Source organism: Panthera tigris, chromosome F3 (genome assembly GCF_018350195.1).
Source record: "Panthera tigris isolate Pti1 chromosome F3, P.tigris_Pti1_mat1.1, whole genome shotgun sequence".
In the NCBI taxonomy this organism is placed as follows: Eukaryota; Metazoa; Chordata; class Mammalia; order Carnivora; family Felidae; genus Panthera; species Panthera tigris.
This window is the reverse complement of record NC_056678.1, coordinates 53,334,503-53,406,591: the sequence shown is the minus strand read 5'-3', so window position 1 is coordinate 53,406,591 and position 72,089 is coordinate 53,334,503.

Below are 72,089 nucleotides of genomic sequence, written 5' to 3'. Positions count from 1 at the left end.
GTTATCCTAATGTATAATGGGAAAAATTGAAAACATTGTAAACTAATATATTTAAAGACAATTCAGCTATTTTAGCTGACCCTAGCAAGGCAATTGCAAGGATAGTTTTAGAGACACCATACTTCTTGCTACACGTTACTTAGGAAGGGTGGTGAGTTATAAGGGAAGATTCATCTTTGGCTGCAAAGAGATTCACTCTTGGCAATGAACCAGCATCTTCGATCAAAGAAAACTAGATCATGCCAAGGAAAAAGAATTGTGTTCCCTAAAGGGCACTGCAACTTTTTCTTCATTGTTTTATTTATTTTACCAACAAAGAAAGATAAAGGAAATATGCTAACATTAGTCAATCTGGGGTGATGGAAACATGGTCATTTATTATATTATTTTCCTCTACTTTTCTATATTTTCGAATTTTTAAACATAAAAATATGTGGTTGATTAAAACAGAATTGTGTTATAAAGAATCTTTTATCTTACATCTTTCCTTAAGGTGCATGGGTGAATGTAAAAAAAAAATGACAATGAGCAAGTAACAAAAAAAGTCATAGATAAGGACTTAATGTAACATTTTTAATCATGTTTTCTGCCACTTGAAATGATAGCTACACATTTGCAGTTTCTATTTTTCCTATCTGACCCTTTATACGTATCTTAGCACTTCATAATGAAATTCAGGTGAAGCCAGTGAGCACTCACAGACCATGTCCTGCGTGCTGGGCCATGTGTGACCACTGGGGGTGGGACAGGTGGGAGGCAGCTAGCCTTGTGGGTACAGGTGGGGTGCTGGAACCAGGCTGCCTGCCTTTGAAACCTGGCTGGGCTCCCAACCAGCTGTGGGTGTTGTGAAAGTTACTTTGTGTTTTGTTTCTCAATTTCTCATCTGTGCAATGTGGAAGGAAAAACGGTAGCTCCCTCTTGAATTGTGAAGCTGAAACTGTTGAGAAGAGTTAATCGTTAAGAGTTAATTTAATTGTAAATGTGTTATGACTCATTTAGTACTAAGGAAAAGGCCTGGCTCATAAGAAGCATTCAGTAAATGTCTATCTTATTATCATTAGGAAACAGACACTCCTGTTCTCAGAGACATGCATCTAACATTTCTTATGTTTCACAATCCTGTTTATATAGAAATTCTTTTACATAGAAAACAAATGTACATTCTTTAAATAAACTATAAAATCCCAGGGGAATCCCTCCTAAATCAGCTCCTTGGAGAGACTGAGAGAGCATAGAGGTCAAAAGTGAAAATGGCGGGGGTGTGGAGAGCTCTAGACCATAAAGGAAAGACATTAAAGAACATTAGGAAACACGCTAATTTGATACATGTCATAATGCATTAGCATCATGGACTAGGAAGAGGACGAAGCTCAGGTAATGAATACTAATTAAACATTTACAAGAGTTTTATACTCCTTAGAACAAGCATCCACAAGAAAGAACAGGCCACACTTCTCTTTCATGTTGTTTGGAAGAAAGAGGAAAAAATAATGGAGAAGAGAGGAAAGAAATCAAACATCTGAGTTGGTTTTGATTTAAGGGGGCAAAATGAGAAAAAAACAAACAGCATTTAAACAGAATCAGCAGCCACCTCCCTTCCCAGGTCATAGAACGTGCACATGGCAGCATTGCCTTTCCTCTTGGATGCGATCTACCTTGGTATAAATTACTGAATGAATAAATCACATTTTTTTTTAACTTAAAGAGACAATCTAGTCTTGAAATATATCCTGGTCCTTCCATTCATCAGGCTTCTAATGTCCTTCTGTGGACGGCAGAGTCCTCTGCGGGAAAGGTTGGCAACAGAGCAGGAGCGAGAGGTGGGTGTGGGGTGTGTGCGCTGTATACGTGACGACCCTGTAAAGCACAACTCAGCATCTCAGCTCTCAAGAGGGATGCAGCCACAACTGACCAACGTTCAGACTAGATATTCCTGGAATTAGGATTTTCATTTAAAATCTTAGGATTTTAAAGCTTTACTAAAAAAAAAAAAAATTAAACGCCACTTTTCCTGATTCTTTTTTTCTTTTATAACTGTCTCTGTGTAACATGACTCAATGCATGTGGTTTTCCAGTTCTGACTCAGGACATCACAAAGAACGTCCATTTGTATCAGTTGTAGACAAACTAGATGCCTTACTGTTTCCTAAATATGCCCAATCCTGTCTTCTATCTGATGCTTTCCCCCTATTAGCAAAGTTATCCCACATTCCTTCCCTGACAGTCTAGATTCCAGCTTGCACAAACGCCATGATCACCTGAAACTTGATGCAATTACTTTCAGATGGAAGCAGCTTTTCTAACTCTAAACCTGCATAGCATTTTTTCTATGTCTCTTATGATGTCTATAAATTTCTATTTTGTGCTGTATTTGCATACAGGTTTTAAGATCATATTATAACCATTCTCATATGAGCGAAATAATGCTTACATGCTGCATGCAGCACAGATCAGTAATCACTGTTTTCATCTGGCATATTTTTTTCCATTCTTCTCCGAGAAAATATGGAAAAAAACTAAGATCTAAAGTGGTTGTACCAACCTAGCTATGCACCAGCAGAGAAAGAAGATGCAGCTTCCACCGTTCCTTTAATGCACCGAGAATATTGTCATTGCTGTTGAATTCCTGCCGATGTGATAGGAAAAGCACAGTTCCTTGAGATTCTGAATTTCCTAAAAAAAAATAAATGTCCTCATTTATTCAGGTTTTGGCTATATCCAGGCAAGAAGCTGAGGGGAGTATTTTTAAAGGTCATATGGTAAGCATAGTAATGTCAAATATGTATGTACCCAAGTGTTATCCTAAGCACTTTATAGATTTTAACTCATGCAATCTTTATGAAAATGCTTTAATGTATATGATAATGTGATCCTGATGTTACAGAATAAGAATCTGAGATATCAAAATTTTAGATAACTTGTTCACAATCTTAGAGCTACTAAGAGGTCTAGACAGGATTAAAATCCTCTTTTTTTTGTTTATTTATTTTGAGAGAGACAGAGAGAACATGAGCAGCAGAGGGGCAGAGAGAGAGAGGGAGACAGAGAATCCCAAGCAGCTGTCAGCACAGAGCCTGCCGTGGGGCTCAGTCTCACGAGCAGTGAGATCATGACCTGAGCTGAAATCAAGAGTCGGTCACTTTAACTGACTGAGCCACCCAGGTGCTCCTGAAACCTTCTTTATATATCAGTGCAGAACAGCACCTCTCAACACACTCCCACAATCTATGCTGTTTTGTGGATACTTTTCAAGCAATGACTTCCTGTCACATTTAGTGCACAGGTACGACTTTAAAAAGCCCAAAACGTCAGTGGCAGTTCCTCTCCAGCTTTCTAGAAGAGTTATTTATTTAAAATTTCCTTTGAAGCATTTATCATACAGACATCTATTATTTAGTCTATTAATAAAATAATGTTTGAAAATAATTTGGGTTTGGAATTTCGAAGGTCTTAGCCTTCTTTGGAACCATAATTAGTGTGGTATTTCACACTAGTTTTGTTCACCCTTCACAGAATTAAGCCCAAACATCTTCTAAGGATAGTTATAAGGATGAATTTACTTGTAGTGAATATTATATGCATACTATGGATGAAGTAGTAGACAGCTCAACAACGTTTCAAAGCCAAGATGGCAGGGGTTTTATAGGATCATATTGGAAAATTCCTTTGTTTGTATATGCCTAAACTTGGAGATTTTCTGGTTTTGCTTACTGCTTCTTGGGATAAAAATTATACTGCTATTCTTAACAGATTTGGAAACACATTTTGTTGAATTATTAAATGCATTCAGTAAAAACAAAGGGAATACTGGTAAGATTGGAAGATCTCCGGAGGCTTTCTTCTAATTCTTTCACCCCACCCCTCCCAACATGAAAGGAACAAAAGAAGCATGGTAAGCTGACTCAGAAGAGCTATTCACAAGCCACCATCTGTCTCTGTAATAGTACAACATTCCATATTTTACCTACTAACTTCTCTGATAAATCATCTTTTGCCTTATAGCATCTCAAGTGTGTCATCTTTTATGACATGTGGGTCAGTCATACTCCTCCTTTGTATTCAAGTACCTCATCTTTTATAACCATAAGCTCTAGGAGTATACTCTTCTCTCTACCCCGTCAGGACATCTTTTCCTGTCTATGTGTCTAGTAGGTGACAGTCTTTTCCTTTAATGTGTTTAGGGAGGGACATCTCTTTTCAGCATGCATTCCATTTGTGACATTTCTACATCCTTGGGGCATCTATACTTAATTTTTTATTTTCAGGACTCAGTACTTTTATTGTGAATGTTGTTTTTAACTTCTGGTTGTCAAAACAAGTTTGCTTGTAATTTTACTGTTATAAGTATCATCAATGAACTTTCATTTCACTTTTACATGCTGAATTTTGTGTTGAGACAGTAGATGCAAATTTAGCTTTGTAGTTTGGGTGGGGGGCTGATGGAAATTGGTGGGGGAAATGGGATATTTCCTTTTCACATTGGGTAGAGATTTTATGTTCCTACCCATGCCAAAGAACTTCCCTACATTACCTTTCAACTCTGCCTCAAAATCATTTTCTGGAAAACTACTGTTTAAGTAATCTCATGAGAGAAGAAAAAAGAAGTGTGTGTGTGTGTGTGTGTGTGTGTGTGTGTGTGTGTGTGTGTGTGAGTTTATTCAGTGAAGATTAGAAGAGAAGGGTGAAAAATTTATTTATGCCTAATATGTGATAAACATGTTAGTAGGTGCTGTCATTTATTAATTCTCATTTAATTGGTCTTTAGTATGTTGCAATAGATAAAATCACAGATTCTGAAGCTGAAGTGCTTGGATTAGTGTCCCAGTTTTACCATTGACCAGCTATATAACCTTGAGGACTTCTCTTAACTTTTCTGTGATCTGATTTCCTTATCTGTAAAATGTGACTATTATCATTTGCAGAAAGTGTGGACTGTAGAGTTTAAACAAGTTAAAATTGAATAGTTACTTTTCAATTTTGGTCCACTCATGCCTGGCATTTATTTTAGAATCTTGAGTTATTATTACTCCTTTAAATGGGTGTGAAATAATAATTCCATCTATTTTTGAAAATGAAATAAATAGTACAGTGGGAGAGGTGGGAGAGTCTTAAGGAATTTGTCTACTATTAAGTACTCAAAGGTGACAGTGATGGAATCACCACCAAAGTCTGTGTTTTAGTTAAGGTATAGGTTTGGCTGCTGTCTATATTATAGAGACCTATAATAATAACGTGCTAAAAGATGACAGACATTTTAGATCTTATATAAAAGTCTAATCTTGTATGAGGAACCAGCAAGATTTCAAGGACCCACAATTCTTCTATTTTCTTGTTCTACCATTCTTAAGGTGTCCTTGCAAGCCCTGTCCAAGATGGAAATGGTAAAAAGGGAGGGCATGCCTCTTCCTTTAAGACAGTAGTTTCCAAGATCAGGGTTGACATTAGAATCACTGAGGGGAGGGTTTAACACCTGAGATTTTCACTCAGTTGATCTAAGGTCAAGACATTGTTTTTTTTGTTTGATCGTTTGTTTTTAAACAAATGCTTTACTTGCTTCTTCAGCCCGTTGGCAGGGATTCCTGCTCTAGGGTTATGGAGATAACCAAACACACACACCTGGCACTGGACAGATGAGATTGGCAGCAGTTTAGAAGTTATGTATACTCATAGCCTGAGTGAGATGGATACTACATGGCACATGGGGCCACTTAGGAACAAGAGTGAACAACCAGGGAAGGTAAGGAGCAGGCTCTGTAGTATCAAGAGGACAGTGTATCTCCTGTCCCAGTGAGAGGATGTCATTGTCTGGTTTGAATAATTTTGTGGCTCAGGAGGGTACTGAAACCCACTATTTAGGGATGAGCGGGAACTGTGCCTGCTCAAGAAAGAGTATTATTTAGCTAGGGCACTTTCTCCATGGGGGCAGAATGGGAAGGGGGAGCATGGTTAGACCATTTTAGGCCCTCCCAGTTTCCAGATGTCAAAATAACACATAACGTTGAGCCTTGGTTTTAGACCTTACACCATGACAGTCCATGATGGGTTTTCCAGGTTGGCTGGCAGTCCACGGAAGTACTTATTTATTAAGTTACTTGATTTTTTCTCTTTACTCAGTATGTAACCTTTTACCCACTTGTGCTTTATTTTCAGTGCTACTGTACCCAGAAGCCATACTTCTTTCTTCTTTTTCCTTTTCTGCATGATTAAATGCTACTTTCCTTCCAGGTTCAGCTAACAGGACTTTCTTCCCCTGTGAAATCTTTCCAGGCTACTCCAGGAATTGTGCTTTAAATCCTTCTATCTATGCTTCTTTTGAATGATTTGATAATCACCATCACAGGAAATTGTGTTATTTCTTACACTGTTTTATTTATACAAGTTATTTAATTCCTTTGTAGTATTCCATTTTTCATGTTTATTTTGACTACTTAATTTGATCAGAAATATCTAAAAGATATACACAGTATCTTGTGCTTAGTTTTGTCTCTATGGCACTTTGCATTGGCGTTTCATAGAGTAGGTGAGTATATGCATTTGATATACATATGCAAATACATATCCACAAATACTCACACCCATAACAAATACAGTTAACTGGTATATTTAATGTACACAACTTTTGGGATGTAATTAAAATGCAGTATTATTTTGGTCTCTTGCTCTCCAGTGAAATTGTATTCAGCCATCCATTTTTTCCCTTGCCACTAAATAAAACCGTGGTAGACTTCAGAGCTTTAATGACCAATACTAAATAACAGAAAATCTTAAAATTATTTTTATTCACAGAACATTCTCAAATTTGAAACAAAACAAAACAAAACAAAACTAGAGGGGCACCTGGGTGGCTTAATTGGTTAAGCTTCTAACTCCAGCTCAAGTCATGATCATGCACTGAGTACACAAAGCCTGCTTTGGATTCTGTCTCTCTCTGTCTCTTTCTGCCCCTCTCCCGCTCACATTCTCTCTCTATCTCTCAAAATAAGTAAATAATAAAAAACAATTTTAAAAAGAAAAAAAACACTAGAGTTTCCTATCCAGTGTATTAACCATCTTCAATTTCCATTTAAGTATGACAGATCTTCCTTGTGGCCCAGTCAGTATTTGCAATAAGCTGGTTACCAACCTGGGGAAAGATGAAGAGCTGATTGGCTTCCTCTTTCTTTTTCTCTGGCTACCAAACCTTTGTCCACCATCATTGTCTCTCATTTCCTATCTCTACTAAAGAAACCAATTTTGAGAACTCTTGCATTTGGGTTAAGACTCTATAGGTCTCTTTCTATACATGTTAGTTGTTTCCTATTTTACTTTACTAAATTTCATGGTAAATTTCCCTTTATAATTTTTTTTATTACTTAATTTACTTATGTCTTCATTTCCCCCAAGATATTCTTAGAACTCTGTTTTGAAAGTTTTATTCATTTTCTCAGAAAAGCATGGTCTTTTTTCAGCTTAAAAAGTTTATCTTTCTTCCTTCCCAGTGGATGGTCTAGAAGAGTGATATTTTCTTTCTTCTTTTTATATGTCTAGTCTATCAAATTTTCTCATGATTTTATCATTGGATTTCTCCCATAGCATCTGAAGATCAAAGTGCTTTCTCTTACATATCTAGTGTTTTCTTTTTTATATATACTATATACCTTGCCTTCTTTCTCACATTTTTGCCAATACCATGTGTTCTTGTTTTTTGAATGAGCGCCAGAACTTCTCTGCTCTTTGTTCCTCTGTCTAGGGCCCCTTCTTCACTGTAGGGGGCCAGTTCTTTCTTCCTGGCCATCTTTCCTTTGGCTCCCCACAAGCAGCACCCTTCCCTCCAAGAGGCCATTCTATAGGATCACTAGTATTAGTGTTATGGTTCCACGAGCCAATTCTTCCCTTTGTTTTTCAGCATGGAATTCTCTATTAAGTCTATTCAATTTCAGAAAGTTCTTTTCTATTCTCAGCGTGTAAAACCATCACTTTTTCTTCTACTTGTCCCAAGTTATATGGTCATTTCCCCTTGCTCAGCAGATAAATTGCCATTTCTCTTCTCATGCTAAATAAAATTTATCATCAGTTCTATTATTCATCAATTTTCTATTTCATATTATGTCTATGGTTTGGGACTCTTTGAACTTGAGGCTATCGTACTTACTCTTCTGTGGTTAAGAGTTTCTAAGTATTTCATTTCTTCTGCTGCCTTATAAAACTTCTCTTTTATTTGGCACATCAGGCAGAATGCATTATATTTTTCCATCCAAACAGTCAGTAATCACTTTGTTATTCTCTATTATCTTGGCAGTATATCGCTGTTTCTCTTTCCATAACACAGATATTATATTTTAGTGAAGGTAAATCTATATGGATATCATTTTCTCACACACGGTCTTCATGACTTTTGTGTATAATTTTTAGATATCTTAGACCTATTAAAACATAGATGGATTACCATTTTATACAACACTCAAGTTTAACAGGTAATTATTGCATTTTGTTCTTTTAATCTCAGGACACATTAACTTCTGTAATTTAATTTTCTTTTAAAGTCTTCTCTCCATATTATTTTTTCTTTGAATTTTTAGTTCTTCATATCTCCTAGATTATTTTCATTCAATTAGTCTATACTCTACAGATGCAAAAAGAAATATTTTAACATGACTATACATAGCATTTTACAAAATGTTGAGATTAGAAAGATGCAAAGAAATAGTCTTTGCTCTCAAGAAAATCACAATACAGAAGGGAAAGCATATATTTAAGCCAATAGTTAAATTCCAGTGTGATACGCACAGTGACAAAATTATATAAGTGGACAGAAGAGAGAATTATTGACACTGAAGATATCAGAGAATGCTTCACAGAGGGAGGCAGGTGACCCTCAATGGCACTGTTAAAGAAATAGATCATCACACAGACAAGGAGAGAAGAGATTTCTGACAGATGGAATGGCATATGCAAAGTCTTGAGGTAAGGGGCAGCGAGGTCTGTGCTGGCTGCAAAGTAGCATTGACTGGGTAGGTAGGTGTGGGTTGGGGCATTGACAGGGTAGGTAGGTATGGGTGAGCTGTGAGAGATGGGAATAGAAAGGCAGATGTGTGGAGGTCATGAAACTGTCTTCACTATTCACACTCTAGGAGTAGGGTAAACTTTATTTCTGTATGTGGGAAGAAATTATTAAAGGCAAAGAAGCAGGGAAATGATTTAGTCAGATAAGGCTGATTTGGTCACAGCAGAGGATGTACTTGATGGTAGCAACACAGAAGTCAGCAAGGCAAGTTATGAAGCTACTGTGTAGGAGACAAACATGAAGGGGTGGGACAATAGCGATGGTGATGGTGATGGAAAGGAATAGGCTTGTTTCTGACTGGACATGGACCCCAGAAGGAGAAGAGAGTCCAGGACAGTGGCAGATTTCTGGCTCTGAATGAGGTACTAATCAGGCAGGTAACCCTGGCGAAAGAGTAGTACACCTTATTCATTCTTTGCACCGTAAACAGCGTTCTGTTCTATCAGAAAGCCTGACCTCTTCAACTTCCTGTCATCACTTTCTGTTTTGTAGCTTAATACAGTATTTTCTTTGTAAGAAACACATCCCACTGAGGTAGCCAGGAATCTCAGGACAGCTGCAAGTGGTGGATGCCAGAAGTGCAGTAGCTACAATTTACATCATGCTACAGCTCATAAAGTGACTTCTAGATGTAGATTCCTTATGCAAGGACTGACCCACAGAATCAAAGTTTTGTTGACCTAGGGAGACCCTAATCTGTGATATTTTTGCTTCCAAAGTTGAACAGTGCTATTTTATACTGAGGAATTTTATTGACATTCTAGGTAAATAATTTATGTTTCAGATATGCCTAAGCATGTTGTGAGGGTTAAGTTGCCTATCCCAGCAATATTCCAACAAACCAGTTTGCTGGTGGAACTCATACACAAATGCACCCAAATACTTTTCCACATTAAAAATACTCAAATATAATCTGAAAAAAGGTAGAATATGAGTCACTGTCTCCTGGAAGAGCCCAATAATATTCAGATTTAGTTGGGATGCTCCATGTGTCCACACTCATAGCTCATAATTTTCTCCTTCCTTTTCCCCTCAGTAAATCCCACGGGTATTGTCTCTTCTAGATACTGGAAGTACTTTACTGATCTGCCAAAGTTCTTGGATGTTTCAAATGTTCTTCTAGTGCATTCCAGGGTTTTATTTTCAGACTTTCTTCTTTTCTCCTTGGTAGACTTACCCCCATCCCCAAGTTCCCCAAGAACATCCCCAAGAAAGATGGCTATCTTTCTCCTCTTTCCTTTGGTGTGCTCAAAACACTCAGCTGGAATGGAATCCCTACTACACACTTGTCACCAATGCACAAAGTAGATCTGCTTCCTTTTGCTGTATAATTATTTCCATTCTTGATATACTTCTTAAGGCTTCACTTGTAACAACACTTCCCTAACAGTGTTTACATCTGTCAGTCAGCATAAAGTACCTCCCTTTCCTCTAGTGGGACTAAAGAATATTTAATTTTCCTTCAGTGTTCCTAAGAGTACCGTTCTTGCTCACAGTACTTATTAGTTGCCTCCATTCCTCCACCTAATCCCACCCCCGCCTCAACCACATACACCTCTGTGGACTCCAGATGCACCTTTTCCCCCTGTATGCTTCATCTGTTCCCAATGTGATCCAGATGCCTTGTATTTCCTTCCAGGGAAAAGCAGGATCTTTATAAGCCATCCCCCGTGAGTCATCTTTCTGTCTTTGTGCCCAAGTTTGTTGTATTTTTCCCCCCTGTGCCACGGTGCATATGGCTCTTCTCCTTCCCAGCACAGACGTATAATACCGTCACCTTCTGTTCTCTTATTCCTGCTCTTCTACGTGCTCCTGGTATACCTTTTCACCTCATGTGCTGCTCGGCTGTGTCATCTTTTCTCATTGCCAGTATCTATTAATATTTCTTGCTTTAGCAGGGCAGGTTGCTTCTCCTGCTTTAGGAGAGCAAGAGATGTTTCTGTTTCTCCTAGTTTAGGTATACATGACTTTATACTATTGCATACGTGTAGATTTTACTCTCCGGCACTGCAGTGTTTCCCCTGATCTTCCTCGTCCCAGTAGAAATATGTAGTGTTGTGCCTTTCTTTTGAAACAGACTCTAGGGAGGTGCCTGGGTGGCTCAGTCGGTTGAGCATCATGTTCATGATCTCGTGGTCTGTGAGTTTGAGCCCCGTGTTGGGCTCTGTGCTGACAGCTCAGAGCCTGGAGCCCGCTTTGGATTCTGTGTCTCCCTTCTCTCTGCCCCTCCCCTGCTCAAGCTCTGTCTCTCTCTCTCTGTCAAAAATAAATAAACATTAAAAAAAATTTTTTTTTAAATAAAAACAGACAGACTCTGGGTTCATCATTTGCCTTTTGATTTATATTCATTATTACATCAGGTAAACACTTGTTCAGTTTGTTAAGAGCAAGGCCTAGTGTGAGTTCTATGGTCATCAAAATGAAGAAGACATAGTTAATGTGCTGTTTTGTACAATATAATCTCATTCCTAAGATTTTGGAGAAAGCAAATTTCTTATACAAAATTGTTTTTGTGTCTGTCAGAACACACAAACAGGGTTCTGTATGTCTACAATTTACATAAATTATATAGCTATTCCTCATTATACACAAGTTATTTTCTTTTCTTTTTTATAGAGTTTATTTATTTTGAGAGAGAGAGAGAGAGAGAGAGAGAACAAACAGGGGAGGGGCAGAGGGAAAGAGAGACAGAGAATCCCACGCAGACTCTGTGCAGGTGGCACAGAGCCCAAGGTGGGGCTCAATCTAGTGAACCATGAGATCACGATCTGAGCCAAAACCAAGAGCTGGACTCTTAACCAACTGAGCCACCCAGGCACCCCTCTAACTTTTTCTTGAAGGACCTCTATTTCGTAGAGCCAAGTCGTCTTCTCTCCCTGTGTTCCACAATGACCCAGGTTGTCAATTTCATAAATTCAGTTTGCTTACTCATCAGTGTGACACAGCAATGCTGTAGCAATACACACTCTCCTTTGTGTTCCACATATTTACTCGGTCTTCTTGGTGTCTTGCTTAGAATTTTCCCTTAGGTAGTAGCCACAATGTATACATTTCATCCTCTATGGTATGTGTTACTCATCATTGACTCCACAGAAATTATAAAATACAAACTATGTTCATTAACTTTTATCTCCCAGTCAGGTCTTCTGTCTACATGTTCAGTTCATAGTAATTCTCCTTGGGAACATTGTAACTTTTCTCCCCTGGCACCGAAAATATCTCTACAAACAGTGGTCATCATGCTCTTTTGTGCTGGAAGAGGTATTGTTTTTCTTCTTAAATATTAAGTCTTTAAGGAACCTTGCTCCTGCATCAGTTTCATCCGTTTATGTAGCTTTCAGCTAAGTAAAAACACGGAACACCTAAATTATCCTCTTTCTGTCCAGTGCTTACTTGTCCTTTGTTCCTCAGGGCTTGGGAATTTCAGTGTTCTTCTATTTGAATGCTAAGCTAGTACACTGTTCATTTTTGAAGTATTCATTCATTCTCCAAATATTTATAGTGCACATGTGTGTGCCAGGCAATCTTCTAGGTCCGATAATATGGAAGCGAACATAAACTCCTGCCTTCATAAACCTTACATCTTAAATAGGAAGACAGAAGACAACTGAATGAATAAGCAAAATGCAGTTTACTGTATTAAGAGGCATTAAATGATTGTTGGAAAAACAATACACCAGGGAATTGTGATAAGAAATGTGTATGTGGGTACTGTTGTGTGTATTGCAGGGGGATAGGATTTTGCACTTTTACTAGGCACCTAGAGAAGGTCTCAGTTGAAGGGTGAGGGAGTGAGCCATTGATATCTGAGTGAGGAATATTCCAGGTGACAGGAACAGGAATTTAAAGGCTCTAACCTGGGAGTATGCACTGGTGTCAATGGGATACTGGGAGGAAGTCGCAGTACAGTTAGTGAGGAAGACGGAGGAGGTAAGTAAGGTTAGAGAGAAGATGGGTTCAGGCTGGGCAGGGCCTTGTAGGCATTTTACATTTCATAAAGTCCATATTGGAGGTCTCTTCATAAATGCAAACTTTATTCCTCGTGGACCTCACGACCATTACTGTTCCTGCCTCCCCTCCCCCCCTTTCTAGGGGCTGCTGACTTTTCTCCAATGGGCTAAAGGACTTTCCCCTAAGGGCTCCCTCCCTTCACTTTCTCCTCTCTTCTCCTTTTCCTGTTTCGTCTTTCACAATTGATCTCAACAAATATGGTATCTTATACTTATTTACAAACCTTTTCCTTCTATCTATGATAACCCCAGGGTATCAAGTTCTCTAAGGACATCGCATTTTTTATTCATTCTCAGGTCAAACAAGAACATGCACACTCAATAAATGTTTGCTGCAGGCATGGCAAGAGTGGAACTCAGGACCATTTTCTGATTTCCAGCTGTTTCCTTTCTTACTTGGCTTTAGGTGCATGACATAAATCAGACTCTCTCCTTGTGAACTGTCGGTCCATTTCTTCCATTCTTTTTTGAAAGTTTGCTTCCCGGAGAAACACAACTTTTGTTCACTCTTCTCATGAGTTACCCCTGAGACCACCCCAGGCAGCGTATCTTTGCTTGCTTACTGCCTTCACTTTGTCTTTGCTTCTCTTCGGCACCCTCCTCACCTCAGGGACACTACACATGGTTTACGTCTAACTTTGTGTACACATCCTCAATTGTTGTTTGTTGGTTTTTCTGTTAGCCCTCTAGTGGAGTACAAGGGGGTTGCAGAACCCTCGATTTACAGCTAGAAACGATTCCGTGTAGTACAACATTGCTTGACACATGAAGAGGCAGGGCTTTCCTCTTTGCCGCACATACATAAAGGTGGAGTGCACAGCCGCATAGTTGGGGCTGCCATTTGCTTGAGGTGTTATTTCTTCCTCTCTGGAAAAGGAACAGTGATGTGAACTTTTGGGTCACCCTAGGTGCGTTGTTACATTGTCTTTCCCATTTTCTACTTCCTAAATGGTATTCAGAATCCCATTTTCTCTGTGAAAACTTTCTGAATAACCCCAGGCAACCCTTCATTCTTTCTCCCTGCTCTGAGTTATTTTATCCTTCATGGTTGATACTGCTTATTTTGACATTCACCAACAATGTCTAATACATGCATATTTATTTACACATATATTTATATTTACTTATATTTCTTGTTCCTTCCATTAGGTTGTTAGGTCCTAAGGGCAGAGTAACCCTCTCTCTCTCTCACTCTCTGTCTCTCAAAATCTATTCTGGGGCACCTGGGTGGCTCAGTCGGTTAAGCGTCTGACTTCGGCTCAGGTCATGACCTCACAGTCTGTGAGTTCGAGCCCCACGTCGGGCTCTGTGCTGACAGCTCAGAGCCTGGAGCCTGCTTCAGATTCTGTGTCTCCCTCTCTCTCTCTGCCCCTCCCCCACTCGCACTCTGTCTCAGTCTCTCTCTCGAGAATAAGTAAACATTAAAAAAAATCTATTTCTTTCTCCTTTGTATGCACAACACAAAGTGATGATTTTTCTTTTTTTCTAAGTTTATTTATTTTTGAGATAGAGATAGAGAAGATAGATAGAACCAACGGGAGAGAGGCAGAGAGAGGGGGACAGAAGATCCAAAGTGGGTTCCTTACTAACAGCGGAGAGTCTAATGGGGGGTTTGAACTCTTGAACCACAAGATCATATGACCTGAGCTGAAGACTTAACCAATTGAGCCACCCAGGTGCCCCAAGCAATGATTTTCTTAAAGTGCTCAATAATAAATTTTAAAAATGTCCACAGAACATGATCTTTTTATTCAAGTTCTCTATTTATTGCCCTACCATTGGAACTACTGATGTGTCATCTTAACGCCCCATTCCTCATGGACTCCTGTCTCCTAGTTTTTTGGGGAAGGGTATTCATCACTATAGACCCAGGAAAATCAACTTTGATCACTTATTTCATTTTCTGTGTATTTTACTTTTCTTGAAATCTTCCCCATGCAGTTGTTTTTCTTCATAATCAGAGTAAAACAACTTGTTTCTTCATCGTTCTTCCTTTCTCTGAGTTATCTTCTTCTATACCATGATACACATACAAGGATAGCTTTTGTAGTTCATGTACCTTGATTTTCTGCAAACTTCAACTTAATAATTGCTCCCCCTTAACAAAAAAAGTGGTTCTTATTCAAGAACATTTTACAAATCTAATGCAAAAGTGATATACATTTCTTGTGAACAATTTGAAAAAATTACCCATTAAAATAGTCTGGAATACAATTTCCTGAAGTTAATTATGCGTGTCTGTCTTGTGTGTGTGTGTGTAGTCTACTTCTCTTCATAAATGTATAATATACATCCTGTCTTATTCTTTTTAATTTTTTTTAATGTTTATTAATTTTTGAGAGAGAGAGAGAGGGAGAGAGAAAATGAATGAGTGGGGGAGGGGCAGAGAGAGAGAGACAGACAGAATCTGAAGCAGGCTCCAGGCTCTGAGCTGTCAGCACAGAGCCCGATGCAGGGCTAGAACTCACAAACCAGGAGACCATGACCTGAGCTGAAGTCGGATGCTTAACCCACTGAATTACCCAGGTGCCCCTACATCCTGTCTCATAAGTCATTTTCCCCATGGCATTAAACTGCCTTCTACTCTAACATATTTACATTGTTTTTCATATTACTAAAACAATGATTATTTATTGGATAAGATATAAATAAGAAAAAGAAAATAAAAATTGCTTATAACCAACTACTTAGGATAAACACTGTTCATGTTTTCATCTATGTAGCATATAGTGAACGGTATTACGTGTCATAATATATTTTCCAATACTAATTTTTAACATATTAGGACAACATGTTAGAACAATATTTTTCCCTATGTATATTGAGTGATTTGTTTGATCAAATTAGATTATTAAATATATTAGTTCCCAATGCTTTTTTCTTACAACTCTGCAATTAGCTTCACTTTAGAAATATTTTGATTTATAGTCCTGTTTTTATTTTTTTAATCTTGATAAATTCCTATCCTAAATTGAACTGCTAGGCTATGATATACGTTGCCAAATTGTCTTCCATATAACATGCATCCATTTACATGTGAATTGGGGTTAGAGTATATGTGAGTGCTCATTTACATGATATCTTGATATTACAGTTTTACCATGATTTTGTTTTAGTTTTTCTTTTCCTTTTTTTCTTTTCTAAATTAAAAGGCATAATGAGCTATCATATTATTTTGTAACTTTATATTTCCTGAAATAATAATGAAATATAAAAATTTTAAAAGGGTAGTGGGCTTTTATATTTCTTCTTTTTGGGGACTGCTTATTCTCATTGATTAGGATATTTTTTTCTTATTTATTTTGGAGTAATCTCTTTATAGCAAAGTTGGTAACTGTCATATAGGTTGTAAATGGTCTTCCTGGTTTATTTTAAATTTACCTTTTACATTTCTCATAGTGATTTCTGATATGTACATACTTTAGCTAATTTACAGATTTATTTTGATATGTGTATTCAGGAAGGCTATTCTATACTTCAGACTTGGTAAACACTTTTTTTTTTAATTGCAGTGAATTGGGTATATGATGTGAGGTAAGCAAGGTTTTCCTTTTCTTGAAATGATACAAACTGCATTTTCTACTATTATTCCTATTATTCTATATATTATTCTTCACAGATTTGAAATTTATTTTGTAAAATACATGCACGAAATAATTCTTTCAGGTTTACAGCCAGGTCTTACAGCCTCACTCTTTTTTCTCTTTGTCTATTTATTTATTTTGCTTATATAATGTAATTCACCTTTCTTCATTTGATTCCTGGGTAAGTTCATTTTTCCAGAATGAAGATGTTGGTGTGTTACGCTTTTAGCATCTAGGAAAATCCTCCCTTCCCTGCCCTCCCGCCCCACCCTCGCCCTCCCATCCTTAAATTGCAGAAGGCCATTGTCCCATCTCACTTTTGCCCATCTCCTGACTTTCTACCATGGTAATCTAGTAAAGACCTCCGAGTTCTGTGTGACTTTATTATTTCACCTCCCATCCCTTCCTTTCCCCCCACAATGCCAAACAATTGTTCATGAATTCATTTTGCACCAACTGCATCACTTGTCCACACTCTTTGTAAACCCCCGAAACCATTATTTTGGCTTCCGGCAAATCACAACGTACTTTTGCGCTGTGCGGTCGAGTACCTGGCCGCTTAGTCCCTTGCCCGGCGTCTTCGAGTCCTGCGCGCTCGGCTCGTCCAGCCACTCCTGCGTGTTCCGGTTCCTGCCGTGTTCCGATTCCGTGTCGTGCAGTCTCTTCCAGCCCCGCGTGCGCTGTGTGCTGTCGCGTGTATCTTCGTGGTAACGGGGCGTTCTCATTTGGGGCAGTACAAGGGTCGTACTTTTCCCTGCAGCTGAGTTATTCCCTTTGTGCCTCACCTATTTTTAAGTCTTTTAATGTACTCCAAGGTTATCTTTAAAGCCCTTTCTGTATCTCAGCTCCTTCACGTTCCTTCCACCTCCACCCGGTGTACGTCAATCGTGTTCTTGTTCTTCGGGCCCAGGTCGTTCACCGGATTTACGGCAGCTACTTTTTGTCTCTCTTCAGGTGAGTCTGCTTTTGTTCTTCACACTCTTCTAAGGATGTTTTTGCTTTTTTATCCAGGTGTCCTTATTTTCTGTCTCACCTTTTGATAAATGATTTGTTTTCACCTTTACTTTTTTTTTTTCTCGCTTAGTTTTTCTCCGTATTGTGAAGTCTCTTGCATTTCACATTGCGATTTTCTTTTTATCCAGTCTCTTGTCACCTTTGTGTCTGAAGAGCATTATGTCTTGTTTAATCTTTCATGTTATTGCAGCTGAGCTAAATCACCTTTGCTTTTCATAAATGATCCATTCTCCCTTTTAAACCATAGTAAGTACTTTTATATATATTTACTTTTTAAAGTGATGGTCCATCTGATTTTTTTTTTTGTACCTAATATTCTTTTATTTTGCTTCAACTTGTTTTATAAGTCTGTCACTCTCCGCATTCCTCAATTACTTGTGGATTCTGTATTTTTCTCTTTTAAATTCTGAAAACATACTGGCTTTCTAATAGATTCAGAGTGTATTATTGTTTTACTCCTTAAATCCTAAATTGCTTTATTAATTAAAAATAATTTATTCAAATGGAGACTTACAGAATACCTATTTATTTATCCACATGCCGAGAACAAAGAGGGATACACAAGAAGTGTTGGGGGAATATTAATCTGGTCTATATGAGCCAGGGAAGACTTTAGAGAGGGTAAGAATTTGAGCAAGATTTAAAGGATTGATAGGTTTTGGGTGGTTTAACAAGAGGAAAGGTTGCCAAACACCACAATTTTTCTTTTATGGTTTAGACAACAATTCACAGTTTTGGAGACAGACCAAACTAAAGTGATTCAAAGACAGTCAGGCACTAACAATCACCAGCATATCAGTTCCATTTATTTTCAGTGAGAAGATAGAGAAAAAGGATACAGGAAAAAATGAACTGAAAAATGGCCTTTAAAACCATTAACATGAGGGTAATCCCTTTAAAGGATTACAGCCATATGTCTCAGGTGGTTAGAGAGCTACAACCTTTCTCTTGTCACCACTTTTCTTACTTTCTGAATCCTTGTTGCCTTGTTTCCCCTTTTTATCTATTATGCTACATTCATCATCGACCAATCTGTAAATCAGTGAATACTGTTCAGAAAAATGCCATGTGCTGTGGGAGATAGAAAAAGGACTGCTTTCAAGGAGCTTTTAGTCTCATACAGAAGCAAATAATTAAACTTATGATTTTGAATAAGTTTAGAACATAAAATGAAATGATAAAATATTGATGAAGCTGTAAGGCTGTATGAATTCAGAAAATACAAAAAAAAAACCCCAGCAAAATTCAGAACATAACTGGTGGTGGAATTAATCAACAAAGTTGTTATGTAGATACAAAAATGTAGCTGGACCTTGAGAGGTATAGGTAAGTAGAACAGAGCAGGAGAAAATTCTAAGGATATTAATATCTAAAGATAATTACATATCTTAGCTCATGAAGTCAGTGATGAGCATGACATATACATCCTTTAACTTGTTAATTTATCTAACCATCAAATAATGAGCATGTTTTACATGCCCAGTTTTCTTTTCAGCTCTGAAATGTGACATAGCGATGAATAAGGTAGACAATGTCTTTGCACAAATGAGGTTTAGATGCTCTGGAGAGGCTCTACTCAATAAAGAAAAGAACAAGTGAGCAGAGAAGCTGATATTCATTCAATAGCAGAAGTGCTATGAAGAACTTAAATAGAATAATGTGATAGGGAGAGAGTGAGGAAGGAATGTAATTAGTTGGGTAATCGGGAGCTGCCTCCAAATGATGAGAACACAGCCACATGAAAATGTAGACAACATATTCCAGAGAGTGGGAGAAACACTTAGATAGAGCTTAAGGCATGAATGTGATTGGATTTGTTGTAAGAATGGAAAGAGTCATGGTTGAGGTAGAAGGTGGTAGGAAATAAGATATGAGAGGTAGATATGCACAGACCATACAGGGCTATTCTGGCCATGAAAAGTGTCTTTGGTCATTGAATGCACCCCTTTGTGAATTGTTTGTTCAAACTTAGGCCCATTGTTTTTGATAAGTGTGGTTTTCTTTTTTTTAAATTATTTAAAAGTTTATTTTATTTTTTATTGAGAGAGAGAGAGAGAGAGAGAGCAAGAGAGGGGCAGAGAGGGAGAGAGAGAATCCTAAACAGGCTCTGTGTCATCAGAATGGAGCCCCACATGGGGCTTGAACCCACAAACCTTGAGAGCATGACCTGAACTGAAATCAAGAGTCAGATGCTTAACTGACTGAGCCATACAGGCACCCATTGTTTTCTTATTATTATCCTGCTTGAAGTTTATATAACTTCTTAAATTTTAGGCTGGATAGATGCCTTTTATCAGTTTTATAAAAATCTTCAAGCAAAACATCTTTTTTTAAAAAAACATTTACTTATTTTGAGAGACAGAGAGAAATAGAATGTAAGCTGGGGAGGGGCAGAGAAAGAGGGAAACAGAGAATTCCAAGCAGGCTCCACGCTGTCAGCACAGAGCCCAATGTGGAGCTTGAACTCATGAACCCTGATATCATAACCTGAGCCAAAATCAAGAGTTGGACGCTTAATTGAGTGAGCCAAACAGGCACCCCCAAATTATCTTTTAATATTGCTTTTGTCTAAATCTTTCCTCTTCTTCTGGACCTCCCATTACATATGTGTTAGGCCTCAGCACCCTGTTCATATGCTTCTTAAATCATTTCCTATGTTTTGTACCCTCTTATTTCTTTGTGCTTTGATCTGTTTCTATCAAATTTTTTATCTAGTTGACTAGCTCTAATTCTTTCTGCTGTTTTATTTGTTGAGGATTTTTTTAAGTGTGTAATTTCTATTTGATATTAAATAGTTGTTTTAAAGTCTCTTTGCTTGAATGTATTATATGGTTATTTTAAAGTCCTTGTCTGTCTACTTCAATATCTGGACTACTTGTGGGTCTACATATATATGGTCTGTTTATTTTTTTAATTCATGATCATAATCCTACTTCTTGGTATGCTTGGTTTTTGTAAATTAAATGATGGATATGGTATATTGACAATTTTAGAATCTTCAGGAAACTCTGTTTTGGCCTGGAGAGGATTTGATTGTTTTCTGTCAGGGAAATAGAAGACAGACAGATCATGTTTAGTGAAGTCAAATCCCTTTTGAGTTTGCCTTATTCTTAGAGTTCAGTTTACTATAGGTCTTAACTGACCTGAGATGTCTATCATGGGATGTCTATCGTGGCCCTTGTTCATTAATGACTCTTGAACTCTATATCCAGTACGAGGAAATTGCTGATGTTTCTGTTTGGCTTTTTGACTTCTTAAAGTTGCTTTCTATTTTGTTGGTTGGGAGAAAGATCTGGACTATGGGTATAGATTTTGAATCATTGACATAGATATGTTAACTGAGGGTTGCCTGGGTGGCTCAGTCAGTTAAGCATCTGACTTCAGCCTAGGTCATGATCTCGCTGTTCTTGAGTTTGAGCCCCACATCGGGCTCTGTGCTGATAGCTCAGATCCTGGAGCCTCTTTTGAATTCCGTGTCTCCCTTTTTCTCTGCCCCTTCCCCACTCCTGCTCTGTCTCTCTATCAAAAAAAAAAAAACCCAAAAAACAAAAAAGGTTAAGTGAAAGCATGCAGAAAGAGAAGAGTGTTTTTGGACAAATGTGGAAGGATTAAGATGGAAAAGTAAAGAGAGACAGAACTTTGAGGAACACCAACAATGCACACATGACTACTGTAGGACTAAGAAGCAAAATACAGTAAGAAGAGGTAAGAGGAGAAGCCAAGAGTGGAGTTTAGTGGAAGCCAAAGACAGAATTTCATGAAAATGTTCTCAAGTTTCCAAAGACTGAGATATCCAAGAGCCTGGGAACTGTGAAGGGTAAACAAACAAAAGAACTGTGGAGGGTTTATTCACTCTGTTTTGCCAGCTAACAAGTAAGTCTACCACAATTTCAAGGTACTGATAGAAGCCATGAGACTCTTGAGTCAGAATACAAAGGACTATATTGTCTGTGACTGAAAAGACGCCATGAACTTTGCATTTGCATCTGCTCTCATGTCTTCCAAGTTCCGTGAGGCAGTGAAGAGTGGACCCAGGTGATGCTGCACACACCGTGAGTGTACATGACAGATATGGATCTTGACCCCAATCTTTTAACATGTACCGTGAGCAAAATTACCCAAATTTTCCTGGGAGGGAGATATTATCTCCACTATACTGGGTAGCAAATAACATGCTTACTTCTAAGAAGACACGGTATATAGAAATCTTTGAAAAGATATTCCACAACAAAAAGCTATCAGTGTCTCTGTTCTCAAGATGTGCAAAAATATGAGAAATTCCTAGAACACTGTCTCCTATAAAAGGGAGAGACAAAAATAGTTACCAACAAAACTAATATTTATTTATGTATCTTGTGCAATTATTTATCTCATTTACTTATGAAAACAACTCTTAGGTACTTTCCCTTTTTGTCTTCGTTTTACATATAAAAGTAGATACTGATGAACTTGTCCTAAGTCCCATAGCTAGCAAGTGGCAAAGCCGTATCAACTTGAATACTCTTTGAAGTCCTACTGTGTCCTGACACACGGTCTATGCAAAAAGGGTGTAAACCACATTCATTGGCTATAGTAACATCATGGTCACTGGTGACTTCACTGAATGTCATTTCAGTGGAGTTCCAGGGACAGAATACAGATTAGAGCAAATTGCAGAGTGATTGGGGGCAGGTATAAATGGAGGTAATGTACACAAAAACTTATTTGAGATGTTTGATTGCAAAGAGAGAGTAGAAACAAAGGACTCAAGAAAGGATTTTTTTTTTTTTAATTCTGAGAGTTGTTTGCTTGGCTATGCAGGGGAAGGAATTTAAATAGGAAAAATATAACATGGGAGATGGAAGGGGCAATTGACAATATTTCAAGAAAGAAGGTCAAAGAAGGTGAGGTCCAGTGTGACACATGGAGAGATAGGAGAGCCAGCTCCTTCCATTAGAACAAGAGGATTTTGCAGCTGTGCTGAGGTTGAAGTACCTATTTGATGGCTTCTCTTTGATCTGTGAGGTGGAAGGTAAGGTCATCTGCTGAGTTTAAAATACAGGTGACTGAAGAAAGCGGTTTGATTTTGAGAATGGAGTAGCCCTCTGTGAAGAACAGGCGAGAGAGTCTACAAGGAGTAGCATGTGAGTTTCTTTAGTGGTACTCAGGTGCTGTGCTGCGGAGATGGACAGACTGGGCAGCTGGGTGGATCATGGTTGAGATTTGCCAGGACAAGGGAAATAGGGGAAATGAGGATACTGGGGGAAAAAAAAAGTGTGATTGATGTGGTGGGCCATGAAACCTAAGCTGGACAGGAAAAGAAGTGAGGTCAGTGGGAAATTGAGAAAGCAGGAGAAATAAGGAGAAGGCAGAGGGGTGGCCAGTGAACTTAAAATCCTCATAAGTAAGCATTATATGGTAAAGTAATTGAGTGAATAAGCTGGAATAAATAGAGTGTTGGAGTTCTGTTTTTTAAAATGAAGTTTTGCTTGGGGCGCCTGGATGGCTCAGTTCACGATCTCATGGTTTGTGAGTTCGAGACCCGCATGGGCTGGCTGCCGTCAGTGTGGAGCCTGCTTTGGATCCTCTGTCCTCCTTTCTCTCTGCCCCTCCCCGCCCCCAAAATTAAATAAACATTAAAAAATGAAGTTATGTTTCATTTGCCATCAAAAACCATAACCTCTGCTTTTTTCCACCCTGTCAAGAATTTTATGATCATAGACAGGAAAACTTGAGAATTAAGACCATGAACCTTTTCACTGATCAAATGTTGAAGTGGGCAGTTTCTATGGCAGACACAGATAAAATACTTTGTGATGTTGCCAGGAAGAAAGACTCAGCCAGGACAGAGCACCTAAATTATAGGAAGCTCTCTGTCAGAGGAAATAAGGTGTCCAGGGCAAAGAAAATGTACGTTCTCACATTGTTAAAGCACTAGTGTTACACAGCTATGAAACACACCTGGCACGAGACGTGGGTATGGTGAAGAGCAACCCAGTGAACGTGGGGGTGCAGATATCTTTTCACGGTTCGATTTTGTTTCCTCATGTATATACTCAGAAGTAAAATTGTCGGGTCGTGCTGTAGTTGTATTTTAATTTTTGAATAATTTTGATTTCCATAATGTTTACCAATTTATATTCTGACCAACAGTGCACTGGGTTCCTTTTTCTCCATATCCTCACCAGAATTTGTTATTGCTTTTTTAAAATTTATTTTTACGTTTTTGTTTGTTTGTTTTATAATAGCCATTCTTAACAGGCATGAGGTGATATCTCACTGGGGGAAGTGGTCAAAGGGTACAAACTTTCAGTTACAAGATGAGTAAGTTCTGGGGATCTAGTGGTGACTATAGTTAATACCATTATACCATGTATGTAAATGTTACTCAGATCAGATCTTAAAAATTTCACCACACAAAAAAAATTGCAATTATGTGAGGTGGTGGATATGTTAACCAGCCTTGCTGTGGTAAGCATTTTGTAATGTATACATATATCAAATCATTACATTGTATACATGAAACTTACACAATGTTACACAATGTTGTGTGTTAATTATATCACCTCTCCTGTGTTTTACCCCCAGTTCTTGATAACCTTTCTCTTCTTAGGTATCCAGGGCACCTGAACTCCAACCCATGGCTGCATTAGCTGCAACACAACTGGCGGCGGGGGGCGGGGGGGGGTGGTAATTTTCAGACTTTGCAGCATGTGATTATATGGTGAAAACTTCCTCTTGAAATTTACTCTTTTCTTGTAATTTTTTTCACTTGTTACGGTTTTTCTCCATTTTAAACAGTCCTTTCTACCTCCTGAATGACCTTCTCTTTCTCCTTCTCTTTCTCTTATGTATTGATGTGCTCAAAGTCTTGATTATTACCTTTACAGAAGACATTGCTAATTGCTTATCAATGTCTATTATATTCTTGTATGCTAGTTGCATGTCAGTTTTTCTTTTCCTCTTTGTAGAAAACCCTGTTTTTAATCGAATTCATTGTTCAACAGCTTAAAAAGCATTCGTTCTAGTCTCTCAGGCTGCAGGATGGGATCACGTGACTAGAGTGTCCAATCATCCCGGTCTGCCTGGGACTGCCGGGTTTTCTGTTTTGGGAGACATTCAATAATTAGACTGGGAAAATCACAGGCAAACCTGGGTTAACTGGTCATCTCACATCTGACTTGTTTCTAGTCAATAGTATGTGAAGGAAATGTCATGTGGGATATAGCTTTCTCTTTAAAAGACAATGGGCCAGCTCTCTTTCTCTTTCTGCCTGATGAGATTATTAGTGCTCCAAAAACCATCTTGGAATTTGATTAGGCCTTCAGGAAGTAGAGCAGAAAACTTAGGTGCTTGAATTCCTGATGATGCTGTGGAGTCACCCACTTATTATACTGCTTCAAATACTCTAGATTTTTTTTTTTTTTTTTTTTTGGTGAACATAATTGCAGGTATATGGCCCCCTTCCCTTCCCTTCCGTTCCCTTCCGTTCCCTTCCCTTCCCTTCTTTCCTTTTCTTTCCCTTTCTTTCCCTTCCGCTCCCCTCCTCTTCCCTTCTTCTGTATTTCTAAGGCAGAAAGATAACATCTTTCACTTTATTGGCATAATATCATTGTTTGGTCTTACCTGGAGTTCTAGATCCATGTGGGTAGCTTTATTGGCCAGCTCTATTTAGATGATCTACGTGCCAAATCAAAACTTATCATCATCTTGTGAAAGTACGCTTCTCCACTGCATTCCTTATCACGGTACATAGACAGATCTTTGTGTTGTACTAGACAAAAGTCAGGTAGTCATTCTTGAATTTCTCTCACATCCAGTTGATGGCCAGGCTCTTTTAATTACATATCTAGAATCTGACCTTTCTACTCCAACCAAATGTGTGTTGGTTTAGGTCCTCATTATGTTTTTCCTGGGTCATTAAACTGTCTCAAATATTTATAAAATACTACACTCTATTGATAGTTATGCTAGAGTTATCTTTTTAGAATGCAACTCTGACTCTGTGCCTCCCCAGTATTAAAACCCTCGCTATTGCCTTCAAGAAGTAATATTAAGTTAATAGTTAAGTCTATAACGTGTGTCGGAGCCAGCCTGCCCTACCTCTGCCACATCCTATTGTGCCTTTTATTACATGCGTGTGCCAGTGTTTACTTGTACGAGATAGACACACTGATCTAAATATGCCAGATGTGCCCTTACTGCAGGGCCATTGCACATGCAACTTCTTTTACCTGGAACATCCTTCTCTCAACTGTGATCAAATGCTGAAAGAGAGGTTCCCAAATTTTCTTGGTTCATGACGTCTTTAGTGCCTCGGTAATATTTACTTAGCACCCACTGATGTCAATACATATTTATTTCCCAACAACTCAGCAACCATTTTAAGAAGTATTACACTTAAAGCAAAAGAAGAAAATGTTATATTTCTTTCTTAACCATGGTTACTTATTAGTGGGATGTGTGCATCTGTTGGGTACTGCACAGTATCTCAAGTCTTACAATTGGATTGGATCTTGCCACCTTCATTTCTTATTCTACATTGATTTTTGCATGTCAGTAGTTTTTTTCATCCAGAAACTGCAGCTCTACAAAGACTCATCATTAAAAGGAATAGAGTTTGATCTAATGTTAAAATTGTGAACTATTTTGAGGTGCTATTTCATGTGCTATCTGACATTCTTGTGTTTCCTTAGAAATTTAGAAACATTCTGTGGGTCTCCAGTGGATTTTCTATAGTACCCCAGGTATAGTACAGTATAGGGGTATAGTGCCCCAGTACTTTGGCCCATAGTTTGGGAACATGATGCTGAAAGACTGGCATTGAAAATAGTACCACAGGAGTTGATTTTTTTTTTTTACTTTTAAATTTATTCATTTGTTTTTATTTAGAGAGAGAGAATCTTAGGCAGGTTTCACATCCAGCCCAGAGCCTGATGTGGGGCTTGATCCCAAGAACTTTGGATCATGACCTAAGCTAAAATCAAGACGAGGACACTGAACTTATTGAGCCACCCAGGCACCCCATCACTGAGTTTATTCTTTCACTTAAAAATGTAGCAGTTGTTCTGCTCAAGAAGTCGTAATTGTTAAGTCACTACGAACTCAGAGTCGGTAAGTCTAACATTTTTATTTTAGATTTCACTTTCAGAATTTCTGCATTAAATGGTATTTGAATTTAAACTATGGGCTGGATATATCAGATGAGTGAGGAAGGCTAAAAACTAAAAAAATAAGCAATGGGGAGTTTTCCTTATCTAGCTCTAGCGAGGCAGTGGACATTGAAGTGTAAGGCCCAGATTGCCCCTTCAGGTTAGAAGCCTTCATTCACCAGCTGTCGGTAGTACTGATGGCTGCTAGATCCTGGGAATTACATTTGGTCAAAATGAGCTGCCTTGCGCAAGGTCATGGGGTCTCCGTGTGGTCAGCCCACATCTGATGACTGCGCAGTGAAATGGTGCAAAGGTCCAGGTCCCTTGCCTAATTTTGGGACACCTCTGAGGATCCATCTTTGCTCTGGAACTGTCGAAGGGATAGACTTATACTTCTGTTGAATTGCATCATAGTTCAATCTTTCCCCTCTACCTAATCTTCCTTCTCTGGTTTGCCCAGGAGTTTTGGTAACACGAGTGCTATCTGACAAACTTGCTTCATACAAATCTCCATTTTAGAAAGAAACCAGAGGACTTGACCTAACAAGATGTTACAATGATCACATAAAATGTCTCTTAAGCAAGGTATTATCTTTACTTACGAATATACACTTTTGAAGTACTGTGGATTTGTTAACTTCTTTGAATTTATACTGTTTTCTCACTGTCATTATATTGTATTAAATACAAAGCCCTAGGAACAATAGATTGAGCTATATCTTTTTTCACCAATAAATTTTCAAAAATTTTTCTTCTTCATATTATGATAAAGCAAAAACAGGGGAGGGAGGGAGAGAGGGAAGGAAGGAGGGAGAGAGGGAGAAAGAGAGGAAAAGAGGGAAAGACAGAGAGTTATATTTAGAATCTGGGATGCCTCCTTTTCCCATTAAAAATTAATACATAAATTCTAAGAGTTGGGGAAATTTTGTACCATTGGAAATGCAAATTAGTATATATAATCTTTTTTAGCATTTAAAAATAATAAAATTCTTAATTATTTCCAGTGAACAAATTGTCTCCAATCGATTTTGTTAGATACAACCACATGCATAAAAGTACAACAGGATTTTATCTCATTTTATTGCTTCTCCAAAGACATGAAACAACGACCTTATTAAATCTGCGCAACTCAGAGTCTTCTCAGAAGTTGAATAAATATATATTCAGAATTTTTTTTAATATATTGATTAAAAAATATTACATTGTCAAGGGAACAGTAAGAGCAAAGGCCTCACAATGTCACAGTGGAAAAATAGTGTCACATTAGTAAAATGGCCGATAGAAATCTCGAGAGTGGCCCACACCTGGGAAAGGCAGAGGGCTCGAGTCCATCCAGCCTTAGAACTGAGTAAGTTTGGCCTAGCAGCCCCGGTAGGTAGTGGAGCATCACCTGGGAACACTGCAGAGATGCTGGGTGATTGTCGCAATGAGGTCCGGCACACACAACGCAGCAGTCATGGAGTCAGTACTCTTCTCTGAATTGGCCTTTTTGGATACGTGCCTGTTAGGAGCGGAATGGTTAAGAAGATTCTGGATCCACAAAATCTATTTCTAAACTATATCTTTGCTGTTTATTTCATTTTTTTGAGTTATTGTGGGAGAAATGAAAGAAGTTTCTTGATTCATTCCTTCAAGGTTAAAATCACTTTACAAATGGACAATTTAACTGTTTTAATTTTATCTTCATTTGGGTCAATTTTAGAATGATGCCTTACAAGACAGTAGTTGAGAACAACGGTTAATGAAAAAAAGTCAAATTCATGACTCCTTTTGGCCAACAGATGGCACTCATGTACCACTTAGGCAGCTGGGAAGAGAAAAAACATCTTTCAAAGAATCTGATGGTATGAAACCTCCAAGGCTGTGGAATAATGACAATGTACTTGAATTTTACCATATTGCATTTGAAATTTAAACAACTTAATTTAAAAGATATGCTTTTTTTTTGAAAATGTATTATTAAACAGCAGCCATCCACAAGAGAGCTAACAAATCAAATTAAAACACTTGTGAAAAATGCAGGATCCTGCAACCATTTTACTGTCTTCCATTCCAACAACAGAGCTGGAAGGGAAGTATGAGAGTGGCAGAAAAAAGGAAATAGTGAAATAATATGTTAAAGGCATATATGCTAGTTTGAAAATCAGAAATTCATTGTTTTGTTATGTAAAAATGAACACCGGGCTTTCTATGTCTATGTAAGACATGTGGTTTAGCATTACCCGTAACATTTATTGAACATCTACTGTACACCTGGTATTGTGATACGTGTTTTACATTCAGGATGTACATTCATCCTCAAAACAGCTTTGAGTAGGTGTAACTCTTATCAAATGCATCTTGCACAGGGGGAGAGTGAAGCTTGTGTAGAGATGGCAAACATTTGGAGCCAACATTTGAACCTAATCCGTCTAATTTCAAAATTCGTAGTCTTAACCACTATGCTGTAACAGCCCTATAACTATGTTGCCTACAATTTGAATCCATATTTATAAAATGTATTATTTAAATTTCCCCAGATTACTGTTACTCTTTTGAGCAATTATTTTTCATAAGCATATTTTTAAAATGTCTATTTATTTTTGAGAGAGGGAGAGAGAAAGAGAATCTGAAGCAAGCTTCAGGCCCTGAGCTGTCAGTAGAGAGCCCAATGTGGGGCTTGAACTCATGAACCGTAAGGTCATGACCTGAGCCAAAGCCGAACACTTAACCAAGGGAGCCACCCAGGCGTCCCTCGTAAGCACATTTGAAAGTGTTAGGCATATGTTCTGGAGTCCTATGTATTTGGACAGAATGCCAACAATGCTACTCACTAGATTTTCTTCATCTAGAAAATCAGTGCAATACTGGTGAGTTTAAAGGCTGTTGTGAAAAACAGAAGCACGTACAGTGCTTATATTTAGTACATACCCATTATGTGGCAGTAATTATTTTCAGAAGATATCTAAAAAAATCTGATTTCCTTCTACAGGCAAACTCTAAGTCAGCAGAGAGGAAAGAAAGACCTGTGGAAAAAAATGACTAAGGCAACATCCTTTGAGTAAAATTAGAACATGTATTTCTAGTACAGGTCTGTTAACTCTGAAATAGTCATTAAATAGATAGCGACAGAATTGTTCATATGAAGATTAGTTTTTAAGTTGCAAAATAATTCCTTACTAAGAGATTCCTAAAATGATACATTTTGAAATTGTAATTTGTTTTAATGCATTCATAATGTGATACAATTGACATGTTTTGGGAAGTAAATTACATAAAGTGAGATGAAAGTTAAGTGATTATTCCAGATCATCAAATCCTAGTACTTTTATTACCGAATCAAGATTATGCAAAATTTTATGCTATTAATTATCTTGCATATTTCTTTTACCCATAAAGTTCTAGATTAGTTTATTTCCTGGGGAAAACCCTGTGATGAATCATATGTGAATCAAAATTTTACTGAATTTAAACCATTTTCTTGGAAATAATAAGTGTACAACAAATTTAGTAAGCAAGGGCTACACATATGATTAAGGTAGTCAGGTTTGTTTGTATGGTTTGTGTTCTGACTAATTATAGCTATTTCCATTGTGATTTTTTTCAACTCTAATTCTCGGTATAATTTAAATCTGAGAGTTCCCCAAAGTCGGAACATAAATGTATGCTTAAAAAATCCTCAGTCCCTTGATGAATTTATTTTAACACATCACCTCCTGCATTTCATTACACGGATTAGTCTTTAAAAATGGAGAACAGCTGGCCTTAGCCTGCTGTACAACATTCTCCCATATTCTTCTCCAGGCTAAATAACCCCAATTCCCTCAGCCTCTCGTCCTAAATCCTATTTTTGAACATTTAAATCACTCTGCTGATCAACCTGGCCCTCTTCAAATTTACTCACCTCTCTGTTATGCTAAGCAGTCATAATTCATTAACCAGTTTTCAATCAGTAATAAAGCAGCTGCCACTCACTGTGTTCCCTGCCGTGTAAGAAAGGGCACACAGAGCGGAACAGCCACTGACACCAAAGATGGAGTTGTTTCCAACCACTCTTTGGACCCACACGTTGGTTTATATTCATATCTACCCAAGTAAAGGTTTACATATCCTGCACCATGTGCCAAGCCTGTGCTTCCCCTTCATCAGACTTGGGTTGGTACTTACAATGGTTCTGGCGAAGGATGTAGGGTCTGTCCACTTGGTGCTTATATTCCAGTGGGGGAGTCAAATAATAACTGAAATAAACTGTAATTGTTATGAAAAAATAAACTATTTGTGTCAAGAAGAAAAATAATTGAAAACTTTGAAGAAAGTTTATGCATAGGGAATGATAAGAACTCAAGTGTGGTTATTTCTTTTTATTGGTTGATAGGTAAAAGTTTAAATCTGGGCACCTGGGTGGCTCAGTCGGTTGAGCATCTGACTCTTAATTTTGGTTCAGGTCATGATCTCATGGTCTGTGGGATCTAGCCCCACGTGGGGTGCTGGGCTGTTCTGAGGGCCTGCTTCGGATTCTCTCTCTCCTCTCTCTCTGCCCCTCCCGCTGCTCATGCTCTCTCTCTCTCTCAAATAAACTTAAAAAAAGTTTGAATCTATAAAAATATAATAATGATGTCGATAAAGACATATTCGTAGAGTGTTCATAGGCTAAGTAATCATGCATTACATGAACCACTGTATATGCATTATCTCATTGAATCAACAGACATATTTTATAAAACAAATACTATTACTAGTCCCGTTTCCTACTGCTAAGCCTGAGGCTCAAAGAGTTTGAGTTTCTAAAGTCATCCAACAACTAAGCAGGAAGGCCTGGAAGCAAAATCAAGTCCTTCTAGAGCTTAATTTCTTAACCCCTGTAATGGTGTTGTTGGGGCAAGAATAGTGAGGGAAATTCTCTACTTTTTTTCTGTAGCTCTGAGAAACAGTAATTATTAAAACAAAAGCTTTGTCCTTCTAAGATGAGGCTCACTCTTCCCAGAAGGGTATTTCATGACTGTCTTTTATTACTCAAGCATTTCTTTGGGGGCTTCACCCTATTATCTCTCTCCAAGTAGCTTTACAAAATATTCCTTCCGACTCTGATAGTTCTCTCCCTGATATTATGGAATCAGATTTTCTTGTTAGGGAGTTATATCAGTTCAGTGTCTTAATTTTTTTCTTCTTGTATATTCTGAGTTGCTATGGGCCATTTAACTGGGTGTTCTGCCTCTTAATCTGGTTGTTTCAGAATTAACCACACCAGGTGCAACAGCGGCTCAAGATCTTGGGTCTGATAAGGTTGTCTATCTACTCAGGGCATATGAATCCCATAAGTAGACTCCCATGCTCTGGACGATAGAGAAAAAAAAACATGGAGAAAAACCCATGCTTTCATGTCTGGATAGCCAAACCTCCTAGCTAGACCACACACAAACTAACAATGAAATTCTTCAAAGGTGTGAGTTTTTCTTAAGTTAGGAGACTATACCCTTAACCATATGATCTATTTAATTTCTTTACCATCACAGTATGTTTAAACAAAGCTTGTGTAAAGATATATGTTTAAAAGAATCACTCTGAGATAGTTTATCCCCAGGACCATTGGTGGCTGTATTTAGATCATGGATAGTGGCACAGATGACTTCAAGGTCAGGATCTGCTATAAACCCCTGTTCCTTGGTACCCCATTGAAGCTTATTCACTTCTCTTACCTTTCACTCTGAGCTCTCCTCTCTAACTGTCTTTACCGTAGGAACTGCCCTTCCCATATCATTTCTTCTCCCATCCATTGCTATTCCTTCCCACCCACAGGACCTCCCCATCCACTCTTTCCCACAGGCACTGCAAGAGATGAGTTTCACGGGCAAGAAAAGCTGATACTCCTCTTTTACCTGGATGCCTTTCAGAGAAAACTCTCCCTTCTGGCTCTGCTCCTACTCCCAGTGACGCTGACCCTCTTTGGGTGCTTTGCATTTACAAATTGGGCCTGGCTTGTTGTGGATTAGTGACCCTTTTCTGGCTAAATTTATGATATTCTGCTTTCTTTCTGTAGGAGACAGAGTCAGGCTTATTATGTTGAAATAATATTTGCTGCTTAAAAGTTCTCGAAGAGAACCTTGAGCTCTTCAGGGGAAAGATACTATATAAATCCAATAAAGAATGAATACATAAATAGTAAGAGGCTGGTCAATGCTGAGTATAGTGAGATTTTTCTTTTCTGCTACTGTGTAAGAGACACTATAAATTACAATTTTCAAAAGTGTGGCAGTCTTATTAGAAACAAAATTATCAGAGATCTCCCTTTTCTCTTGAGGATAAAAGAAGAAGAAATGGGTTTAAGTTGGAGTAGAAGGATATGGTGCTAGATACAGTTTGTTTCTATGGGGCTATTACATTTAAGTAGATCTGGTCAGTATGTAGGTGTCATTTAAAATGAATTCATGAAAATATGGGCCTGCAAATGATGCTGATCCTCCTTTCCACAAGCTTATTTCCATGCTGTGGGATATTGTCCATGTTCTGAATGACTCTGTTGAGGAGGAAAGACAACTGTATTGAATTGAGTTTCATTCCTGACTCAGGAGTTGAGGCAGCATTGGGTTCTAAGCATAGACTCGGGGCTCAGAAAAAACAGTCCATTTCAAAGCCTTTATAACTTTGTGAGTTTGACAATTTATTTATCCTCTCAGAAACTCAGTTTTCTTGGGGTGTGTGGGTGGCTCAGTTGGTTGAGTTTCCGACTTTGGCTCAGGTCATGATCTCACGGTCCGTGAGTTCGAGCCCCACGTCGGGCTCTTGCTGACAGCTCAGAGCCTGGAGCCTGCTTCGGATTCTGTGTCTCCCTCTCTCTCTGCCCCTCCCCTGCTCATGCTTTCTCTCTCTCTCTCCCTCTCTCTTTCTCTCTCTCTCTCAAAAATAAAGATTAAAAAAATTAAAAAATAAACTGTTTTCTCAATTCGAACTTGGAGATGATACCTTCTAGCTATTAGGATTATCAAGCAATTTAAGTTTATTTACTTTATTATTATTATTTTTTTTGAGAGAGAGATATGGGGGCAGAGAGAGAGAGAAAAAAAATCCCAAGCAGACTCCATGCTGTCATCACAGAGTCCAACATGGGGCTCGATCCCACAAACTGTGAGATCATGACCTGAGCCGAAATCAAGAGTCAGACGCTTAACTGACTGAGCCACCCAGGTGCCCCTGATTATCAAGCAATTTAAAAGAGAATATATGCAAAGTGTCATACATAGTGATTAGCACATGTCAAGTCTGCAGTAACAGTGGGTCAAGTCAAACCTGTAGTCTCATTGGTCGGGTGTCTCTCAATCTCTGATAAGTTATTGAGAACAGGTATCACTTTTCCTTCCTAACTCTCTCCTTTCTCCTCCTCCCTTCTTCCTTTGCTCTGAAAAAAATTAATTGGCCATCCATTAGGTAATGGTCTATTAGGCACTTCAAACTGAGAAATCCATGGTCTGCTAAGAGGTTGGGACAAACATATAAAGAAATGTTTCCAATAAACTGTTCATAAAATGGTATACTAATTGTCAAACAGGAAGAACTCCTAGCCCAAGGCATAGTAGAGGAACCGTGTGTGTTGGTATTATTGGAACTACAGCTCCTTAACATTTTTTCCTGTGGCTTAAATACGGGTGAAATATCAACAGAGTTTCTCAGGACTTGTTAAGTCCTGAGAAACTCTGTTGATATTTCACCCGTATTTAAGCTCTCTTCTTCCGTATTTTGATGTTGTGACTTCGAGGTTCACATTCTCCATTAGTCCGATTCCTAGCTGGATTTAGAACCAGTAAGAGGGAGATTTATGGTTAAGCATTTAGATTTTATCTAAAACATTTAAAAAATGAAAATAAAGAGGCATAAAAGGCACAAATACACCAAAACAAAAGAATGGCACAGATTAGCTGACAAAAGAAGTCAACCTTCTAGGAACTATAAAGCAGAGAGGATGCATGGTAACTGATTCAACAACCAAGAGAAGCCCGACTGTTTTATAGGGGGTGGGGGCAACCCACAAACGAGCAGATTTCTCCTGCTGAAGTACAAAATTCTGGAAAGACTCTGAAACTCAAATGATCAGACACCTGAGCTGAAACGGGTTCATGGTATGTTTTTAAACTTTCCAGATTTCCCCTTCCAACTTCTCACAGTCAAGTGACACCATTTTTCCCATTGGCAACAGACTGGACTTTTATTTTCTGGAAAGGGTGAAATTGTAGGGTTTCTTCACTTGGGGCACTGGACACTTGAGGGTGGGGGTGGGACTTGCTATTAAAAGCATAGGATTTTGTATGAGTTTACTCATATAATAAAACCCCATCTCACTGCTTTCCCCATCTTCATACCTTGCATATGGACATCTTGATATTCTTGTCCTCTGTCTTACCTCAACTTCCCAATCCAAGGAGACTGTAAAGCTTCTTTCCCCAAACAGAATACCTAGTTCCAAATGATGCTAAGGGTCCACCAAGATTAGTCATTTTCAACCTTGTCTGCATGTTAGAATCTCCCGGGGGGAGATTTTAAGTATTCTGAATCCTGTGTCTCACCTCCACTCAACCAAATCAAAATATCTGGGGATAGACTGAACTACCAGTACTAAAAACACTTTTGTAAGTGCTTGTGAGTGGGGGAGGGACAGAGAGAGTGAGAGGATTCAAAGAAAGCTCCATGCTGTGTGCTCAGAGACCGGGAACACTCAGAGCCTGGGGAGGCTCAGAGCTGGGGATGCTTGAACTCAGGAACCATGAGATCATGACCTGAGCTGAAATCAAGAGTCAGCCTCTTAACCAACTGAGCCACCCAGGTGCCCCTGAAATAGCATTCTTTTTTAAAATACCCAGCAGCCAAAGTTGGGAAGTATCGCCCCAGAGTGAGGCCCATCAGTCAACAAATCTGATTATTATATGCACCTGCCACTTTGTCTTGAAGGCTTCATTCCCTATCACTAAGCAGTTAAAGAAAATTTTAATGTGAAAGAAACAAAAACCAAAAGAAAAATGACAACATTAAATTCCCAAAAACAACATAGAATGGAGCCAGACACTCCAAAAACCCATAATGAATTTTAAAAATAAAGATATTGCATATGTGAAAAACAGAACAAGTCATTACACAAGAGATAAAATGAGAGAACAAGATAGAACCTTAGAAATTAATACAATATTACCACAGGGGGAAAAAAATCAACTGAAGATTTGTAAAGCGAGTTGAAGCAGTTTGTTTCGAAGAGGAAAACTGGTTAAGAAGTAGCTCCACCACATAACCAGCTGTGCAAATTGTAGGCATCTAAACTATCTACCAACTTTCTTCCTCAGTTTCTTTATTTGTACAGTGAGATAATAGTAAGCATTCTGTATAGTATTCTTGTGAGGACTGAATGGGCTAACAAAAGCAACATGGTTAGAACAGTGTGGTATTTTTAATAAGAAGAAAAAAGAAAGAATAGAACACTAACTCATTCCTGATTGTTTCACATGCAACTGAAAAAATGTCCAGAGAATAAGCACAGAGGTCACAGAGGGCCAGAAACTATTAAGGAAATAACATGAAAGCATTCTCCAGAACTAAAGCTTTCACGTTGAAAGGGCTCACTGAATATCAACCTATGAAGTAGAGAAAAATAAAATGAAAACAGCAGCACATCATTGTGAAACCTCTCCAGAAGACGAGGGGGAAAAAAGACAAGAGATTCTGAAACTTTTCAGAAGAGAAACACAGATTTACAAGGTTTGAGACTTTTTATTGTTAACCCTGGAAACTGAAAGACAAAGGACAATTACGCACAACTTAGAATTCTATACCCAACCAAATTACTACAATTTTGAGCATAGAATAAAGGCATTTAAAACACGAAATGAATAAAAAAAAAATCTGTCTATCCTAGGAGTGCCCCATAGGCTGTGTTACAAGATGGGAAAATAAGATGAGAAACAGAGGGATCCAGAAAGCAAGGGATTGAACATATGGCAAAGAGAGAGTCATGACAAAGTGGAGATTCTTGAGAACGTGTCATTTCACACATATTGGGTATATCTGCCAAATATATTCATAGAAGTAGAATTACTGTACCAAAGGATATATGAATTTTACATATCGACATATTTCATCAAATTTGCCACCAGCAAATCCTGACTTTCTGACTTACTGTCTGACAGGGTAATAGAGTACCCTACTTCACTTATAGCTTGTATTTATATTTTTCTTACTGTGAATGAGGTTAAGCATATTTTCACATTGCTGTGGCCATTTATGTTTCCTTTTCTGAAAAACATCTGTTCAAGTATATTGAACATTTAGTATTTTTACTCAGTCCAACTAATGTATCCTATAATGTACCAAGTATTAGGACAGCCGTGGAAACATTTACTTTGGAGGAGGGTTGGGATGGAATCAGTAAATATTGAAACCACTTAGCAGTAAATGACATAATAATGGCTATACAGAAGGTGCTGTTTAGAACCATAGTAGTCTCCAATATTATATTGTAATTATTATGGCTCTGAAGTGATGTTACTTTATTTGAAGCAGTTAATTTTTATCTGGTTTATTTCCTTATGCAAAAGTCTTCAGTTCATATCTGTTCTGAAATGTGTAAAGCTCACAGGAGTTAACATGCTGTAAGACAGCTCCCAGCCCTCGTGTCTCCAACCTCCTCACTCCACCTCCTCCTACACGCTGCTCAGCTCCAGCCACACTGAATGCTCATCTACTCCCCTCCCCACCTCTATGCACCAGATTGTGTCCCACCTTGGAACTTGTCTTCATGCTTCAAGCTCCAACTCCCGTTTGTTGGAATGCCAGGTCTCTGCCTCAGGAGCCTCCTTATCTTGAAGACTGAGCACAGATTTCACATCTCTCAGCATGTTTCTTCTCTCTTCCAAAGTCAAAATTAGATAAACCTTCTACATAATAATTTCCTAATAATAATGTGCTCCTGTCTCTTATGATTTACTTCTATACCATGGAGGTTAAAAGTACCGTCATGTAATCAGACAGATCCTGGGCTTGCCATTTGCTGTATTTGAGTTCTGTATATTGTTTAGCAAGTGACATTTTCCTGAGAATCAGTTTCTTCATTTTTAAGTGAGGCTAATAATAATAATAACACCTACACTACAGGGTTGGAGGGAGTATAAAATATAGTATGTACCCTTTGCCTGGCACATAGTAAACATGTACGTGTTCAGTTCCACCTAGAGCCAGGTCATGGGGCTTTTCCAGGACCACTTTGGTGGTCCACTGCTCAGGTGTTAAGTGATTCATCCTCTTTTATTTATTTGTTGTTATTTATTTTGGGGGGTGGTATGATGGTGTTGGACCATTAAAAAGGAAAATCACAGCGTGCTGCTCAGCCAAACTTGGGGTCACTTACTGATAACTACTGATGATGTGGTCTCACTCAAGAAGCTACTGGAAGATAGTAGTTCCTCAGCTCTTCTGCAGGTTTTGGCTTCCCCTCAGCTGCCAGGTGTTGAGTGTGAATGTTGTTCCAAGATTGTTATGCTGACCATCCTCCTTTCCTTGTGGTCTCTCTGTCCAGACCTCTTATCTCTGTCTCTCTGATTACGCTTCACACCTGCCTTCTTACTTGCGCCCATGTGGAGGCTGAAAGACTGTTAGAGGCCCAGACCCTTACTCTTCTGTGTTCTCTTTGCAGTCTGTTGAGGGGGTCTGATCTCTGTGATCCACTCCCCTTTTCACCTTTCATGTTTTATTCTCTGGAGTCTAGTTGGAAGATAACAAACAACAATAACAACGACCTTCTTTCTATTGTTTCTTTCTCTTAGTAATTTTGATACAGCAATCTAAATTCTCTCTGTCACAGTGTGGATGGAAATGTCAGAGAAAGTATTAATATTTCAGAATAATGTGTCTTGCTATGCACACTCAGATTGCATATGATTTTAAATTTTATTTATCACAGATGGCTGCTTATTGGTCCATATCTTCCACCAGAACATAATCTACTTGAGGACAGTGACTGTATCGATGACATTTTGCTTTCTTACAGTCAGTGTCTGGCACTGTTGATTGAATGAAGATTCTGCCAAATACTCTAAATGACACTTGAAATAAGAATTTCGATACCTCACTGGCCTTAAAATTGTTTTGTTCACTTATGGTTATTTATCACAAAAAACATTTAAGGGATGTAAGTTTACCGACCTCAACATACCTTTTTAAGTTATCACGATTTTGATATAATTCTTTTCTCTCAATTTAAAAATTCAATTGCAACAGTTCCCGGGTTCAATATTGAATGTTTACGTTACAAAATCCAATAACATGCACATGGAATTTTATGCTCTCGGAGAGTGCTTCTTTATAATGTGTGTAGAATTCACCTGGGGATCTTGTTAAAGAATAGATTCTGATCCAATGGGCCTTAGATTCTATGTCCCTAAGAAGCTTTCAGGTCATGCTAATCCTTCTAGTTCATGGACTGTACTTTGAAAAGGACTTTGAAGGCTCTAGATAAAACAACAAACAAACGCCCTATGGAATATAGAAATAAAGCAAAATGATTACAGGTTCTATTATAGGATGTCAGTATGTCATCAAAGAATAAAGGAAAAAAAAACCCCAGTAAAAATAGGAATCATAATGGCAAGTAAATAACATCACGAAGTGTCCAATAACATTTACCGAGACTACACAAATAATAATCACAACATAAACAGTCCCTCTCCCTCTTAGTGACTAGCAGTTGCAAAGTAACTTTACTTTTTGGTGACTGTTGAAATACCTGCTGATTTTGAATTTCATCAGATATTACAGTAAAATTTCAGCAGCCAGCTTACTTGCTAATGTAAGTGTTAACAAACGTCCATTTACCTTTTATAGAAATTCTACTATTACAAATGACAATTATAAAATTATGGTGATGAAATACTAAGTCCTGAACAATCTGCTATTCTCTTAAATTATGAATCACTTACAGTTAAACTCATGTATGGACTTATTCTTAATTGTACTAATGAGAAATAGCAATGTCTACAGTTTTTAGAACAGGATTTAATTTTTAGTTCCAGAGACAATTTCCACTTAAACCAGATCCTATTAAGAAAATTCAAAGTATCCAAAATCAGGCACAAAAACATATTAGTTAATGCTTAAAGTACTCTATAAACAAGAAATAATTTTTGTTACACCGTGTCATGATTTTTGTGTGTCCTGTGCTTTGGTGAAAACTAGAATATGTTTGCTAAACAATAAGGTGGCATTTGTTTTGTATTGAGAAACAGCTACGGACGAACATCTGAACATTTTGCAGCTTAAAATTTGAATTAATTTAATAGGAATTAAGAAAACTTAAGAAGCTTAAATCTCATAGAAGTTGTTCAACAGATCAGGAAACAAATGTCTCCTCTCATGTAAAGAGATAATTTCCAATAATGTTTAATGACTTGAGTAAAAATTATACTGTGTTCTCCAGCTAGGAACCTGCTAAGTTTGTGGGCATACATGCTTGCTACTTGCCCTCCACATTTTCCACATCTGTGCCTTTTCACGGATTCCTGCCTCAACAAAGCAGGAGAAGATTTACTTGATTACATGTGTACTTGCCACTCGAGAGTGTGTGTGTGTGTGTGTGTGTGTGCACACACACATAAACACACACATACTACCACCACCATTGAAAGGTTACTATTATAGATGCAAATTAATTGAATAAATTTGGGTCCAAAGAAGTAAGGCTTTAAGAAGATTATATCTATTGCTTCAAGTCCAGTAATTAACATTTTTTCTAAACAGTTTTATCAGTGGGAAAATTTGGGGCTACCTTTTACCATTTATCTATTACTTTTTTTTTTATCTTGTTTGCTTACTACCACATTGAAGTGCACACTGTCCATTCGCAGGCTTTACTTTTCTGAAGGAATTCACTAATCCAGAATAGACTTGGAGACTTGAGGCTGAAGAATAATTATTCATTCTTTTTCAAGTCTTAGGACAGCCGAAACACAAGTCTTAATGTTCATGTAATTTACTTGTTAGAAAGTCCCCTTGGGGGGGACATGGGCATCATGGTAGTGTAAATCACTCCCTTTGACTCTCTCCTTCAGTTTACAGCCACTAGGACATCCATGAGCCAACAGATATTTCTCTGCATAGCCCACTAGGATGCCAGAATGATGCACACATCTGTAGAGCTGAGTGTAGGTGGGTTGGACCTCATGCTGGTGGCAAATCTGGGGGATCAATGGCAGCATCCTGTGGAGCAGCAGCAGTGGTAACACGGATAACCTCAGTGGTTCTAGGAGCAGTGGTGGCTCGCAGGACCCTGACAGTCTTGGTGCTCTTTGCAGCAGCCATGATGCCTGTGACCTTGGTGACCCCAACAGCAGCTACTTTGTCCCAGACCCCAATGACTGCATAGATCCTGGCGGCTGGTGCCAAAGACCGTGGCGGTTTCAGGAGCAGCTCCTGGGAAGATGCCCCCTCACCCCCACCCAGCAGCGGTGTTCATGCCTGGTGACCCTGCTGACTGATACTACAGAGAAAATTTTAAGTATTTGTAAAAAATGCAAGAAAGCATGATCCCATACGTTGATAGACCTCAAAAATGCGTCTATAACAGCAGTTCTAAATAATAAACATGAGTTACAAAGACAGGTAAAATTAACTTCAGTATACTTGAAGAAGATAGAGTGGTGGGGCACCTGGGTGGCTCAGTTGGTTAAGCATCTGACTCTTGATTTCAACTCAGGTCATGAACTCACAGGTTGGTGAGTTCAAGCCTTATGTTTGGCTTACACTGACAGTGTAGAGCCTGCTTGGGATTCTCTCTCCCCTTCTCTTTGCCCTCCACTGCTCTCTTTCTGTCTCTCAAAATAAATAAGTAAACTTTAAAAACATGAAAAAAGGAAGATCGAGTGATAACAATTTGGACTTAAAAACATGATTCAAATTATTTCAGGTATCAAAGATTGTATCATCTGGAGCAAAGTTTCCCCTAGCAAAGTCAAACGAATAAAATGGCCTTGTGCTATTAGGACTATAGCATGAGAAAACCTATAGTTACATAAGCTACAGTGCTTAGGTGCCCACAGTCTGATGGGACTTGAGAAGAATAATAGCATGGCAACTACAACTATAAGTGTATACCAAATATGCTTTTATTATTCAGTAGGGAATGATCAAATAAGGTGGGAGTAAGGAAGACTTTATAGAGGAGAGATTATTAAACTGGGTTTGGAAGGAGTAATAGACACTCACCAGGGAAGAAAGGAATATAAAACGTGGAGGTTTTAATAATAGTTTATATATATTTCCCCCATTGATTTCCATTATTTCCATTATTTCCATTCCTTTTTGCATCTAGTCAATTATCCATTACCCCAGGAATAATAAGGACTATTAAAGCAGAAGGAAGTAGAACAGAGATTATACCATAAATGGTAGTTCATGTATGTATACTACCCATCCAGACATCCATCCATCCATTCACCCATTTATCATTGTGTCCCTACTTTGAAAGAACGATTACTACTCCCAGGTGGATTGGGTTGGTGTTGTTCAGGTGGATAGTGGGGAGTAAAAGCTGATAAGGCACACTGCTGGAGAAAGCTGGAACGTAACCAATATGATGAGTCAATATCTGAAAGTAACAGGTGAAGGATTCTGTACTTAATACAAAGATACTGATCGCTTTCATTCCATCCCATATGCTGCATATGGTCTGCATGCTTGTGTTGCCCCACAGATTCTTATGTTGGAACCCAATGCCCAACGTGATGGATTTAGGAATTGGGGTCTTTGGGAGGTGCTTTTGTCATGAGAGTAGAATCCTCATGGATGAGATTGGTGCTCTTATAAAAGAGACCCCACAGAGATCCCTTCCCCCTTCCACCACGTGAGGACACAAAAGAAGTCAGCAGTCTGCAGCCACAAAGCGGGTCTCCACTGGAGCCTGACCATTCTGGCACCCTGATTTCAGATTTTCAGGCTATAGAACTGTGAGACATTGTTTTGTTTTGTTTTGTTTTTAAGCCACCCAGTCTATGGTATTTGGTTATAGCAGCTTGGACAAATTGAGGCACCACACTACTGTCCTTCACACAATAGCTAAGTCAGCACCTGCAGCTTATCAGTAATGAGAGCTGAGAGTCTTCATTGACTTTCTTTTGCCTTCATGGGAGGTTTTCCTGTGATACCCACTGGTCATTTTCTTCACAGTTTTTTCCCCATTGTATTCTGAGGCTTTGCCAAATCCCAACTGAAAGAAAACCCCTTTTCTGAGAGATCCAGACCATTCACTAATCCACCTAGACTAGAAAATGGGGCTCCCATCAACCTAGAAGTGAGGGTGGCAGTCTAAATAGGAAAACTCCCAGCAACCATACAGTGTAAAATTTCTGTAAAATTTAACAAAAATATCAAGAAGTCTTCAGTGCCCACCTTCTCCCATCATCCCTTTAGTGGATATTTCTCTGGGCTCCCATAATAATTTTTGTATGACCCTACTGAAAATTTATCACTTTCTGTCATTTCTGTTGGTTTATATGTTTGAATTTCTCCCAAATACCAAATTCTTTGCAGAAAAGCATGTTTTACCTAACTTTGGATCCTTAGAGACTAGCATCTGGGCATTAGGTTGACTTTAAATACATAACCATTGAATAACAAAGGCATGGAGAGAGGATGCCATGTGTGAAGGCAGGAATGGAGCGACATAGCATGGCAGAGCCACAGAACAGTAATAAGGGCATTTACAGGAAAGGAGGTTTTGATAGGACAATAGTGAGAAATAATAGCAGAGGAAAAAAAAATCAGGGGCTAGGGCACAAAAGGCCTTTTGTATCACAGTGAGAAGTTTGGACTTTACCTGGCATGGAGTCATAAAGTGTTTTTAAACCGCAAGTGATGTGTATGTGTCTGCATTTTAGAAAGGTAACTGGTTGCCCTGCAGATGATGAGTTAAAGTGAAGTGAGGCTGAAGTGTAAGAGGTGGTCAGACTCTGCCCTGAAGCAGGAAATGGATAGGAGGCAGTCATGTCACAGCTCTTGAAAGTAGAGTCCACAGGGTTGCCTGGGTGGCTCGATCAGTTAAGCCTCCAACTCTTGGTTTCCGTTCAGGTCATGATCTCACAGTTCGTGAGTTTGAGCCCTGCGTTGGGCTCTGTGCTGACAGCATGGAGCCTCCTTGGGATTTCTCTCTCCCTCTCTCTTTTCTCCTCCCTGGCTTGCTCTCTTTGTCTCTCAAACAAGTAAGCAAATAAACATGCAAAAAATTAAAAGGGAAAGTGGAGTCAACAGCATTGGTGTGGTGGTGGGCGTGGACCCATCTGCAGAGTTGAAGCCTCAGTAGAGCTGCTGGTGAGTGGGAAAAAGTCCATGGAAGTATTCATTTTTTCTGGAGTATGGTGAAGCCTGAGGACTGTCACAGACCCTCCACTAGCCAGATACTACCAGATACACACAACCCTCAAATCTGGGCTCCTTCAACTGGTGGATTTTTGTAATTCCATGTGGCCTCACTGACTGTCACTCTCCTGGCACAGCGCTGGGAGAAATTAAGGAGGCTATTGGGCAGCTGAGTCCACTTACTTGGGTTTAAGTTTACTTGTGTACATAACCTTTGCACTGTTTGTTGCTTGTTTCATAGGTAAAGTGAAATGACAGTAAATTTAAACTCAGTCTCAGCCTCCCCGGTCTGGATTCACTGCTGGAGCCGGTGAGTAATTGTGTGGCAGCGGTGAGGATACAAGAATTGGAAATAGCTCCTAGGCCCGTGGTATAAATGACTTGTAGCTCCATTAATTGGAATGAAGCAGGAAGAGCTTATTGAGGGATGGGAATAATGAGTTTCGTTTCCGACATGTGGAGCTTGAAGACTTTTGAGATGTCCCGTTTAAAACCCCGGTCAGTGCAGCGATGATGAAAGTTTCATTCTGGACAGTTTTGTTTGAGGGGCTTCATTTGAGCATACGTGTTATTTAAATCCCTTAGTTCTCAAGCTGCTTTCGTTCTTGCTATCTCTCTGCTCCATTTTCAACTGGAGATTCAAATTAAGCGGTGTGGCATACTAGCATTCCCATGGCAACTAGCCCTTAAATTTGCTGACTGAAACCCTCTCCAAGGCGGCATGGGAACAGTGATGGTCACAACTGAAGAAATGACTGAAAGAAAACTTGAGATGTAGCTACTAGTGTATTAGCTTTGAAGACTTACCACCAGGTTGTCTCTAATAATGCGAGGGATGGAGAATTTCTAACAGAGGACTGTGTAAGCACTTTTCTCTCTGGATCTAAAGAAAGGCTGCAGTTCCTACCTGAAGACTGCTGTTGTAGATTTGTTGCTAAGAGGGATATTTTCAAGTGTTTAAATGCTGGGATAAATAAAGATATGTGATGGTCTTTCTTTTTAGTTTAGACCCTGGCTCTCATGCCTCTCCAGAAGATACTGGGTAACTAATGCTGCTGAAAAAAAATGATTTTCGTCAAAGGCCAGACAGGACCCATAGTAGTAATAGAACTTCTTAAATCACCTGCAGCACAGACTAAAGAAACCTACACACAGGCAGAGAACCAGAGTTTCTGATGTTTGGCTGGGGCTTCAGTGTGTGAATTGGTTTCCGTTGCACAAGATTGTCTCTGTAGGTGATTTAACTCTTGAATGCTTATGATAAAAGTAACTCTGTCTTTCTGAAACAAATGGATGCAGTCAATTAGAGTTCTGTGATCGCATCTAGAATTAGAGAAATTAGACCCTCTGGTTGGATACTAGGAAAAACAGATAATGACTGATTCTTATAGCTCCCAAAATGCATGAAGGGTAAGTTACATATTTAAAGGGAAATTTTTTCCCCCTTGATAGTCTGTTTCGATGGGCAGATGTCCTGCAAAAAGACCCAGACAGAATTTAAACTAGAGCTAAGAAGCCAGTTAGAGACTGCTAAGCTCTGATCATATTTTAAAAATATATATGTTCCTAGCACCTAAATCATGTCTGGCAAATAATATATGCTCAACAAATCCCCACTATACCAAATTAAATTTACCATACTTTTTATTGTGCTGTTTCCCTGATTAGTCTCTAAATTATTTTCATTTAGAAATAGATTACTAGTTCCAAAATGCTTATAGAGAGTAGATATTGTGTGTAAACACTTGTTGAGTTTAACTGATATGCTTGAGACAATAAAAATCAATTCCTTATTGGCAAATGTAGTAGGTAAAGAGATTTCTCAGATATTCAAAGACCTTATGCAATAACAACTTTTTTTTTTTTAATTCCTAGCATTTATTACAGTGTCTGACATGTAGTAGCTGGGATGACCAACCCGTCTTGGTCCACCCAGGACTTTCTTAGTTTTAACAGAGAAGGTCCCACATCTAAAGGGCACCCTCAGTCCTGGACAAACTGGGATAATTGGTCATCTTACATCAGGATGTTTACTGAATGAAGAAATAAATAGAAGAAGAATCAGATTTATTAATCTCTAAACCTATTCATCAGATTCCACATAAGTGCATTCTCTCACTATATTTATTACATAGGAAGTTAAATCTGAATCATAAGTCCTACTCCATGCAATCATTTTTAACTTGTAAGCAGATCTAAGAACGAGTCAGAGGTTGATTGGTCAGAGTGAGAGCCCAAAGAAGTTCAGCAGAAGAATTTATTATTATTATTTTTTAAATTTCTATGTATAGAATTTTGAGAGTGGGGAGAGAGAGTGATGGAGGGGCTGAGAGAGGGAGAGAGAGAATCCCAAGCAGGCTCCACACTGTCAGCACAGAGCCCCATGTGGGGCTCGAACCCATGAACCATGAGATCATGACCTCAGCAGAAATCAAAAGTCAGGTGCTTAACTGACTGAGCCATTCAGATGTCCCTCAGAAAAATTTAATATTAATGTCATTAGGCTAAGATAACCTGAGACATCTAGCTCACCAAATCACCAGTGAAGCTGGAAATCCTTTGCAAAGGCTTTCATAAAGCAGAGAGCACTGATAAATTTTGTGTCATTGATGCTTTATGCCTTCATGTTGCTGTTCCCTCTTCTCCTTCTCTCTGATATATTCTCTCTTCACATATGTGAATTTATTAAATTTAGGCTTGTCTTGATATGGAAGCTGTATCATATCTTCAGGGAATTTGCATATCTGTTCCTTTATAAATCTTTCTTCTATGATTCACTCATTCCTTTATTTGTTCAGCAAATAATTCTAGAGTTTCTACCTCATGCAAAGCACTGGCATGGTGCTGGGATACCATAGTGAATAAAAAAGACAACTATTTCTATTCTGTTGGATCTTGCTAATGTGGAGAAACAGATAATAAACAAAATAAATAAAATATGTAGTAAGTGAGATGGTAAGTGCTATGGAGGCAAATAAACCAAGAAGATGATGGGGTGTTAGAAGAAGTCAGGGGTGATCAGTGACGTCATTTTGAATAGGGTCATTAGGGAGGCCTATACTGAGAAGAGGGAATGGAATCAGGATCTGCAGAGAATGAGGAAGGCTGGCGAGACTCTCAATGGCGTAGAACGCTCCAGGCAAAGGGAACAGCAAGTGCTGTATTCCTGAAACAGGGCTTGGCCTTTGGAGTTCCATGAATACGTGTGTGAATACTCATGAATACCCTGTGGCCAGAGTAGAGTGAGCAAAGAGAGGAGTAACAGAAGATGAAACGGGAATTGGTTATGAGGGCATAAGTAGGGTATGGAGGGTGTGAAATCCTACTGGGCCATTTACGTCATTCTAAAGATGTTGACTTCTCTGAATAACTTGGGAGCCTTTGAGGGAGTTCAAGAAGAACACTTGATCTAATATACATTTTAACACATCGTTCTGGTCGCTGTGTTGACAACAGGCTGGAGAGACACTAGGCAGAGTCAGGAAGACCAGTTGAGACTATTGCAACAGTACCTCCAAGAGAAATTCACGTTTTGGAAAGGAATCACCATAGAGGTGACAGATTTTGATGGTTGGGCTTTCAGAATGTGTTGAAGAATTAGAAGTAAAATATAAATAGTAGGAAGAGAAAGTGATGACTGCAAGGTCCTTGGCCTACACAACTGGAAAAAACTGGACAGTGTATTAGTCGTATTAACCCTAACTACAACCATGGCCCATAACAACAGTTCCTACAGTCTGATTCATTACCTTTTATTTCCATATTGTAATGTTCAGTGGGCAACATGATTTTCTTTATTTTCAAGTTCTTGAAGTCTTGAAGTAGAGGGGTCATATTGATATAGACTCCAAGAACTTACAAAAGTGGCTATATATTTTAAGGTTAATTTCTGGGGAAAAAACATCCACAAATGTTCACAGGTGAGTCACTTCACATAATCGGAAACTCTGCTGACTACTAACTTCAGTTACAGGTTATGCCCTATAATATTAGACATATTTTTTAAGACAGAATAAAATATTCTTCCAAGTTCAGCAATCAATCATTTCACACTGGCTTTTTTATTTTGTTTCCAAACATATCCTGGGTTATCGTTGTGATTTGTCATTTGTGTGAAACTTCACTTGTAAAAATAATGTTTGTTGAGAAAATTGGCAAACAAAAACAAAACCACCTCTAAGTCCATGTTAGAATGTGTTAAGAGCTTAGAAAAACTTTCCCATTACCTGCAAATTTGACAACATAATTACCTCTAAGGAGAGTTTAGATGTGTATTTTTATTTTCCCCTCATTATTATCCACATAAAGTACCATGTTGGATAAATGTCATGACAAATGGCACACTGAAGAGATACTAACCATTAGAAAGATAATTAATTGGCTAATGCACTATAGATCTTTTTGTAATAAAATAGTTTACTTCTAATGATGATAATGTGACCTATTTAGATTTAAGTCTTAAAAGACTATACTTAACACTTTTATGTAAGATTGTTGACCTTGGTGAAGTTTCCTAGGGAGTCAAAACTTACACAATAAGACTGGATCTTTTCTGTTCTGAAAAATGAAAAAAGAATCTCCATTACACTTCTTGTAAATTGAAGTCATTGCCTGCAATGGAAGATAATCATAAATTTCAACTCTTCAGAAAATGAACTAGAATGATGTATTTTTAAAGGTATGAAAGCATGTTTTGCAGCCTGAGAGAAACCAAACCATAAACAGATTCTATCTTTCTTAAAATAGTGGCCTAATATTTCTTAGGATGGAATTTAAAGTACCAACAAAATAAAACATGAAAGACCTATAAACTATGAGACACAAAACACCGAATTGTGAACCCCATTCACATAACTCATGGAAAGAAATTTGTAATTTGTCTCTAACACATAAGTTCATTTGTTGGGTAAATATGCATAGTTAATTTCCCCTTCTTAACATGTTTTCTACAAGTATCTGAAAATTATCAGTTAATCTATTTTAAGGTATTTTCAGCAGATAGTTTAGATACTCAGTGAGTTATTTATGGCATCATCTTATTGTCACGCTGGAGCTAGATGGCACTTTGTTTGTTCGTTTACTTTGTAGTGTGTGACAAACTGAATTCAGTTTTAGGCCCCAGATCTAAAAAGGAAATACTCAGTATGTGTTAGTTATTAATGATCTGTATCTGCAGATGACAATACAGTAGACTGAAAAAATATAATCAAGTACTATTTCACTGCCTGTTTCACTTGATTTGTCTTATTGTTTTAGTATCAAGTAGACATCTTGAGCGAGAAGTTTCTGGCACTCACCAGTAGAGCTGGTGTTTTCTCTAGCCTTTAGAACTTGTCTTCTTAACTTCCTATGTGTTCTTAGATCCCTTTGGCAATCTCATAAAGGATATGAGGTTCTTCTCTAAATGATATTTTTTACATATATAGAGTAAAATGCATAAAACTATGACAGAAACGAAACATATTGAGAATTAATTTTATCTACAGACACTTTGAGATCCTGAATTGAAAGTACCTACTGTCTTAGTCTGTTTGGGCTGCTATAACATAAGACCATAGACTGAGCAGCTTATGAACAACAGAAATTTATTTCTCACAGTTTGAAGGATTGGACATCCAGGATAAAGGCACCAACACATTTGGTGTCTTGCGAAGGTATGCTTCTTGTTTTGTAGATGGCCGTCTTTATAGTACCTCCTCACATGATGGAAGGGATTAGGGAGCTCTCTGGGTCTTCCTACACAAGAGTGCTAACTAAACCCAGTCATGAGGCTGTACCCTCATGACCTAATCACCTCCCCAAAGCCTCACCTCCTCATGTCATCTCATTGAAATCCTAACTGGCTTTCAACATACAAGTTTTTGGAGGACACAGATATTCAGACCATTACATGTACTTTAGCACAATATGCAAAAGAAATGAAAGCCTGTCGTTAAATTTGAAGTTAGGTGGTCACCAGAGAAAAAGCCCTTACTTCTGTCTCTAGATTAGCTTTCTTGCTGAGAATAAGCAGTCCTGATACAAGTTTTGTGTAAATTCAAGGGGGGATTTTAGTGCTTCAGTGTATACCTAGGGATGGGAAATAATAGAGAATATCAACAAGGATGTAATTTTTCTTTATGCAGCGATCATTTTGACTCATGACCTTCAGAGTCAAAATGATCGCTTCACAAAGAAAAGTCCTGAATCCTTGTTAATTTGTATCCACCCCCTGGACAATTTTTCTCACAGTTTAATGCTATATGAATTGGCCTTGAAAGTACTAAAACTGGGAAGAAGTTGTGGATGTTCCATCTTTTCCACTGTACATGCACTCAGCAATTGGTTTATTATGTAGATTGTATCAGGCTCCTGGGACAAATGCTAAAAGGAGAATTTTTCTCCAGATTATCTAGTTACTAAGTTGGTGTGATTATCAGTGCCTGAAGCAGCATTGTTTCTAGAATTTTATAAGGTTTGAATAGATTCAATTCAATTGAATAGATTCAATTCAATACCTACCTCCTGGGAGTGCAAATGTCAGAGTATTTAACAGTGTGCATTTGAGGCACCAAAATGGAAATACATTTTGGGAAAAATTCATCTAGGTTTCTCCAAGTTTGCTATCCTGCTCTGAAATGAGGCACATGAATTCACCCTTTGGTCCATAGTTTGGTTCCATTTGGTTCCATCTCTGGACTTTAAGTTTTTTACTCTCTCCACTATCTTCTCACTTTCATGTGGATCTTTCACCTTCTTTGTATGAACTCCCTGTGCTATGATACTTCTTTCAGACTCTGCTCATACTCTTGTTAAACTGAATGTCCCTAAATGATAACCCAAGCTGTCCCTGGTTATAATTTCTAATAAATAGCAGGTTGCAAAAATTTTTGCATACCATAATCTAAGATGAAAACAGAAGTTGTAAATCTGGTTATGGGATATGAATCTCACCAAAGTACAAATACAAGCAAGTTTTTTATTGCTTGCAATATTTTGAAAGACAGCCATTAGGAAAATCTCTTAAAAAGATCTCATTGATTTCCTCTTTGTTAGAAACATTTTACAGGGGAATAATAAGTTATATTGTGTGTCCAAAAGGTTAGATCCCTCATTCAGACCTTTATTGGCTTCTGTTTCCAGATCATGTTGGCATATCACAATGTGAATGGGCAAAATAATGATGACAGATGGGAAGGAGAACAATCACGGCAAGATTCCAACCTGCACACTACATTTCAATAGCTAATAAGAAATTTTTGCTCAAGAACATGAATGTGACAATGTTGGACAATAGCCTGTATGCTTAAGTCGACCTGTCTCAGTGAACTTAAAAAAGATAATTACACAATCTGGACATGCATATATAATAAATCCAAGTGTGTCAGATAAATACTAGCTTCAAGATAATCTCAAATAACTGAAGGAGAGACATTAAATGATGCCATGAATGCAAACATTTATTAACTTCCCCTTGATGGAGATTTGCAAGTTGTGCCTAAATGAGTCTAGAGTCCAGATTTATGTTTTGTCAAGTAGATCAAAAAGAAGTAGACATAAAGCCGAATCCCACTGTGAGAAACAATGAAGGAGACCCTATCTTATTATTTTGTTCCCCTAGGATATTTGTCAGAAGTCAAAAGAAATTTTTATAATGCACACACCCATGGATCATGGCTGGGGGTTTTCACATCATTCATATACATATGCAATTATGGAAGTTGCAGTTCTCATTTTTTAAGTGAACTTGGTGTTCCAACATAATTAGTTTAACAGACAAAAATCTCAGTAATCAAAAAATAGAACATAAATGAAGATAGCTGATAAAATAGTGCTCTGGTAAAAAAAAAAATCAATCAAAAGAAGCATGAAAAAATTAACTTGTAGAAATGTATGCCCTGACAATGGATAAGTTAGCTGTAGGTAAAATGATCATTGTTTTGCTCAAGATCGAGTATTATAACATTTGCCGTTCTTTTAGCCATAAATGAATTTTTCTGCCTGCCTGACTTTGTAATCAGAATCTGCCAGAGTGCTATTTACATGTACCGTCATTTGCAAAAGCAGAAACACACTCAGGGCATCAAAGTTGATAATACATAAAGTAAAAGCACTTGCTGCTTTACCGAAACTTTGTTATTTAAGTGAAATACTGACTAAGATGAATTGTGCTACTCAAAAGTTAGGTTAGTCCATGCACAATTGGGCAACTTTCAATTATAGAGTTCTTGACGCTTCCCTTGAATAGGACTAGCTATTAACATTGGCCTCACACTGAGATAAAACTACATATTTAATCTTAAAGTACTCATGGAGTATAAAGCACCACTGCTGTTAGAGCTTTCCTAGTTTCTATTGCTCAGCTTCACTTTGTCAGCACCGTGAGAAATCTAGTCTTTGTGAATGCTCAGCTTATGGCATTAGGAAGACTGTAGAAGAAATGCTGGCTATTTACATGGGTAGTGCATATTTAATTTAGTCTCCATCATTATCATACCCATGCTTCCAAAATGCAAACTTCTTTTATTAGAATAAAGCATGTCATTATTATTTTGTGCAAAAAAACCCTCATTTCTTCCTAGGAGTGGGGAGCGGGGGTGGAGAAAGTCTAAATGATCATAATGGAGATTTAGGGAAGCAATTGAGAGGAGAAGAGCTAGTTTTGAACTGCTTCTCTGACTCAAAAATTGATCATCTATCACTTCAATAACGAGAATTCATTAGGGTTACTGTGAGTTAAAATGTGATGTAAAACTACTATTGCTCAAATGGGTAATCTCTGCTCTTTGTTTTCATTTGTTCAAAAATAAAAGGAAGTAGATAATTTGCCTGTCATGTAAAATAAAGCTCTAGAAACATTAAACAAGATAAAAGTGCTTTTAGGTTTTGCTGCTTTCTCAGTTCTAATCACAAGAATATGTTCTGTTCAAGCTTTTGAAATGAAAGTATTTTTAAATCCTGAAGGACTGGTGCAGTGGTCATTATAAGCATGGATCTCTAAGGTGAGCATCAGGTTGAGCATTAGAAGGATAACAGGATCCAATGTTCTTCTTCTTCTTATCGTTAGAATGTGATTCAGAGCAAAGATGAAATAAGGGGAAAACACTTTTTTTAATTTTTTTTAATGTTTATTTATTTTTGAGACACAGGGAGACAGAGCGTGAGTGGGGGAGGGGCAGAGAGAGAGGGAGACACAGAATCTGAAACAGGCTCCAGGCTCTGAGCTGTCAGCACAGAGCCTGAAGCAGGCCTCAAACCCACGAACCGTGAGATCATGACCTGAGCTGAAGTCGGATGCTTAACCAACTGAGCCACCCAGGCGCCCCACGGGGAAAACACTTCAGATAGAAATGTACATGCATACTACATGGAGCTACATTGCCACAAAATTGACCTCAGTCTTTTACATTGAAGAGAGATTGAAAAAATAAGTTGTTTTTTTAATTTTTATTTTAGAAATCAAATGCAGTTTGAAAATCACTGACCATTGCTGAATCCAGCAGTGTAGGAATGGGGGAGAAGCAACATCCCCATTAACATTCCCACACTTTATGGTACTGGCACAAGAACAGACACTCAGATCAGTGGAACAGAAAAGAGAACACAGAAATGGACCCACAGATGTATGGCCAACTAATCTTTGACAAAGCAGTAAAGAATATCCAATGGAATAAAGACAGTCTCTTCAGTAAGTGGTGCTGGGAAAACTGGACAGTGACATGAAGAAAAATGAACCTGGACCACTCCTTACACCGTACACAAAAATAAACTCAAAATTGATGAAAGACCTAAATGTAAGATAGGAAGCCATCAAAATCCTCAGGGAGAAAGCAGGTGAAAACCTGTTTGATCTTGGCCACAGCAATTTCTTACTCAACACATCTCCAGAGGCAAGAGAAACAAAAGCAAAAATGAACGATTGGGACCTCATCAAAATAAAAAGCTTCTGCACAGTGAAGGAAACAATAAACAAAACTAAAAGGCAGCCAGTGGAATGGGAGAAGATATTTGCAAATGGCCTATCAGATAAGGGGTTAGTATCCAAAATGTATAAAGAACTTACCAAACTCAACACCCAGAAAACAAATAATCCGGTGAAGAAATGGGCAAAAAACATAAATAGACACTTCTCCAAAGAAGACATCCAGATGGCCAACTGACACATAAAAAATGCTCAACATCCCCTATCATCAGGGAAATACAAATCAAAACCACAATGAGATACCACTTTACACCTGTCGGAATGGTGAACATTAACGACTCAGACAACAACAGATGTTGGTGAGGATGCAGAGAGAGAGGATCTCTTTTGCACTGCTGGTGGGAATGCAAGCTGGCGCAGCCACTCTGGAAAACAGTAGGGAGGTTCCTTAAAAAATTAAAAATAGAACTACCCTACGACCCAGCAGTTGTACTACTAGGTATTTCTCCAAGGGATACAGGTATGCTGTTTTGAAGGAGCAAATGCACCCCAATGTTTATAGCAGCAGTATCGACAATAGCCAAAGTATGGAAAGAACCCAAATGTCAATCGATGGATGAATGGGTAAAGAAGATGTGGTATATATATACAGTGGTATTACTTGGCAGTCAAAAAGAATGAAATCTTGCCATTTGCAACTATATGGATGAAACTAGAGGATATTATGCTAAGCAAAATTAGAGAAAGATAAATATATGACTTCACTCAAATGAGGACTTCAAGATACAAAACATGAACATAAGGGAAGGGAAGCAAAAATAATATAAAAACAGGGAGGGAGACAGAAACATAAGAGACTCATAAATATGGAGAATAAACAGAGGGTTACTGGAGGGGTTGTGGGTAGGGGGATGGGCTAAATGGGTAAGGAGCATTAAGGAATCTACTCCTGAAATCAGTGTTGCACTATATGCTAACTAACTTGGATGTAAATTTAAAAAAAATAAATAAAAATTAAAACAAAAAAAAATTCCCATACTTTATGAGGGAGAGTATGTACCAATACTAGATTATTGATCCTGGTTCTTTTGTATCCAATTTATATTCTTTTGAATTCCCATGTTCAACTTTCTTGAGAGTAGAAAGAAATATGGAAGCCTTTAGATAACTTTGAGATCAATAGTCCAATGTAAATATTAAATAAATTGGAAAGATTATCATGCTAAAGAAACTAAGGCTAATAAGTGACTATTTTATGCCAAGAAGTTACAGTTTTTGAAGGAAGGAACAATTATTAGGCTGTGCTTGCTTCATGAAAATCTCCCTTAACACCACACTTTTGCTCTTCTAATACTCATAAAGTATTCTGATTTTCAATTATTTTCTTCATACTAGGAAATAAACAGCACAGGAAAAAATGACCATTTTCCTGAGTCTAGTATATCTTTCTTTATAAATTCAAAAAGTTATCATTTTGATATACAAATGAATCTTTGTGGACTTTTGCTTTGTTTTGTTTTTAAAAGTTTATTTATTTATTTTGAGAGAGAGAGTGGGGGAAGGGCAGAGAGATAAGGGGAGAGTGAGAGAATCCGAAGCAGGCTCCACTTTGCCAGCGCAGAGCCCAATGTGGGCTTGAACTCACAAACCGTGAGATCATGACCTGAGCTGAAATCAAGAGTCAGTCACTTAACCAACTGAGCCACCAACGCCCCCAAGTCTTTGTGGACTTTGATGAGAAACAAAGCTTGAGTCACATGGGATGCAAGAATAATAGATAAATAGGAACTTAGACTAAAGATGAACATACCACATACACTCTGAACAACCACCCAAAATAACATTTACCATTAACATCATCCCATGATTTGGAACAAAAGATATATTGTAGAATGCATTTGATAGATTGTAACGTTGTTAAAATGTCAGCATGTAGAACTAAGTACTCTTACCATAATATAGAGGAAAAACAAATTTGTTGTTACTGTTGTTTTTGTTTGTTTAAGACAGTTTTATAACATTTGGCTTAACATTAGAGACCACACTATAGGAGAGAATAGTGAAATCATTTTCTCAGATAGTATCCAAAGCTAGTGACATTTTTATGCTGCATGTATTGATAGGAAAAAAATAATACAGTACACTAGTGCACTGTTGGTGGGAATGCAAACTAGTGCAGCCACTGTGGAAAATAGTATGGAGGTTCCTAAAAAAAAGTTAAAAATAGAACTACTCTACACCCCAGCGATTGCACTACTGGGTATTTACCCAAAGAATACGAAAACACTAATTCAGAGGGATACATGCACCCCTATGTTTGTAGCAGTATTATTTACAATGGCCAAGATATGGAAAAAGCCTAAGCACATTGATTGACAAATGAATAAAGAAGTGGTATAAGTATATATGACAGAATATTATTCAGCCATAAAAAAGAATGAAGTCTTGCCATTTACAATGACATGGGCAGAGGTGGAGATTATAATTTTAAGCAAAATATGTCAGTCAGAGAAAGACAAATAACATTTGCTTTCACTCATATGTGGAATTTAAGAAACAAAACAAATGAGCAAAGGAAAAAAGAGAGAGTGAGGCAAATCAAGAAACAGACTCTTTAAATTATAGAGAACAAACTGATGGTTACCAGAGGGGAGGGGGTGGGAGGATGGGTTAAATAGGTGATGGGGATTAAGGAGGGCACTTGTGATAAGCACCAGATGATGTGTGAAATTGTTAAATCATTATATTATACACCTGAAACTAATATAACACAGCATGTTAACTAACTGGAATTAAAATAAAATCTTAAAAAGCCAGAAAAAAATAGAAAGGAAGAAAGGAAAGAAAGAAAGAAAGAAAAGAAAGAAAGAAAGAAAGAAAGAAAGAAAGAAAGAAAGAAAGAAAGGAAGGAAGGAAGGAAGAAAGAAAGAAAAAGAAAGAAGAAAGAAAAAAGGGAAAGGAAGAAAATAGCACATGTCTATACTGGTCTATATTTATTGATCTATTTTGAAATTTACTGATTCTTTTTCCCTTTCATCTCCTTTCTGCTGTTAAACACAACCAGTGGATTTTTTATTTCAGAGGTTTGTATTTGCAATTTGAGAATTTATATTTGATTCTTTTGCATACTTACTATTTCTCTGATGAGATTTCTCATCTGTTTATTCATTAGGGCCATAATTTCATTTATATTCATGAGTTTAATAATTAAAAGTTACTTAAATTCTTGTCTGCTAATTCCAACAACTGGATAATCTCACTGTTGATATCCATTCACTGTGTTTTCTTTAAAAAAAAATGTTTACTTATTTTTGAGAGAGAGAGATAGAGCATGAGCAGGAGAAGGGCAGAGAAAGAGAGACACACAGAATCTGAAGCAGGCTCCAGGCTCTGAGCTGTCAGCACAGAGCCTGATGCAGGGCTCAATCCCATGAACCCTGATATCATGACCTGAACCTAAGTCAGCTGCTTAACTGGCTGAGCCACCCGGCCGCCCCTGTTGTGTTTTCTTTTGAGAGTGAGTAACATTTTCCTGGACTACATAATGAACAGAGTTACTGTGATATTATAGAGGCTTAGAATGCTGTTGTAATACTCTGAAGAGTCTTGATTTTAGTTTTAGTGCGCACTTAATGTGTTTGGATTTAAACTGCAAAAATTGCCTTTTGTGTGGCAGCTCATATCAAAGTTCAGTCTTTTTTACCTTTAACTGGATGTTTTAACTTTAGATCATGCATAGTCTCACAATCAGCCAAATATTTTGGCAGATTTTATACACAAAATATTGGGCTTCCCCCTCTTGCCTTCTCTTTTCTGGGATTCCCCCCAGTTTGCAACCCTCCCTCAGACTACAATTCTAACTTTATAAACTAAAATATTTATTGAAGTGTCCATATAGAGCCTGTCAACCACAACTATTGGGCTGGTTTTAAATTTTGAATGTGTAGGAACCATGTTATTTCAGAGTGACAATAGTTTATATAAAAATGCAAGTACAACTCTTTTAGCTAGTTCTCTAAACTCATGAAAACTCTAAAATAAGTTGCTTTAATGTGTATGGTTAATTTAAAGAAAATAGCCCATGCAACCAGTTGCTAAGAGTGAAATCTCGGCCAATGATCTATCCTGAGCAGCTGTATTTTGAAAAGATGATTAAGACAAAGACAGGGATAGAGAAACACAATATTTCTTCTAACTCTCAGTTCTGGAAACAGGTTTGTTAAACTGAATTTAGATATATTTATATAATTTAGATATATTTCTTCCTGAAGTATCATTGTACTTGAAAAAGCTTAGCAACAACACTGACCTTGGTTTGAATTCTGGGTGTTGAGTAAGTTAGGGAGCCTCTCTGACCCTCAGTTCTCTCACAGGCAAAGTGGAGTCCTAACCGTTATCAGGCAGCATTTTTAAGTGATTTCAGATAACATACAGTGGCCATTTTAATGCTTGGCACACATTAGCTGCTCTATTTCCTTATTTGTATATGTATCTCACTGTTTCCTCTGGATAGGGATTAATTATAATGAATAATTTAGGTATGCAATAATTATTCACTGAATAAATGAATAAAAGGAATTCAGGGGGTATTTTATGCTCCATATCCCATGTCTTCATAACTGATAAAAATTTTTGCAAAAAGAAGCTTTTTTGGTCATAAATCATAATTTTAGAGTTATGTCCAAAATTTATGTTCTTAGTATTTTTCTTTTAGCATCATGTTGTAGTTTTATTCTGCTTTCTCTTTTAAATTCCATGATCACTGTGGCTTATAAATTAGCATCTCAGACTAATAGAAATTAACACTAAATTTAGTTATGATTATTTGTAATCCCAATGACAAAGAGAAATAGACAATGTTTAAATAGAGCAACATATTTTCTCAAATGGGATAATTTCCCTCAACTCAGTATTATCTTACGATGTAACATGTTTGTCTTTTTTCTGTAGGTATGAGAGGGAGTGATTGTGCCTTTTCACCAGTATACTAGCACCAAAAATTGACAACATGATGAGGTTTAACTTTATGGTTAATTTTATAAAGGTGAATGTCAAGGTCATTTTATAGATAATTCTGATTAACTGATACATCTTTACCACTTTCCAAAGTGCTTTCTTAACATACTCATTGTTTTCCTTTATGTGAAGAGACATCCTTTGGAAACCAGTGGCTAGTTTTCCCACTGCTAACCATGAATAGTGCTATGTAATTAGCTCAAAGGCAGACATTTTATAAATATGTTTAATTGAGCCTTTTCTACTTGAACTGTTTATTTTATAATCTGTTGTACTGACTGGACAGGGCAGTTTCCAAAACACGAACCTGGGATTGATTATAAGAATGCTTGACATTTTGCCTGCTTTTGCTAAGGTTTCAAGAAACTGGTCCATTTGATTTTAAAGTACATAGTCATGAAATTTAAAATGGCTCTGGACACTGGGCTTTTTTTTTTTCCCCTGTGAAAATGTGTAGTATATGTGGGAAGACCTGTCCTGTCTTATCAGTCGACATTATTTTAGACAGAGTACCTGCCTTTCCCTGGGTGACATATATGCCAATTATCCAGAGGAATTCAATTCTGTTCCAGCTGCTTCCAGTTCTTATTTATAGGCCTGATTATCTGACAGACCATTCCTAAATATGTAGCTAGTAGGCTAGAAATGTCATTCTTACCTCTACAAGACAAACAATTTTGATAAACACTGCATCTAAACTTCAGAAGTAACCCAAAGGAACACAAATGGCCTTGATATTTTTAAAAAATTATATTCTTTGATCCAAACACTTTTGAAATATAAACACTCACATGAGAATAGTAGTAATTGAAACTTGTTTATGGCCCCCAAATTGTACATTGTGTTCATCTTTGAAAATGCTCACATCGCTTAGTAATAACTATTTGCACTCAGAATAGATCTTTCATCTTAGATTGTCAAACTACAATAGTCAGTCTGAGTGGTGAGGGAGATAAGTATTGTATTCCCTTCTTAAGTGTTTGTAGTTAAAGCCACCACGAATGCCAAGACAACCAATTGAAAAGATAAGAGGATTCAGTCAAAATGGATACCTGTTTACCACACAGCAAATTTAGACAATTTTACTGCCCTGTTCCAATTTCATAGATTTGACCGAACTGACTTTAGGTTTGAGGTTTAGATCTTAATCTGTGACCATACACTTGCGACAATGTGGTTCTGAGAACTGTGCTGACTTTTCTTAGTACCAACAGCCATGTAACAAAAGCCTGTGCAGACATGGGGGCAAAGTGGCCATTTTGGTCCCCCTGCCGGTGTTAGAATAAGATGGTAATTTGGTTCAAAGTAAGATCAGAATATCCTTAGAATGTTTCTACTATTGTTTGTATAGACAGTTTTGATATTTAAATGATTATAGACTGTTAGAGCATATCAATTTTTTGATAGTGAGGAAATATTGTCTCTCATTTTCTTTTCTTAAAATTTGCTGAAATTTATCCAGTGTTTTTTTATATCTGTGCCATGATTTGAAACACTTTGCAAAAACTAATTTTCACAAACAAAAATTAAGTAGATGCTATTATTTTCTCCATTTTACAGATGAGGAAACCAAGGCATAGAATGGCCAAGTAATTTGCACAAAGTTATGCCTTTATCTGCTAAAACCACAATTCTAACCTAGACAGTTTGACTACAGGTTTACTAAGGATAGTTTTGATCATGAAGCATCAATAAACCAACATGCTCTGTATTATGCCACGTGAAATTAGTCACAGAAGGACAAACACTTCATAATTGTATTTATAATGCAAGTTGTATATGCATTTGTATGGAGTTGTGTACATTGTTTTATACAGAAAATGCTTATATGCATTTTCTGGGGAAAGGAGAGGTAGTTTGCATCAACTTCTCAAAGGAGTTCATGATGTAAAAAGAAGAACCACTGTGTTGGCTCAAGGCAAAGGCATGATAGCCTGGCAAGTGCACAGTTCACTAGAGGAAAGCTTCTCCATGGCTGGCCACCTGCTAGAGTCTGCAGATTATCTATGTAGAGGAACATTGAATAAATACATAAATATATTGAAGATAATGGGAGGCAGGCTTTCGCCACTGGAGAAGGGGAGTACAAATATGAAATGGTGAAAACTTGAATGAACCCTGTGTATTGGAATGGAATTCATGGTATTGGTGTAAACTCATGCTGTCAAGATGTAGAGATAGATATATGTGGATCTAAATACATACGTATTTTTAGCTCTGCCCACCCAAGTAACCATGAGCATACCCCAGCAAAAACCAAGAAACTTCTCTAAAGTCCCAGCCGGTGAAGGGCAAGACCAGGATTTGAACCCAGGCAGTTCAATTCTATGCATTGCACTCCTTTACCACAATGCTTATAAGAAAATTATAGTCAGTGCGTGGAATGTCAGGAATCATTCGTGTCTACTAAACAAACAAATACTTTTTTTTTCTGAACTCATTGATAGAACCCTTCCATTATAATGTTAAATCTTTCCATTCTTTGCAGTATTATCTAAAACCAATCAATTATAAATATTTTCCTAGGTTAGTCTCTATTGCTATTACTCTTTGAAAACATAAAAATGCATGGTTGTTTTTTTTTTGGAATTTAAACCAATTCAGTATTTGTGTGCATGAATCTAATGGTAAAAATTAAATAATTGCTAAATTTATAGAAAACTTAAGTCCAGCCTGGTCACTGCTTTGCATACATTTTCTCAATTCATTGCACAGCAGCAGTCTGAATTCAGGTCTGTTAATGTCCCCATTTTATTGATAGTGTATCTCAGAGAGTGGTTACATAAATTTTCTCTTGACAGTTGATGTCACTGGGCTTTATACTTTGCAACTGTTTGTTGTAGACTCATAATGCATTCATGGCAGGATCATGAATGTGTGGTACTATGACTCACAAGTCCTGGATATCTATGAAGAAGAGATTAAGTTGAAAGATATCACTGTTTCTCCTTTTGTGGAAAGTGACTACATGACCCCATCTCTGTAGTCTGTTTCACCCTGGATAGAGGGAATTTTGTGATATTTTAGAGAACTGTTTTAAGGAACTTAAGGAGAGTTCAACATGAAAGCACATATCAACTTTTGTTATCAGACTTATTTTTCAGACATTGTGTTGCACTGTTAAAAAAAAAAAAAGGTATTTTCTCATGTAGAGATGGGCCTACAGCTAATGTGCTCCATACATCTGTCACTGACATAGGGACTGGTCAATTGACAGAAATGTTAGTGAACTAAAAACAAGGCTTAGAAAGGCTTTCAAGAGATCTAGCAGCACTGAACTCACCGAGGAAGGTGTAAAAGTATAAGCCCCAAATGACTCTGCTGAAATCCCCGTAGAGATTTGAACCGGCTGCAGTTAGAAATACAGAGCAGAACCAGTGGCGAGCAGCACAGATGAAAGTTAAATGGTAGCATAAAGCAAACAGTCAAATTTGAAATCAAAACTATATCATTCAATTGCCAGTGAGGGTACGAAGAGTTTCTCAAGTTTGATCAAAATAGGGCATTTCATAAGACATATCTCCCTAGATAGGTAGATACAATATGGGGAAACCAGGTGAGACTGTAGTTTTTTTCATAATGCATTTACTTTATTTAAATTATTAAGTTATTTTTCATTTTATTGGAGTTTTATGAGGATGGGTAGACAGAAAAGTTGAAGGCCTGTCTGTGGGTATAAAATTAGACAAGTTTTTGAATCTACATAATCAAAGCTGGGTTATGCCAGGAAGACTCTGGGTTAAATTGGTTATTATTCAGAATTGATAAGTATTTGGAAAAATGTTAAAACACCTTATAGTTTTCATAGTTAGGGATGACTATAGACAAAAACATGTGATTTTTAAAATTCCTTTCCTATCCTCCCTTCTTAAGGGTTTTTTTCTTTTTTTCTTTTTTTTTTTTCTGTCTCTAGTTTTTCCAGGCACAGGGTTCTAATGCTACCTGACCTCCTCAGTTATGGTTCACTATCCTGGGTCATCTCGTGCTGGAAATTCTTCCTGCTTCTCTGTTTCCCCTGGAAAGGGCTTAGACATCATATCCAACTGATCTATTTAGACACCCATGTTATGCTATTGGCTTAGTCTTATGATTCGACTAAGGTAACATTCGACTAAGGTAACAGTGTCTCTGGGCTTCATTTTTCCCTCAGAGATTAAAAAAAATAATTCCTATCTTTGAAGTATATTTTGAGAATTAATTAGAGTATAGATCAAAAGCTTAGCACAATCTATGGAACATATTAGGGTGTCAGTTAACATTAAAGAATGATGATGATAAGATCTGCCCACAATTCTGCTGCCTTTATGTTAGAAGGAACATAAACTGATTGTAAAAATTTATACTGAACTGTTAATGATTCATTTCCATAGACATTGAAACTTAAAAAAATGAAATGTTTAATCTAATGAAGTTACTGATACATTGTGTTTTTAAGGACATTTAGGAAATATATTTTAATGTTCTGGACAAAACTTAAGTAACACTATGTAGTTCTAAATTTTTACTACTTTTAATAAAGATCAATTATAAGCATCCAGTATACATATATATAGTGGTAAATCTGGCTCTGGCCAGAGTTCTCACTTTCTCTCTCAGAAACAAGTATAAAATACTCTGTTGAAAATATTTTAAAATTAAATGTGTAGATACATCAAATTCATGTACATGGAAACCCTAGTTATTAAACCCTCTCCATATATCCACATCCTTGAAAACATAAAACTGTAAAGCAAATTGTGTAGTATGTTCTTCACCAAAATCTTAAAAGATGCCTTTACTCTGCAGTCAGGTTGATGTAAGTTTCAATAACGGAGCTAAAATATAGCAGGGTAAAATTTCCAAGAGGCTGGAAGGATGTCGAATCAATGGAAAATTGGAATTTATATAAGAAAGAAACTACAGAGATTGATAAAAAAAAATCTATTTGTAAATAATCCGTAGTGAATATGTATACATTACAAAAATGGAAAGAATGAATGATGATGTTTATAGTGCCATTAATCCTTTTTTTCCTTCCTTCCTCCCTCTTTTCCTCCTCCCTTCCTCCCTCCCTCCCTCCCTTCTTTTCTTCCTTTCTTCCTTTTTGCTCTTATTTTTTTATTGTTGTTCTTGATGTTCATTTTTTGGTGTGTAGTGCACTGTATGCACGCAGTTCACAAATTAATAGTAGTAGTAAAAGTGGTAATACACTCAACATCTTTTGTACTTGGGTTAAGAATCAATCATTGCAGTATCTCAGGAGCATTCATGTGCTCTTGTCCAAAATATTCCCATCTTTTTCTTTCCTTTGTAGTGTTTCTACCTATGTACATATCTTTAAATAATGCAGTGTTTAATTTTGAAAAACATGTAGCAAAGACAAACCTGGTTGAAAAGGGAATAACAATATCACTAATGTTAGAAGAAGGATCCAAAAGAAGTTAAGCTAAACAGAGCCTCTGGATCATAGTTTGACTTCAGCCTCTTTGAGAGTTTGAGGAAGTCAGTGGGTAAGGACATGAAACAATCCTAAGAAACAAAAGACTTGGTAAAATTGAGTGATCTGACAGGCCTAGAATATGACTAGAAATTGTGGGGTGATATGGAATTCCCTGCTTCTAAGCTCCCGTGGTCTACTTCCTGCTCTTAAATATAGATCAAAGAAGACTCCTTGCTTTGAGGGAGAAATGGGGGGTCATCAGCTGATCCAGGAAGGAGAAACATAAAAAAAGAAGAATTTTGACAAAAGGTCAAATTGATACAGGTGTAGATATGATTATGAGTAAAGTTCATTTGGGCATTCTGTTCTGAGGTTAAAAAGATGGTGGCCAGAGTGGCAATGGGGATATTGGTGATAAGAACCCTCCTCAGCTCTGTTTCTTGAGGCACAGTGTTCCAATCTGGACCCATCGCCCTATGTCATTGCTGTGCATCTACTCGTTTTGGGCACTTCCTCCCCATCCTCTCTGGAAATCCATTGCTATGTCCTTTTTGTTGACTCTTGTCTTGTAGCTCATGTCTTCCTCTTTCTTGGTTTGTGTTTCAGTTCAAGTGTAATATTTTCTCAATGGCTTTTTAAGAAAAGGTATGTGGGAGATAAGATTTTTAAGACCATGAAGGTTTAAAAGTATTTTTTGACTACTGCTTTTTTTTGGGTATAGAATTTTCTTCATAATTTGAAGCTCCATTATCTTCTTGATTCTGATGAAACAATTAAAGCCATTCTGATTCTTGATACCACATATATGATCTCTGTGGTTTCTTTCTCCCTCTCTACAACTAGTAGATTCTCTTTTTACTCCCAGTGTTAAGAAAACACAATATATAGGTCTATTCTCATCCATTGTGCTAGGGATTCAATCTGGCAACTACTGTTCCATCAGTTCTGCACAAGTTTCATTCCCTTTGTTTTCCCCTGTCTCTCTAGAACTTTTTTGCGGTGCTCTACTTGTTCCCTTTTTTTCTTCTACCTCTTTGATTTTTTGCTTTTCTTTCTCGGAGATCTCCTCGGTTTTAACTTCCTAATCTAGTAGAAGAATTTTAATTAGACTATAATGTTTTTAAATTGAAAAGGCCTTTTCTTATTCTCTTGATGTTTTTGTTTCTTTATACCACACAGTCCTGTACCATGCATAAACTATCATCTCTTATCTCGCTGATAGTGCTAATAATAATGTTCTTCCTTTTGAAGATAATGTTTTTTCTGTCTAAGATGCATTATGGTTTTTGTTTACTTGTTTGGGATAATTTACATGTTACATGTTTTGTTAAGGTGTTTGATAATACTCTGTTGCCTTGTCATGTTTAAGAATATGTAAGAAGCTGACTGGATATGTCATGTGATATGGATGTATGTGTGTGGTTGGGGCTGTTTTCAATGTGATCTTATGGAGTATTCTGAATAGGTTATTATTATTTTTTTCAGGTAATGACCAATGTCAATATATTCAATTTAATCTTGGCCTGGTTATATTCCCCAAGAAAATGTTTTTCAGTTTCTGCCTGGATGATTCTGCATTCAGGATTCTGACAACCTAATAGGAAAGTAAGGCTGGAGCTATCGGCATTCAATATGCGGTATGATCACTAACTTCCCTTGTTCTTCCTCCGGTACTGATGCCCCGTGTACATGTAAGAGTCCCTAGTTCTGAGCACTCTGTTTTACCTCTACATTAACCTAGTGCTAATGTAACTTATGACCTGTTCTCTCTCTTGGAAGAATCAGGACCCAGCTAGTCATCTTTCTTGCTACCCTCCTTGGCTCTTGCTGCCTGTGTGGACCCTCTGAAGTTGGGTTGTGATCTTTGATAGGAGATACTTTACCTTCATGGTGGTGACCCTGCTGGAGCCAGCTCCCCAGTCCGTACCTCAGCTCATTCTGTGTCCCCTTCTTTTAGTGTATGTCCCCCCGCCCCAAGGTGCCATCCATATCTGGGACTAAAGTCACCTCAAGAGAATAAACCAAACTCTGTCCCCACCCCACCCCGCCCCTGACTACCATGCTGTAATGCCAAGATTCCTCTGAAGTGGCAGCCTGCAGATTCAGGTTGGTGTGAGAGCAGTTGAAGCAGTTGCCCGGAGTCTTAGGTAGGAAGCAACTTATTTAAGACCTTCCTTCTCCAGGAGTCACGCGCAGAAAACAGACATGTAGACACAAATGTATTCAACAAACACTAACAAAGCATTTACTGTGTACCAAACGTGGTTTTCAGTGCTTTGTTTTAGATTACTTTAGCATTTAATCTTGACAACCACCTTATGAGAAAATGATTTTTAAAGGTAGTTATTATCATCAATCACCATCATCATCAGATAATAATAAGGCTGAAAATGAGGAAACCAAGTTCACAATAATTTGCCTAAGGTCATGGGCAGGATAACTATTGAAGCTCAGATTCAATGCTCATTCGAGCCACTAGGTGATGCTGTCTCCAGGTATATCTCCCCTTTGTTTTCTTCCTTCTTCAAACTACCTCCTTTGGACTCATTCTGCTGAGACCCATCTACTCACCTTACACAAGTGATCTCCTCATCCAGTCCAAGTGTTTGTTACCTGAAACAAGAGCTCATGCACTAACAAATCCTTTCTCTTACAAAAGCCAGAGTCTTATGACTATCATCTTGCTAAAGAAGTCCAGAAATAATACCTTTCCTGGTACCCTAAAGCTAACCCAAAGCTGACCAAAGGTGTGTGTCTTTTAGTAAGATTTGCCCTCATCTTCCCTTAGAGAAAGCCTTAGGAAGCGAGGACTTTAAAAGAAATAAAGTGCGTAGTTACCCATCTGCAAGTCATTATTCTTGTTATATTAGATTACAAAATGACCCTGGATGGTCTAGCATCACAAACACTGTAAGAAGATATTTAAGATGGAGAGAGTGATTACGTTTTAAATAGAGGTTAGGGAAAAAGCAGATTGATGTAATTTATCCCTTATATTGGGTAAGAGGTGACCTCTGAGAAGCAGCACATCGCCAAGGAATAAGAACAAAGACTTCAATGGGGATGAATTAGTAAGGGAAAGAGAAGGCGGGCGTGCCTGGCACATTCAGGACGTTTAACAATGAAAAGGAAGATAAACTCACACTTAAAAAACATCAGGTGCTGAACACTGGCTCTACTAATTCAGTGTGTATGTCTGACGAAGAAAAAAAAATTAATCAGGAAACACAATTACTGAGAAAAATAAAATAAAATCTGGTTGCAAATACTTAGAAGCTGCAAACCTAATGGCTCCACTTCAGTAATTCTCCAATTATTTCCCTCAAGTTTTCTTTACATTCTTTTCCCTTTAAACACCAGGGTGTCTTAAAAGGGGCGTATTGATTGAACTGGCCACGTCAAGAATAGAAGGAGGGAAAGGTCAGAAATTTCTATTGGCTTTCCATTGCAGTGTTAGTTTGCCCAGATTTTCCATGCTGTTTAATGAAGTACCAATTTAGAAGGCTTAACGAGAACATTTATAATTTGTGCTTGACATGACTGTGTTAAACTTGACTATTTAATTACCGAATTAATTTTATGATTATAACTATTGTATTGCACAATGTTTATGATGTAAACATTTGGGGACTTTTAAATATAAAAATACTTAATATCCCTAGACTGTCCCAGTGTGTAAGTAGCTATCAAATTTAAAAGGTCTAAGAAACATGTGAACAGCTATAAAATAAATATATACCCTTGATAGAGCACTACAATTTGTACAGCACAATTGCTTTTCTAATATCGTTTGCCCTTGGATCTCAGTTGTGCTTCACATGTTTGATGTACTTGAAAAATCTGTATTGTCTCAACAACAGCTGGCCCAACCATGAAGTGATAATAGTAGCATTTCATGACAATTATGGTGAGGACAGCTTTAATGAAAGGTTGTTGCCTGAAGTTAGCAAATCCCCCACTCTTGTTAACAGTCAGAATTTACCATGCTATTACTAAAGAAAGAAACAAACAAAACACACCCCCCCCAAAAAAAACAGACCAAAAAATAAACAAGCCAAAACAAAAATCTACGTTGCTGAGTATTCCGTGGGCAAATCTATGTCATTACATCAAGACAGTGACGAAGCCCATGTTTTTCTCTTGATAAAAAAGCGGAAGTGATTTTCTTTAAAAGGTCTGAATTTTATGTATCAGCTTTCCATTATTTGTTTTTGAAAAGGCAATGATACCAAGTAGTAGTCAGTTGCTCTACCCATTGGAATACAAGTAAATGTGGAAGCTGCCATGGACAATAAGCCATTCAGTGGATGCTATGTCCTCATAAACCATATACATTTTCTAGTGAGGATCCCAAGACCAATAAAGAGACTAGAAAACAAGGGAAAAGTGTGGACTGCCACAGCTACCAGAAGATTGAAAACATAACACTTAGGGATCCTTGTTGTGGCACAACCTTGTTCTTCTTTGGGTCATGAAATCCTCATTCTAGGGCCATACAGCAAGTTTGCAGCAGAGCTGGGCTTTTAGAACTGCTTTTATCACCGTGGGAAGGTGTGCTCTTTTAGGTTCTATTCTTGTTCTGTCCAATATGGTAACCACTAGCCACATGGTTATTTCAATTAAAATAAAATGAAAAGTTTAGTTCCTCAGTTGCACTAGTTACATTTCAAGAACTCAATAGCCACATACGATGAAGCCACAAAGGAAAAAGCAAATCTATTTTTGCTAGCTCTATGTAATTTTCACTCATTAAAAAAGGAAAAATCCCTTTCTAAAGTTATCTAAGCTTGGGTACAAATGTTGTGTTACATTGGACAGGTTTGAACAAATCAAAATTAAAATTCATTTCAAAAATCTAGAAAACAAATCTAAGCATTATCACATTTGGATTCTGTATTTACCTGAGGTAATGGCAGAGAATCAAAAGTAAAATCATTTATAGCAGATGAGCATAAATGAAACCCTCTCTTGATTTTTTATTACCTGTTTAGCTTTAGGGACCAGGGAGTAATAAAAGCAGCAAATAGTACATAGGTGGCCTGAATAAGTTAGTGATCCTTCCGAAGGTACAAACTTCCAATGAGTGATTAGTTTAAGCCCCAGTAAAACCTAGCACAACAAATGTGATTTATACTAATTATCCCAGTTCTTCCCTATAGGCTTTTCCAGATGATTTGTGATGGAGTCCGACTAAATACCGTATTGGAATAACAGTCTGGAATAACAGTCTTTTACATTATAATGCACTAAAACACACTTCCCTTTAAATATTACATAGTTGAATTTTTAAATAACATGCATAGTTTCTGGGACAGTGTTATACATAATTTTTAGTTAGTGAAGAAATAGAAATTTTAAAAAGTATATTTTCCAATCATAGGGTCAACTTATAGGAGGTGTGCAGGTCAGATGAGCACAAGTTGGGTGCAAAGAAAAGTGAGTGTCAGGGAGGAAATGGCAGTGTTATTCTGAATATGGTTGCATACCTCTACATCAGATAATTCCTTAAACCAGTCACCATCATCTTGTGTGTCCTAGGAGAAACCTAGATTCTCCTCTGCAGGGGGGGGTGGGGGGAGGGGGGTGGTTGCCATAAGAGAGTAAGTAAAACTCAAAGAAAGCTATTTGGCTGAAATGTCATTTGGACATCTGTAGGACCAGGAGTCAATCACTAGTGCTAACATTATTTAAAAAAGAGATTGTTTAAGGATCTTTAGAGATGGTATCCTTAGTCTTTGGCCCGGTCATTATCATCTCCAACACCAGGATACAAGGACACCGGGACTCAACAGCCTTAGCATGCGTGTCTCACCATGTCGTCAGCATGCATATCTTAGGCAAGCATCAGCAGCCCAGCTACCACTTGGAGCATGAGCTGGAACAGCAGGCAGCCCCATAGCAGTTCAGAGACCAAGTAGCAGATACTGGAGCTGAGGGGGCTAGATTACAGCACACTCCTTAATCACTCCTTGACTTGTTCGTGGTGAACGCTGAAATTTTTGCCATGGAAAACTTCAAACAACAGATGCACACACAGAAAAAAGTATAGTGAACTCATATGTACCCATCACCCCCTTTAACAATTATTAACTCATGGCCAAATGTATTTCACTTTTTCCTTCATCTATTCTACTCTGCCTACTAGATTGTTTTAAAGTAAATTTTAGGGTATTTCAAGGAAACAGGTTTTTCTCTACCCTGAATTAGGACAGATAAATAATGACCTTTGACTCCTCCTTTGACCTTAAGGACATCAGGGCTTCTGCAGGAAAACAGAGAAGTGTGTGAAGTGGTTTCATAGAAGCAAGGGCAGGAACTATGGGAACAGGTAATACCATGGCTGGCAGGAGGCTGAGGAGGAACCCGAAGGGCCTGCTATCTAGGCTGAATTGCAGAGGACAAATAAGTTAGTCAATGGAAGAAGGGAAGGATAGATTTCCAGGTGGAGGAAACGGCACGTAATGACTCGATGAATCAAGCGCATTTATGAAAGTCTTACTTTGTACATTGCCTTGTATGCCAAGATTGCAAAGAGGGGGAAGCCCTCATTCCTCAAAGATCAGTAGAGTGAATGTGTGTAAGACACATGTGAGCACGGATTTAAAAGAAGATGATACATTCAAGATACTGCCAGCTTTCAGAACATTAGAGAAGGTATTCGTGTGGTGGTTGCAGTGGTACAAATTGCAGTAATAGCACCATAGGACAAGGTTCTGTGAGGAGCAGCAGCTGGAGGAGAACGGAGACACCACATGACATGGTGTTTGTTGTTTACAAAAGGAATTATCTAGAATTTGATGTACCCAGACCATGGAATATTTTTAAAACTACCGTCTTTTTTTTTTTTTAAGTTTCATTTATTTACTTTGAGAGAGACAGAGCAAAATCAGGGGAGGGGCATAGAGAGAGAGAATCCCAGGAAGGCTCTACACCATCTGTGGAGCCAGACACGAGGCTCTAGCTCACAAACTGTGAGATCATGACCTGAGCCGAAATCAAGACTCAGACACTTAACGGACTGAGCCACCCAGGTGCCCCAAAACTACCTTCTAATATGAGCATGATCTTTGAAACATTTGAGTGGGTACTTTGGATTATGATAACTGATGTTTGTATGAATATAAACAATGATTCTTTCTTTAGAGGAAATACACATTATTATGAACTTGCAAGATTAGGTCAGAAAAAAATTTCAGATAATTACAATTACAATTACATGAATAGCTTCTGAATGTCTTAAGGTATTCTCCAAAGAATAATAAAAATAATTGCAAATTCTTTATATCAGATTTCTGTGTAAGAATAAACTCCTCTAGATTTTTCAATTGGAAAGGTATTTAATAAATGGAAGTGGTACCTACCTAAATACATTGGGAGGTTTGGCATAAAGAAGTTGGCAGGAAGGGGGGTTGTCACAAGTAGGTTTTCATGTCATACCTGAACTGCAACAGAAATTTGTTAGTGGTACCCAACATCACAGCTACCCCATAGTCCCAAATCTAATGGGAGTCACAGAATGCAGAGCTCGGCTGTCCACTGAAAGTTTACCTCTGCTAAAGCCTATGCTTCAACTGCTACAAGACAAGAAATGCCCTCTCCTCCATTCAAAACTCATT